General features: G+C 50.6%; 5 protein-coding genes across 14 annotated transcripts; 4 read left to right on the top strand and 1 right to left on the bottom strand.

The window, feature by feature from the left end:
* The first annotated feature begins 3728 nt into the window (after positions 1–3728).
* Positions 3729–22983, top strand: Ddr1 (discoidin domain receptor tyrosine kinase 1). Of its 5 annotated transcripts, none has more exons than XM_042684035.1 (18): positions 3729–3753; positions 11139–11268; positions 11368–11470; positions 11687–11915; positions 13958–14105; positions 14335–14434; positions 15123–15309; positions 15416–15662; positions 16380–16475; positions 16562–16713; positions 17699–17864; positions 18543–18653; positions 19691–19935; positions 20076–20203; positions 20374–20592; positions 21050–21284; positions 21754–21903; positions 22016–22983. In XM_042684035.1, exons 2-18 carry the CDS (start codon positions 11181–11183, stop codon positions 22154–22156), a joined length of 2745 nt encoding a protein of 914 aa, XP_042539969.1. In that variant the 5' UTR covers positions 3729–3753; positions 11139–11180; the 3' UTR covers positions 22157–22983. The 5 variants fall into 5 exon arrangements, with proteins under 5 accessions (XP_042539969.1, XP_042539972.1, XP_042539968.1 ...); XM_042684034.1 differs by lacking the exon at positions 3729–3753 and adding an exon at positions 5207–5293; XM_042684036.1 differs by lacking the exon at positions 3729–3753 and adding an exon at positions 5848–5872.
* A 3390-nt stretch (positions 22984–26373) lies between these two features.
* On the top strand, positions 26374–31926 carry Gtf2h4 (general transcription factor IIH subunit 4). 3 transcript variants are annotated; one of them, XM_042684064.1, is made up of 14 exons: positions 26374–26572; positions 27066–27208; positions 27461–27565; positions 27936–28067; positions 28280–28376; positions 28470–28558; positions 28761–28872; positions 29022–29090; positions 29278–29361; positions 29555–29690; positions 29875–30005; positions 30629–30676; positions 30822–30900; positions 31695–31926. In XM_042684064.1, exons 2-14 carry the CDS (start codon positions 27069–27071, stop codon positions 31865–31867), a joined length of 1395 nt encoding a protein of 464 aa, XP_042539998.1. In that variant the 5' UTR covers positions 26374–26572; positions 27066–27068; the 3' UTR covers positions 31868–31926. The 3 variants fall into 3 exon arrangements, with proteins under 3 accessions (XP_042539998.1, XP_042539999.1, XP_042540001.1); XM_042684065.1 differs by having other exon boundaries at positions 26374–26553; positions 31695–31913; XM_042684067.1 differs by having other exon boundaries at positions 28764–28872; positions 31695–31913.
* A 310-nt stretch (positions 31927–32236) lies between these two features.
* On the top strand, positions 32237–46049 carry Vars2 (valyl-tRNA synthetase 2, mitochondrial). 4 transcript variants are annotated; one of them, XR_006147994.1, is made up of 30 exons: positions 32238–32831; positions 32954–33035; positions 33298–33398; positions 33669–33790; positions 33902–33968; positions 34067–34164; positions 35198–35279; positions 35440–35559; positions 35990–36101; positions 36996–37084; positions 37967–38057; positions 38232–38359; positions 38482–38585; positions 39017–39098; positions 40079–40155; positions 40251–40326; positions 40563–40668; positions 40891–40961; positions 41096–41221; positions 41404–41508; positions 41611–41679; positions 41799–41877; positions 41987–42114; positions 42225–42377; positions 43136–43342; positions 43874–43985; positions 44137–44312; positions 44440–44568; positions 44671–44816; positions 45073–46049. XR_006147994.1 is itself a non-coding variant. In XM_042684027.1 (29 exons), exons 1-29 carry the CDS (start codon positions 32631–32633, stop codon positions 44764–44766), a joined length of 3186 nt encoding a protein of 1061 aa, XP_042539961.1. In that variant the 5' UTR covers positions 32237–32630; the 3' UTR covers positions 44767–44999. The 4 variants fall into 4 exon arrangements, 3 of the variants coding, with proteins under 3 accessions (XP_042539961.1, XP_042539963.1, XP_042539960.1); XM_042684027.1 differs by lacking the exon at positions 45073–46049 and having other exon boundaries at positions 32237–32831; positions 40566–40668; positions 44671–44999; XM_042684029.1 differs by lacking the exon at positions 45073–46049 and having other exon boundaries at positions 32237–32831; positions 44686–44999.
* A 317-nt stretch (positions 46050–46366) lies between these two features.
* On the bottom strand, positions 46367–47057 carry Sfta2 (surfactant associated 2). The gene is made up of 3 exons (XM_042684138.1): positions 46997–47057; positions 46673–46758; positions 46367–46520 (listed from the first exon to the last, which is right to left on the bottom strand). Exons 1-3 carry the CDS (start codon positions 47055–47057, stop codon positions 46434–46436), a joined length of 234 nt encoding a protein of 77 aa, XP_042540072.1. The 3' UTR covers positions 46367–46433.
* Positions 47058–53045: 5988 nt separating this feature from the next.
* LOC122111162 (mucin-like protein 3) lies at positions 53046–60785 on the top strand. The gene is made up of 4 exons (XM_042683903.1): positions 53046–53127; positions 58603–58839; positions 59017–59957; positions 60639–60785. The coding sequence occupies exons 1-4, from the start codon at positions 53046–53048 to the stop codon at positions 60783–60785; spliced, it is 1407 nt and encodes a 468-aa protein (XP_042539837.1).
* The last annotated feature ends 5790 nt before the right edge of the window (positions 60786–66575 follow it).

The following is a 66575-nucleotide window of genomic DNA, read 5'->3' as shown; positions in this document are numbered from 1 at the left end:
TCCTTCTGGCATTCCTGGTTGGGGGGTGGGAGTGAACCACAGGGGGATGGACAAGATAAAGCTGGTATTACTCCTTTCTCCTTTGTCATGGCTCTGAACTTTGCATTCCACATGCTGCTGCCAGAAACAAATTTAATAATAATAATAATAATAATAAGCCCACAAATTTAATCATGTCATTTTCTGGTTCAAAGGCTCTTCCTCTTACCTTCAGAATAGGCCAAAATATTAAGAGAGTCCAAGTCTGCCTTTCTGGCATTACTCACTGAAGACAGAGCCTGCTTGCCGCCACAGCTGTATTTTCACACCCTCCTGTGGGTACCTCCCAGCCCTTTTTAATTCAGCTGCCTCAGCCACGCACTGCTCTGCAAATCTTTTTTTTTTTTTTTTGGTCAGCCATGGGGCTTGAACTCAGGGCTTAGATGCTGTTCCTGAGCTCTTCCTCTCAAGACTAGTCCTCTACCAGTTTGAGCCACAGCACAACTTCCGATTTCCTGGTGATTAATTGAAGATAAGCGTCTCAAGGATCTCAGCCTCCTGAGTAGCTAGGATTATAGGCGTGAGTACCAGTGCCCAGCTTGCTTTGCAAATCGTAACCACTTAGCACCTAGGCCAAGCTTTACTCTTCCACTAGGCTTTTCTCAGTCTTCTCCTGTCCTGCTGGAGGACCGGCTAGCCTGACTCTCCCCTAGTTTTCACAAGCCCCTTCCAGTTTATCTACAGCAGATCAGGATTATAGACACGTGTTCATAATCCTGGTCTGGTGTGATTACAGATGTGTGTGTTTCTCTCTCTCTCTCTCTCTCTCTCTCTCTGGACTTTCAGTATGCAGAGGGTGAGGTGGACTCTGCTCTTAGCACCTCTTTGTACTCTCCTCATCTGAGCCCTGCCTGGTGCAGGGGACGTGGGGCTCAGAGATCCCTAGCAATATGGAGCTGATGTCAGGGGAAATTATCACCCAGACAGACTCCTGGGTCTCCCCCCACCCTACTAGTGAGGGTCCCGGATGGTGGTGGATGCAGCCAAGGCAAGCAAATGGCAGTCATAATTTTCATCCTCTGCTTTTCTCGCCTTTTGGTGCTGGTGAGAGGCCTCATCCCTCCCTCCAAGTCCAATGAGACACCTTCCTTCAGCTTTGGGGATGGTTGTTTCCAGACCAAGAATTGGAGTGTACTGTTTGACAACGCTGCTTATACTTAACAGGTAGATAGGTCAGCCTTTTCAGTTTGAAATGGAGGTGGTTCCTGAAAAGCAATGGTGCCTTTTGGCTTTAGTTCTTCCTGTGGCCACTGGTGCAATGGGGGAAAAAGGGGGAAGAATTCATCATGTAATACTTTGGGGGCAGCTGACCAGGAAACAAATTCTACTTCTCCCCAGGGCACGAAATCAAAATTCTGGGAGAAGGAAGTACATTGTAGGGATCCAGAGGAAGCCTCCAAAGGACCACCCTGCTCAGTTCTGATCTCTCTACTCCTTTCTTTAGCCCCCATCCCCCCACATTCTCCCTTCTCTAAGCCCGTGGTCACAGCTAGCCAAGGCTTGCTTTCTGGCCTCCTTCATCTCCCTTTGTCCAAGGTCTCTTTGTCTGGGGGTCTCTTTGTCTGGGGGTCTCCTTTAGTTCAGTTTCACAGTTCTTAGCCTCCCCTCCTTTTCTCTCAGGCCAGGCTGTCCCCTCCCTCTCTGCGGGGGCTGAGAGGCTCCAGCAAGGGGAGCGAGGCTGGGTTGCCATGGTCACGTTGAAGCCAGCCGCAGCTGGCCCCGGGCAGCTGCTCTTGGGCCTGGGGTGCTTGGACAAAGCCTGGCAGCTTCAGCAGCCTCAGACCTAGAACCCCAAAGGCCCAACACTCGAGAGATTGGAACCGAGGAGAAGCTCTAGCTGGAGGTGAGAGGGAGGGGGGTCAGAACTGAGCTGGAAGGGCAGGAGGGGCACTGGAGTCCCCCTTTCTCTTTGTGGGAAAGGACCAGGTGGGCCAGGTGGTCAGGACCAGGGAGGATGGGGAATAGAGTTGGGTGCTGTGTGTGTGTGAAAAATAACCTGAGGGACGAGGATGGCCTAAAGGTAGGACAGGAGCCTCTGTGTCCTACAGCCCCAAGACAGGTTTGGTTCCATTTCTAGGCATCTTCTTTCCACTTTCCTTCCTCTATCCTGCAGTTGCCCTTCCTGTCAGGGCCTCTTAGACCCCACATCCTTATGTCCCCTTTTTGCAAACTCTGGGCCTCAGTCTTTCCCTTCTTTTTTTCCCTAAGGCTTATTTCAATCTTCTTTTCTTTGTCATATATATTGCTGGTTGTGGGGCCTGAACTCTGGGCATGGGCGCTGTCCCTCAGCTCTTCAGCTCAAGGCTAGCACTCTACCACTTGAGCCACAGCGCCACTTCCAGGTTTTTCTGCTTATGTGGTGCTGAGGAATTGAACCCAGGGCCTCATGCATGCAAGGCAAGTGCTCTACCACTGAGCCACCTTCCCAGCCCTGTCCTTTATTCTTATTCCCTCTGTCTGTCTGCTCACCTTCTGCAGGCTCCTCACTGTGGGTGCTTTTTTTTTGGTCTCTTCCTCACTCTTTCTTCTGTGCCCCTCAGTTATCCCCTGGGTCTTGTGGTCTTACTATCTTGTGATGTGTTTGCTCTGTCCTAAACATCCTGTCCCCCAGGCCCTGCCTCCTTCTCTCTCCAGCCTTTCTCTGAGTTCCATCACAATGTCACCACAATGTCCTCCTAGTCCTCTGTCCTTTCTTTCTCCTCCCCCCAGGCCATGCACAGCTGAGCGATCTCATCTTTCTGCTACAGTGACATCCTTTCTTCCTCCTCCTTCAACTTGGGGCCTCAGTTTCCCACTTGTGGCATTAAGGTATGACTCATTCCCAGAGCCTTTTCCACTCCCTCACCCTGCCCCCCACCAGCCACTTCCCATTTTTCCCAGCTGCTGACCCAACCTGCTTCCCCCTCAGAGGCAGCTGCATCTCTGAGAAGGGGTCTGAAGCTGAGGGGGGCTGGGGGCATCTGGTCCATCCTCCTTCTCACTGATTCTGGTTGGTCTCCCCACAATAGCCAGGTCCCTGTAGGCCTAGAGCTGTTCATTACTCTCTTCCACATTTTTTTTTTTTTTTTTGGGAAAGCTCTTTCCCCTCCTCTCCTTCCTGGGCAGCAGGAAGCCATTGAAGGGGAAGGCAGGGTTTGGAGGTTGCAGAGCATGTGGTACCTCTTTGGCTGGAAGTAGTGAGGGAAATGAGGAGGGGTGGCACCCTTGAGATGTGTGGCCTGGCTGTGGAATCCTGAATGGCTGGGATTTCCCTCTCTGGCCCCTGGAAATCTCGGTTCCAGTCCCCACATTCCAGCTGGCTCCAGCCCCCCTGGGCGGTTGTCACTTGATTCCGCCGGGCCCCAGGGCTGCATCCCTCTCAGGGCTGGGGTGAAGTGGGCATCACTGACCAGGAATTTCTCCTGGGAGCATGAGAAGAGCAGACCAACGTTTTAGGACTCTTTGGCTTCCTCTACTGCTCCCAGCAAATCCTTGGGTCCTAGTCAGCATGAGTGCAGGGTGTGGAATGTCCCTCTGGGGTGTGAGGAGCCTAAATTCAGCTTGGCTGCTGGTGGTTGGGGGGGGGGTCCCCAATGCACAGCTTCAGGGAGGAAGGGCTGAGGCTGCCCCAGGTAAGGTGACTGAGAAGCCTTGGCCCCACCCCCAGCCTGGCTAGGCTGGGCCCAGCCTCTCCGGGACTCAGATTTCCCAGCGCTGTCTGCTGTCTGCGGTGGGGTAGGTGCTCTGGGGAAATCCCTGGGGGCTTGATGGGAGGGCCAGAGGCTCGTTCTGCCAGTGACCCGGGACTGTCTGTGAGCAAGTTCCTCAACAGCTACAGTGTCCTTGGGTTTGTGAACTTGAGCTCATTGTGTGCCTTGGCCTCTCCCAAGGGCCAGCCTCTTCCTGGTAGTGCTTTTGTGTTCTTGTCTGGTTTGGGCTTGGTGTTTCTTTCTTGAGACTATTTGGAACGACACTTGGGGTTGTGTCAGAGTTTATGTCAGCTGTGAGGTGCCTTGGCGTGGCGATCTGTGATGTTGCCCAGAGAGACCTTACTGGTGATCTAACATGGTCCAGGGGTTGGCAGGTGTGGGGGTGTGGAGAGGAGGGCTGACAGGTGGTGCTTCCTGAGGGCGGACTGTGGGCACCACACGGTCCACTGCTCTGCAGCTCTCTTCTTTATTTACCCAAGTCTCCCCGCAGCTCTGTCTCGGGCTCCCATCCGGTCAGGCAATGTCTGATTTACAGTGTGCCCCGATCTTCTTCCTCCTCCTCCGTCCCTCCACTCACCTGTCCTGGCTCCGTTTCTAGCCCCCCCATGCTAGTGATCAGTTCCCTCCCCCTGCCAACACACACTTGCGCACCAGGCCTAAGGACTACGAGCCCTGAGCCCCGTAGCAGGGGAGTCCAGGGGGAACAGGGCCTGGAAGTGTGGCCCCGAGTTCCCGAGAGCGGTCTGGAGAGAGGAAAGGGAATGCGGGAATGCGAGAGCAACCGGGGCTAGGACAGAATGGCTCCTCGCCAGGCTCTGGGGGCGACCTCGGGTGGGCTGTGGAGAGCCCGGAGGGTCCCAGCGAGAAGCCAAGCGCGGTGGTAGGAGACGCGGGTCGGGTGGACAGGTGATCCGGGCTCCCTGCCCCCACTCGGGCTACCGCGCTTCGCTGGGCGCCGGGCCTGTTGAAACCCGCTCGGTCCTCGGCGCCGGGGGCTGCTCCAGGAACCGAGCCCAGAACAGGGGCGGGCGGTAGGGAGGGGCGCAAAGTGGGGCCTGCTGTGTGTGTGGACCCCCGTCATCGCCCCCCGGGGATGGGACAGCGGGGGGTGGGGTGCGTGGGGGGGACGCGGGAGGGGTTGGGGCGGGTGCGCGCCATGGGTGGGGGGCGCGGGCGGGTTACCTGGGGGAGGCCGGGTGCGCGGGAGATGCGGGGTGGGCGGCGCCGGGGCGTGGGAGTCCGGGGGCCCGGGAGGGGGAGGGGAGGCTGCGCCCCGAGCGCGCGGCGGCCGGCGGAGGGGAGGGGAGCGCGGGCGCGGGGAGGAGGGGGACCCGGCGCGGGGAGGCGGCGCCTGGGCCCGAGCCGCCCCTGCCCTGGTTCCTCTCCCCGGAACAGGCCCCCGACAGCTGCTCGCGGGTGCCGCCTCCCGACACCCGAGCCCCGCCGGCGCCTCCCGCTCCCGGCTCCTGGCTCCCCGCCCCGCCCCGCGCCCCGCCGCCGCCGCCGCGGAGGCCCCACTGCGGGGTCGGACGCCTGGAAGGGTCTACAGGGAAGAGCGATGAGAGGTAGGAAGGGAGATCGGCGGGGCAGGGGGGGCCCTGCGGGGCGGCCGCGGGGTGAGCGCGGGCGGGGGGGAGGGATCGGGCCCTGCGCGCCACCCTGGTGCCCCCGGCTCCCTGTCTGAAATCGGAGAAAGTGGCTTCCGAGGAAGGGTTCCCTCCGTGGGATAGGGGCCTCCCGGGACCCAGGGTGGGGGACAGGTGCGCAAATGTGGCCCACTGAGTCACGGCACCCGCCCCTGGAGAAGCTGCCCGGCCGGTCCCTGCGGGCATCGACTGCCAAGCCTCCGCTCAACCAGCGGCCGGACCGACAGCCAGGCCCCGCCGGGCGCTGGCCGGACACCTCACCTACCAGGGACAATCCACGCTGGACGGTTGGTTGGTTCTGCCATGAGATGAGGTCACTCCCCATCCAGTGAGCGCCATTCTCAAGGTCCCACCCCTACGCCCCCAAGCCTCCACTTTCTGGTTCCCCGCTGGCCGGGCAACCCAGCACCTCCGCTCCCAGACAGCGTCCGGCCGGCGCTGGAGTCACTGTTGCTGAGGATGTAGGTGTGTCTAGCACCGAGTGCGCTGCAGAGACAGGTGAAAGAGTGTCTGGAGAAACGGTTTTTGTTCTTTCCCCTCCCCCCACCCATAAAGGTGGGAAGTTTATTAAACAAATACAAACCAAGCTGAGCACTGGGAGGCAGGCCTATTGTACCAGCTACTTGGGAAGGTGAAGCAGGAGCTCTGAGCTATCCTGGGCAACATAGTCAGACCCCGTCTTAAAACAAAATGCACGAAAAAATGCCAATTGAGATACACCCATACAATGGAATACCTTATAGAATAATAGAATACCTTCTAGAAATCCTCAAAGGTAGCATGAGATTACATGTGGTTTTTATTCTCAATACTGCTCTTCCCACCCAACTTTCCATGTGTACCACCCCCTTGGCCCTGCCTCTGGCTTGGGTACCCATGTGTGTTGGGAAGTGGATCTAGTTTCTTTGAGGATCCAGAGCCCCCCGGTGGCTACAGGAGCATGTGGTGTCTGCCATTTCATGTTCACAGGTGTCTGAACTGGGTATTCCCCAAGGATTGGACTTTAAAGAATGCCAAGGTGTAGATGGAGTGGCTGTGTTGTGTCTGTTTTTGAGCCTCCGTGTTTGCCATGTCTCCCTGAAAGGCTGGGAGGGGTTGTCTGAGACACTCAGAGGCATGCATGCTGTGTGTTAGCCCCAGTATTTACAGTAAGTTTGTGTGTGCATGCGCTTTTATGAGTGTGTGTGTGTGTGTGTGTGTGCGCGTGCGTGCGTGCACGCTGTTTGGGTATAGATTTTTGGGTGGTGAATGGGAGTTGGGAGAGGAGAGTGAAGGGCCTGAGGCAAGGTGTTCTAGTCCTGGGTTTATAATTGGTTGTAAAGGAGTCCAGCTAGGTGTGATTGGGTGAATCTTCTTAGCCTGTCCTCCCTGTTTCTGACTGTGGGCTTAAGATTTGGTGGAAAGAGATGGGGTGATGGGGGATGTTAGAGAATGGGATTGCCCAGACTTTGCTATACTCTTCCGTGTTTCCCTGCTTGGTCCTGCGCCCTGCATTTTGAGCCAGTTCTGTTTACCTCTGGCTTTGTGTTTCGGCTGTCTTCTCTGCCTCCTGTCCTAGGCCTGCCTTTGTATCTCTGCCCCAGGCTCCTCTCTTCTCTTTCTGGCTCCGGTGACTCATCTGGGATAGGCATGAAGGTTACTCAGGGAAACAAGGGCCCTGCTGTTCCCAGAGAGGTGGGGGTGGAGAGCAGCACCCAGGAATTCCTAGCCAATCTCCTGGGACTGTGGCACTGGAACCCCCCCCCACACCCCCCCAGGGACTAGTCATGGTTCTAGCTAGTACTCCCCACAACTCCGGCATCTCCTTCAGCTGCTGCTTATGACTATGGGGTCTCAGCTGCCTCTTACATTCCTGCCCTAGAGCATTGTGGGAGCAGCTGGAGGAGGACAAAGAGATGGGGGAGTCTCCCCCTACCACTCCTCCTTACCTCCTGGGGTGACCTGGCTTCCCTGTTAGACCCGCCTTCATCTCCAAGGCAACTGTCTTTTCCTCAGCCCTGAGCTCTTGTCAGAGGCCACCACCTTCAAGAAAATAGGAACTGGGGGGGATAGGATGTCAGGGGCAGAGCAAGGAGTGCAGGCCAAAGGATGCTTTGGACCTGATGGCAGGGGTGGTTCCTCAGGACTTCAGAGCCTTGAGAACTCAGGCACTGGCATGGGTTAGAACGGTTTTCTTGTAGCAAGGGTGTGGGGACAGCTAGATTCCTGGGTTTATAAGGTGACAGTTGGGCTGATCTGGGATGGGGTAGGCTTCTGGGACACCAGAAGAAACAGTGTAGGGATTTTCAAACTTAAGTGGACACAGATCACCTGGATGGTGTTAAAATGCAGATTCAGATTCAGCAGGTCTGGATGGGCCCAGGGTTCTGCATTTGTCAAAGCTACTGGTTTAGGAACCACATTGGGCCTATGGGACTTAGAGGGTGGTGGGATTGGAAGACTGGAAGCCACGCTTCTCTGAATTTCCAGGCTTGGAAGTTGGAGGGCCAATCAATTCAGGTTTAGCTGATACTTAAGATATTTTTACTTTTTTTTTTTTTTTTGTCGGTCGTGGGGCTTGAACTCTGGGCCTGGGCGCTGTCCCTCAGCTCTTCAGCTCAAGGCGAGCCCTCTACCACTTGAGCTACAGCGCCACTTCCGGTTTTCTGGTGGTTTATTGGAGATAGGAGTCTCATGGTCTCTCCTGCCCGGGTTGGCTTTGAACCGCAATCCTCAGATCTCAGCCTCCTGAGTAGCTAGGATTACAGGCGTGAGCCACCAGCGCCCGGCTTGATATTTTTACTTTTTAAAAACTAAAAATGGGGGCTGGGAAGTTGGCTCAGTGGTAGAGTGCTTGCCTTGCATGCATGAGGCCCTGGGTTCAATTCCTCAGCATCACATAAGCAGAAAAAGCTAGAAGTGGTGCTGTGGCTTAAGTGGTACAGCACTAACCTTGAGCTGAAGAGCTGAGGGACAGCACCCAGGCCCAGAGATTAGGCCCCACAACTGACAAAATAAAATAAAATAAAATAATAAAAAAACTAAAAATGAGCCGGGCGCTGGTGGCTCACGCCTGTAATCCTAGCTACTCAGGAGGCTGAGATCTGAGGATCCCGGTTCAAAGCCAGCCTGGGCAGGAAAGACCGTGAGACTCCTATCTCCAATAAACCACCAGAAAACCGAAAGTGGCGCTGTAGCTCAAGTGGTAGAGCACTCGGCTTGAGCTGAAGAGCTGAGGGACAGCGCCCAGGCCCAGAGTTCAAGCCCCATGACCGACAAAAAAAAAACAACAACTAAAAATGAGTGTTGGAGGCGTGGATTAGGAGGTAGAGCGCTAGCTAATGAGCAAAAGTAACCACCAGATAGTGAGTTTAAGTCCCAGTCTTGGACAAAAAGAAAAAAACTAAAATGATTTTTGTATTTATTTATAGATGACATTTTACATGACATTAGTATTACATGTTTTACCAAAACAGTACGGTCAGCCTGTCTTTTCCTTTTGTTAACTCATGTTCTAATGCAAGTATTCTAGACATGCTTACAAGTATGTGTACAAACGGGTTTGTTTATTCTTTGCTTTCAGAAGGTGGAATGCATGTTTTTAATCCTTCTGAGTCTTGCTTTTCATATTCAACAGAGACATCAGGAAATCACACTAAGTTGGAGATTGTTACTTTGTTACTTTCCATAGCTGCATAGAAATCTATGAATATTTTTTAAAAAAGAATTATTATACTGCTAGGTTGCTTTTCAAATACAGAATACTACATTGCTATCAAAAAGAGACGTGGCTCCTTTTTCATCTGTCTCTACCATTCATAGAAGTCGTAACCTTAAAAAATATTCATCAGGGGCTGGGAAGATGGCTCAGTGGTAGAGTGCTTGCCTTGCATGCATAAGGCCCTGGGTTCGATTCCTCAGTACCACATAAGCAAAAAAAAAGAAAAAGCTGGAAGTGGCGCTGTGGCTCAAGTGGTAGAGAGCTAGTCTTGAGCTGAAGAGCTGAGGGACAGCACCCAGGCCCAGAGTTCAGGCCCCATGACCGGACCCAAAAAGAAAAAAAATTGTCAATCTGAGTTGCATTTTCTGTATGCTAGTCCTGGGGCTTGAACTCAAGGCCTGGCATTTGTTCCTGAGCTTTTTTGCTCAAGGCTAGACTCTTTAGCCACAGCTCTAATTCTGGTTCTTTTGGTGATTAATTGGAGATAAGAGTGTTGAGGATAGCTAGGTGTTGGTGGCTCACACCTGTAATCCTAGCTACTCAGGAGGCTGAGAACTGAGGATCTTGGTTCAAAGCCAGCCTGGGCAGGAGAAACTCTGTGAGACTTATCTCCAATTAAATCACAGAAAAAGCCTGAAGTAGTGATGTAGCTCTAGTGGTAAAGTGCTAGGCTTGAGCAAAAGGAGCTCAGGGACAGTACCCCAGGCCAGAGTTCAAGCCTCAGGACCACCTGAAAAGAGAGGGAGAGGGAAAGGGGGGGGTGAGGAGCAAGAAGAGAGAGCACAGAGAGAGAAGAGTGAGAGGACAGAGAGAGAAGAGAAGAGCGGGGGGGGGGGGGGAGTGTGTCAGTCTCCCAGAAAGCCTGGGCTAGCTTTGAACCATGATCCTCAAATCTCAGCCTGCTTAAGTAGCTAGGAGTACAAGCATGAGCCATCAGTGCCTGAATGAGTTATATCTATTTCTTTGACTCTCTCTCTCTCTCTTTCTCTTTCTCTCTCTCTCTCTCTTTCTTTTTTGGTGCTGATCCTAGGGCTTGAATTCAGGGCCTGGGCTCTGTCCCTGTGCTTAAGACTAGTGCTCTACCACTTGAGTCACAGTTTTACTTTTGGCCTTTTTGGTAATTAATTGGAGATAAGAGTCTCGAGGAGCCAGGTGCCAGTGGCTCACGCCTGTAATCTTAGCTACTCAGGAGGGCCTGTAATCTTAGCTACTTAGGAGGCTTAGATCTGAGGATCCAGGTTCAAAGCCAGCCAAGGCAGGAAAGTCCATGAGACTCTTATCGCCAATAAACCACTAGAAACTAGAAGTGGCACTGTGGCTCAAGCGGTAGAGTGCTTGCCTTGAACTAAAGAGCGCAGGGACAGCGCCAGACCCAGAGTTCAAGCCCCACGACCGGCAAAAAAAAAAAAAAAGAGTCTCGAGGACTTAGACTTAGGTTCAAATAGTGATCCTCAGATTTGAGCCTCCTGAGTAGTTTAGGATTATAGGTGTGAGCCACTGACCCCTAGTTTTGACAGTTAAAAAGAAAAAAGTTTGTTGGCAGTTAAACTGTGCTTTTCCATGAAATGACTACATTCTTTGGCCGTTTCTCTGTTAGATTGTTTATATATATGTTTTCTTATTTCAATTTGTAAACATACTTAGTTTATTATTGTAACTATTATCCTTTTCCCCTTTTATATGTGTTGTCCACTTTCATTTGCAAGTTCTTTGTTTGAAGCCGTTGTTCGTGGGGGTATTTTGTCATCTTTTACTGAGTAGGGGAACAGATCTTTTGGCATCTTTAAGTGGATCTCTACCTCAGTTTCTTCACCTATGCAATGTGGACAGTAACAGAATCTACCCTATAATGTGGCCTTTGAAGATAAAATTATAGATTCTGTTTATGGGTTTAGCCTGGTGTCTGGCACATGAAAAAGTCTAAACATAGAGCTGATGATGTTAAACAATGGCCATCTTTGACAATTTACTGTTGTTATCCCCAAAGTAGCCATCCTATCTATTGCTGTCACTGTGACTCAGTGTCCAATTCATTTACCCTCCTACTCATTTTGTCCCCTGCAGAGATGCGACCCCTACCTCCTTAGGCCTGAGGGATCAGGAGCTATGGGGCCAAGGGCCCTCTCATTTCTACTGTTGCTGCTGCTCTTGGTGGCAACTGGAGATGCTGACATGAAGGGACATTTTGACCCTGGTGAGGACACTGAATCTTCTATCCCTAAGGGATAGAGCTTGAGGGGCGGGGATGTCAAAGAGTTGGGGACGTTGACCCATTATGCCTATGTTCATCCAGCCAAGTGCCGCTATGCCCTGGGCATGCAGGACCGGACCATTCCTGACAGTGACATCTCTGTCTCCAGCTCCTGGTCAGATTCCACGGCTGCCCGACACAGCAGGTACCTGGCATACATACCTGTGACTACCCTGGAGGGTGCCCTCAGGTCTCTGCTTGCTTTTCCAGCCCCTTTGCCCAAGCCCAGAGGCTTCTGAGAATACCCATGTAGATGAAACTCCAGCAGTCTGGTGGTGGAGGTAGGGGTGGAAGGTTTTAAATATGAGATGCAGAGGCAGATCTGGGACCAAATGTCCTGTAACCTCCTTTCTCCTACCAGGCTGGAGAGCAGTGATGGAGATGGGGCATGGTGCCCGGCAGGGCCTGTGTTTCCCAAGGAGGAGGAGTACCTGCAGGTGGATCTACGGCGACTACACTTGGTTGCCTTGGTGGGCACCCAGGGCCGCCATGCTGGAGGTCTGGGCAAGGAGTTCTCCCGTAGCTACCGGCTGCGTTACTCCCGGGATGGCTACCGCTGGATGGACTGGAAGGACCGTTGGGGTCAGGAGGTGAGGCTAGTAGTGGCAATGCCCAATCATATTTTTATTTTTTAATGTTTTTGGTCTGTTGTATGGCTTGAACTCTGGGCCTGGGTGCTGTCCCTGAGCTCTTCAGCTCAAGGCAAGTGCTCTACCACTTGAGCTACAGCACCGCTTCCTGTTTTCTGGTGGTTAATTGGAGATAAGAGTCTCATGGGCTTTCCTGCCAGGGCTGCCTTTGAACTGCAATCCTCAGCTCTCAGCCTCCTGAGTAGCTAGCCATACTTTAAACAGCACTTATATTCTGGTTGACCTTCCAGTTATAGCAGCTCCAGCTCCAGGATAGCTCTAGAGTAGGTCTGCTCCTCCTAATGCCACCCAGTGTTGCAAACCTGAACCCCCTCCTGGACCTTGGTGTTTAGTGAGTATCTCATACTCACCATTGACCTTAGTTCCCAACCTTCCCTCTTCCCAGCATCCTCAGCTCATAAAGTGTTATGCTCCCGTTGCCTAGTAGCTCAGCTTCTGAGCTAAGGTGATATCCTGACTTTTTTTTCCTTTCTTTTCCTTCCTCTTCCAAAGCATCAGCAGTGCCAGTCTTTCTCCATAGCATTTCCTGAATCTCACTTCTTCCCACCCCATTCTACAGCCTTAGGCCAAGTGTCCATCCCTTCCCAGCTTAGATGAAAGGAGTAGTCTCCAAACCTTTCTGCTTGATGTTAGATCTTGACCTTAGGCTATATGTAGTGGTCCTTAGAAAATGCCAGTCCGAGCTAGGTTCTGGTAGTTTAAGATTATGATCTTAGCTACTCAGAAGGTTGAATGGTTCCAAGTCAGCCTGGACAGGAAAGTCTGTGAGATTCTGGGCTGGGAAGGTGGCTCAGTGGTAGAGTACTTGCCTTGCAAGCATGAGGCCCTGGGTTTGATTCCTCAGCACCACATAAGCAGAAAAAGCTGCAAGTGGTGCTGTGGCTCAAGTGTAGAGCACTAGCCTTGAGCTGAAGAGCTGAGGGACAGCCCAGACCCAGAGTTCAGGCCCCATGACTACCACCACCAACAACAAAAAAGTTTGTGAGCCTCATCTCCAATATTCTGAAAAGGCCGAAAGTGGCGCTATGGCTCTGGTGGTAGAATTCTGGCCTTGAGAGAAAGAGACTAAAAAAGAAGAAGCTCAGAAACAGTGCCCAGGCCCAGAGTTTAAGCTCCAGGACAGGCAAAAAAAAAAAAAAAAAGAAAGAAAAAGAAAAAGAAGAAAATGCTAGTCAGAGGTGTCACATCCAGCTTCTAGTTCTCCATTGGCACTTGACTCTACCAAAACAAAGCTAGAGCTCCTTGGCTGGGTGAGAACACTTAGCCCGGCCTGGCTTCTGGCTCTCCTTTGGCCACACTGCCTTTCGTGCTGTGCCTGGAACAAACCAGGGCTGCTTTCTGCAGTCAGAACATTCTCCAATGCTGTTCTGTGTGATTGGTAAGCTCCTCCTCTAGGAACCCACAGGCACTCCCTGGCTCCAATTCAGTTCTCCCCCGAGATGTCACCTCTCACAGAGCCTTTTCTGACCATCTACCTCATTGTCCTCACAACTCGGCCTCTTGTTCCTCACAGCTGTTTCTCCTACTGGAGTCCTAGGCCTCTGAGGGGAGAGACTGATGTTCACCATTGAGAATGTGCCAGGCACGGAGTAGGCAGTCAGCCAACTTTAGCTGAATGGACAGAGGGAATGGGGTAGAGCAAGAGGTGGGAGATGAAGTGGGGTTCAGGGCTTTAAGGGTCTAGACTGGATCCAGCCATAATGGCAGGAGTGACTTGGAGACACATGGATACAGGCAGGTAGAGAGAGGGGGACCTGAAACTACAGTTTGAGGACAGACCAAAGGCTCTAAGAAACACTTCAGGTTGCTGCTGCAGACCCTTATTTTATAAATGCCTGGCTGTATAAATTCCCACAGTGCTGTGTGCTCAGTATTCCCTTTTAGTAGGCTGAACAAACTTTGTGGACCAGTTTGAAGTTAACTATGACTTAGCTAGGGTCTGAGGCCCTCCCCACTCATCTGCCCTGTTTCTTGGCCCCCAGGTGATCTCAGGGAATGAGGACCCCGGGGGAGTGGTGCTGAAGGACCTCGGGCCCCCCATGGTGGCCCGACTGGTTCGCTTCTATCCCCGGGCTGACCGAGTCATGAGTGTCTGTCTGCGGGTGGAGCTCTATGGCTGCCTCTGGAGGGGTGAGTAGTGATGTTCTCTTAAGAATCCATTTTGGTTCTAGGGCTTGGGGAATATGAAGAGGGTCGTCCAGTACCCTTTCCTGAGGAAGGGACTGACAGTGTCGTTTCTTCTCCCATGCCTATAGGCCAGTGAAGGGACACAAGAACGGGGCTGAAATCTACCCAGGCCCAGGACGAGAGTAGGGAGTAAAAGCTCCTGTCTCTAACTCTCCTCTTCCTTCCCTGACAGATGGACTCCTGTCTTACACAGCCCCTGTGGGGCAGACTATGTACTTATCTGAGGCTGTGTACCTCAATGACTCCACCTACGATGGATACACCGTGGGCGGGTGAGAGGAAAGAGGCTGGGGAGGACATGGCGCCTGGGAGGGAGGCCAGAGTGTGTGCGGGAGGTTGGAGGGTGGTGTCTAGATGAGTAGTCTTGGCCGTGAAATGGAGGAATTAGGGTGAGGGATCAGGAGGTGGAGCCTTAGGGGGCATGGTCAAGAATAAAGTGGCAGTAATCCACAGGACTGCTATCTCCAGAGAATGCTTTGAGTGAATTAGAGGCACCCCCTGGCTGTTGGAAATTGGCACAGCATAGATTAAATAGTGTGCCTTAAAGGTGTGCAGCATGTGGCCTGCAAAGTACCTGTGATGGTCCTAGAGGTAGTATAGAGAACAGAAAGAAAAGGAGCTGCGAATGTGGATGAGTGGTAAAGTGCTTGCCCTGCATGCATGAAGCCCTGGGTTTATTTCCTCAGTATCACATAAGTGGCACTGTGGCTTAAGTGGTAGAGTGCTAGCCTTGCACAAAAGAAGCTCAGGGACAGTGCCCAAGCCCTGAGTTCAAGCCCCAGGACTGGGGGGAAAAGAAAAGAAAGAGAAAAGGGAACTAATGGGGTTGGGATGGGTTGAGGAACAAGTAGACAGGAAATAGGCCAGCCAGATTATTGAAGGGAGATGTCCAGTGCATCTGGACAGTTAATACCTTCTCTTTCAACCTCCATTTCCTCTTCTTGGTCCCCTCCTCTCCAGGCTGCAGTATGGTGGTCTGGGCCAGCTAGCAGATGGTGTGGTGGGGCTGGATGACTTTCGGCAGAGCCAGGAGCTGAGAGTCTGGCCAGGCTATGACTATGTGGGATGGAGCAACCACAGTTTCCCCAGTGGCTATGTGGAGATGGAGTTTGAGTTTGACCAACTGAGGGTCTTCCAGGCCATGCAGGTGAGCGCAGCCCTCAGAGATGGTCCTAGTGCCAGGGTAAGGTGCTACCAGGGTTCTTTGGGGGCGCTCCTGGCCTTGACCCTCTGTCTTCCCCCTGTCTCCCTAGGTCCACTGTAACAATATGCACACACTGGGAGCTCGCCTGCCAGGCGGGGTGGAATGTCGATTCAAGCGAAGCCCTGCTATGGCCTGGGAGGGGGAACCCATGCGCCATGCCCTGGGGGGCAGCCTAGGGGACCCCCGAGCCCGGGCTATCTCAGTACCTCTGGGCGGCCGTGTGGGTCGCTTCCTGCAATGCCGCTTCCTCTTTGCGGGGCCTTGGCTGCTCTTCAGTGAAATCTCCTTCATCTCTGGTAAGTCTCTGGAGTCAGCCCCCAGTGTTGCCAACCAGTTTAAGCATTGACCCTGAGGTGCCGTAGAATACTATTCCTGGCATCATTCTTACCTATCAGCTATAAGACTTCTCAGCCAGGAGCAGAATAATCAGAGCCCTTTTTCTTCTTGTTTCCTCTCTCTCTCTCTCCCTTTTTTTTTTTTTTTTTTTGTCGTGGGTCTTGAACGCAGGGCTTAGTTGCTGTGTCCCTGAGCACTCTATCACTTTGAGCCACAGTGCCACTTCTTGTGGTTAATTGGAGATTAAGAATCTCACAGATTTTCCTGCCCAGGCTGACTTTGAACTGTGATCCTCAGATCTCAGCCTCCTGACTAGCTAGGATTATCAGCATGAGCCACCAGTGCCCAGCTTGTTCTGTCTTTAGGAGCTCTTTGTTTGTGACTGACCCTTACCCAGTACTGATTGTTAATAGTGGAAGGCTCAGTGGAGAAGTCAGCTTTTCTCTAAGCCTTCTGATAGCCAGCACTCCTACCCTGGGCTCTGTCCTGAAGCCCTCCAATTGCCCACAGCCAGGGACTTCCCACCGCTTGCTCTGACTAGTTGGTGCCTGACTGGTCAGTGGTTGCCAATATTGAGTGTCACCCCTCCTCCTCCACTCCCTAGATCTCAAGCACACGCATGCTTCTATGAGTCTCTTCCTCTGACTCCCTCCTCTCTTCCTTTTCCTTCTCCCCAGATGTGGTGAATGACTCCTCTCCAGTTCTGGGGGGCACCTTCCCGCCGGCTCCCTGGTGGCCACCTGGCCCACCTCCCACCAACTTCAGTAGCATTGGTGAGCAGCCTCTCCCACGTCCTCCCTGGCCTCCCCTTGGGTGGGATTGGAATCCTCCTGTGGTACTGACTCCTCTCTTCTGCCAGAGCTAGAGCCCCGGGGCCAGCAGCCTGTGGCCAAGGCAGAGGGGAGTCCGACTGCCATCCTCATCGGCTGCCTGGTGGCCATTATCCTGCTGTTGCTCCTCATCATTGCTCTCATGCTGTGGCGGCTGCACTGGCGCAGGCTCCTTAGCAAGGTGTGTGGAGCGCAGGAGGGGTGTGGAGAGGGGGCTGCATCAGTCAGCATGTTGGCAGAGTTGGAAGCATGATCTGACATAGAGACCACTGTGAAGAATGTGAACAGAAAGTTTGGGACTCACAGGAATGGGTCAGTCCCCTACTTGGCCCTATTGGGATAAGGGGAGGCTGCAGTTACCAGGGCTGGAAGGAGTCTAGAGTGAGCCGCTTGAGAGGGACAGTGAACTCTGGTATAGGCTGCAAACTGCTTCTGACCTCACTAACTGCTCCTAGGGTTCTCTGGCCAACCCCAATCAGCTTATTCAGACAGAAGCGGGTAGAAAGTAAGAGTGAGAGGGGCAAATGGATGTGTGAGCTCCCCAAGCCCTTGTTTACTTGTAACTTAGTGCAGTAGGGGTGACAATTAGAGGCTGCTCAGATTTGGGTTGGAATCCCATCAGGGAAGTTAGTTAAAATGCTCTTCAGTGTGTGTGTGTGTGTGTGTGTGTGTGTGTGTGTGTGTTGGTTGGTTTTGTGTGTGTGTGTGTGTGTGTGTGTGCTGGTTGTGTGTGTGTGTGCTGGTTGTGTGTGTGTGTGTGTGTGTGTGTGTATGCCTGCTGGTTCTGGGACTTGAACTCAGGGCCTAGGTCCTTGAGCCTTTTCATTTAAGGCTAGTTCTCTAGTCCTAGAGCCAAAGTTTCACTTCTGTCTTTTTTGCTGGTTAATTGGAGATAAGAATCTCACAGACTTTTCCTTGACTGGACTGGCTTTGAACTGCAGTCCTCAGATCTCAGGTTCTTAAGTAGCTAGGATTTACAAACATGAGCCACTGGTCCTCAGTTTAAGTTTGATCCTATGCCTGAAAGTAAAATGGAGCCTGCAGGAGCCCAACCAGAGGTTTTTGCTGGGAACTAAAGAGATAACTCAGGTGCTATGCTTACAAAGCACCAGGAAGTGTGTGCTATGCAGTGGCCTCACTTAACATGGCCTATTTCCAATATCAAGGCCGAACGTCGGGTATTGGAAGAAGAGTTGACAGTTCACCTGTCTGTTCCTGGGGATACCATCCTCATCAACAATCGCCCAGGTCCTCGAGAGCCACCGCCTTACCAGGAACCCCGGCCTCGTGGAAATCCACCCCACTCTGCTCCCTGTGTTCCCAATAGCTCTGGTAAGGACTGCTTTAATTCAGTGCCACCTCTGTTCTATTTTTCTTCTTTCCTCCTTTCCTCTTCTCTTCTTTTCCTGTCTATACCATTTTCTTACTTCTATAACCCTAGTCACCTTTCTTTGCATACAAGCTATCTCAAAATTCCCTTCCTATTGTCTATAATTCCCACCGGTCTCATCCGTCTGTGTCACATACAAGTTTTTCCATCTTCTTCGTTGTGTCTTTGCATTGTATGTGCCTAGCCTCTCTTATTTTTTCCTACACTCATATTTGTTCCTTGTATCAATTCATCTACCCATCCATTTATCTATATTTATACATCCACTCATGTATATTCATCCATTTATCTGCGTCCATCCATGCATCCAACCACCTATCCATCTATTATAGTCATATATCCATTTGTCCCTCCATCATCCATTCACTCAATCATCTGCTTATCATCCATCATCATCTCCTTGTCCAGCTGCCATCCATCCATGCGTCCATCTCCCCAGGCATGCATCCGTCCACTGTCCATTCAGCTATTCATCACTCTCCAGGTCATTGTTTTATTCTGTTCTGTCTCTTAGGATATTCATCCCAGTGAACCCTAGTCTTGCTCTATTCCAGGTCTCCCTGTCTGTCTAGCCTTGAGTCTCACCCCTTCCCCGTGTCTCCCCCTCCTTCTCCCGACAGCGTTGCTGCTCTCCAATCCGGCCTACCGCCTCCTTCTGGCCACTTACGCCCGTCCCCCTCGAGGCCCGGGCCCCCCCACACCCGCCTGGGCCAAACCCACCAACACCCAGGGTAAGCCCCTCTGCCCCTGGGCTCCACCAGGCTCCCCATACCTTAACTGGGGCAGGGAAAAGCCCTCACACCTTGCACTCCTCTTCCCCACTGTGGCCTCTCCTGCTCTCCTGAGCGCTCCAGCTGGCAGCTTTCGTCCCTGTAGCTCAGCTTTGCTGCTCCTTGCTCCTTTTGATGGCCTCCCCTTTGAACCTAGAAGTAGAAGGCTATTGGTCTCAGCGCTGTCCCCTCCTCCTCTCCTATCTGCCTCCCCAGCTCTCCAGGGCTGTGGTGTCCTAGGCTATCTCATAACCCCTTTATTCTCCCCTCTCTCTAGAGCTGCGAGGAGGAGGGCCTCCCCCTGGGCGCTTGCCCTCTCCCCCATGTGTCCTTTCTCTGCAGTCCCAGAGGTGAAGGCTCATGCCCTGCCCCTCCTGTCTTCTCCTCCTCCCCTCCATGTCCCCTTCTCATTGTGGCCTCTTCCCCAGGGCCAAGAGGGAACCGCTCTGATTCCTTCCTGTCTATGGATGCCTTATTGTGGGGCTGTGGAGAACTGTTGCCCTCTCCCTTCTCTGTGTGCCCTTGTCTTTGTCTTTGAGCTTGGTGTGTTGGGTTGGGAGCGTTGGGGAACCATGGCAGGGAGGGGCCAGGGGCTCCTCTTTCATCCAGAGAGCAGATAAAGGGAGTAGAAGGAGCTGGTGGTGAGAGGGGCAAGGGGTTAGGAAATGGAGGAGATTGGCTAGGTAGGACCATGCTTCCAGTGGTGGGTAGAGGAATTCCTCTGCCAACCCAGACTTCCTTATGGTCTCTTGGTCTGTGTTGGGAGATCCTCACACAGTAAGAACTGATGACAGTAAGAATTAAACTTTCTCTGGAGTAGTTAACTTGCATCTGGTTCAAGGCTAGTGGCTAGAGCACCAGAGAAGATTCAGGATGGACCTGATATCTCCCTTAACTGCGAGACACAGGTCCTCAGAGAGGCTGTGGTATGGTGAATTGTGGCTGTCAGGTGCCGTACTTGATCCCTTGTCCTATCTTTTTCCCCCTCACCTCTCCAGCCTGCAATGGGGACTACATGGAGCCTGAGAAGCCAGGTGCCCCGCTTCTGCCCCCACCTCCCCAGAACAGTGTCCCCCATTATGCCGAGGCTGACATTGTCACCCTGCAGGGCGTCACTGGGGGCAACACCTATGCTGTGCCTGCACTACCCCCAGGGGCAGTGGGGGATGGGCCCCCTAGAGTGGATTTCCCTCGATCGAGGCTCCGGTTCAAGGAGAAGCTTGGCGAGGGCCAATTTGGAGAGGTAAGAAAGACATCTGGCCACCAATAGCACCTGACCCAACTGCCACCACGCCTGCATGTCCCCTGGTCTCTCGGCCATCGGGTCATGTTAGTCTATTGGACCCAGTGATCTGGATGAACCTTGTGGCTTTCATCCTCCAGGTGCACCTCTGTGAGGTAGAGAATCCTCAAGACCTGGTCAGTCTTGACTTTCCCATCAGTGTGCGCAAGGGGCAGCCCTTGCTGGTAGCTGTCAAGATCTTACGGCCAGATGCCACCAAGAATGCGAGGTGAGGACATCTGGAAGGGAGGCCTTGAAGCCTGGGCATCAAGGCAGAGAGAACTGTGACAGTGCCCAGCAGAGGGCTGGTATTTGGGGCATGTGCTGGGGTTATGTGAGCAGGAGGAAAGGCATGGCTGCTCCCTCAGCATTTCCCTCACCTTCTCCCTGCTTCTCCAGGAATGATTTCTTGAAGGAAGTGAAGATCATGTCAAGGCTGAAGGACCCCAACATCATTCGGCTCCTGGGTGTGTGTGTGCAGGACGACCCTCTGTGCATGATCACCGATTACATGGAGAATGGAGACCTGAACCAGTTCCTCAGCGCCCACCAGTTGGAGGACAAGATAGCCGAGGAGGCCCCTGGGGATGGGGAGGCTACCCAAGGACCCACCATCAGGTACCGACTTGTGCAGGAAGGTTTTCCTGGAGAGCTACCCTCTCTCCCTTTACTCCAGACTGGAGGAAAAAGAGAGCATGAGGTCAGGAGGCAGATAGAAGTCCCGGGAGGGATCTGGGATAGGGACCAGGGAATATGGTAATTCTAGAACTTGGCCACACAGACTGAGATGGCTCAGTGGAGGGGAGGGAGGGACTTGAACACTGCTGTGAATCACAGCCGCCCTCCCGTACCCTTATCACCTGAGCCTAGATGTGGCAGCCTAACCTCAGAGCCTTATGGCTGGGTGGCCCAGATGGGGGTTGAGTGGGATCTTGCCCCTGGCCTCAGGTGGGCATTAAAACTTCTTCACACCAGAAGCCTGGGGTCTGCTTCCTTTCCTGCACAGGAATGTGTGGAGTTGGGAGTTCTCTGGGTCTGAATCCTGGTAACCATCTGTCCTTGGCTCCCTCACCAGCTACCCGATGTTACTGCATGTGGCAGCCCAGATTGCCTCAGGCATGCGCTATCTGGCCACACTCAACTTTGTCCATCGAGACCTTGCCACTCGGAACTGCTTGGTTGGGGAAAATTTCACTATCAAAATTGCCGACTTTGGCATGAGCCGGAACCTCTATGCTGGAGATTATTACCGAGTGCAGGGCCGGGCGGTGCTACCCATCCGGTGGATGGCGTGGGAGTGCATTCTCATGGTGAGTAGTTGGAGGAGAGGCAGGCAGAGGCAGAACTGTAGAGGACAGCAGCAGCAGCCACTCAGCGTTGTGGCTTCGCTAGTCACCTGCCTTCTCTGGCTGCTGTCTCCTTGTCTGTAAAACGGGGATCCCTCTGGCACAAGAGACCCAAGAAAGAGAGATCTTGTGATGGGGAAAGGGCCCAGGAGCCAAGAATGGGGACAGGGTGTCAGGGAAGAGGAGAGAGGAAGCTGGAGGTAGGGCTGGGGGAAAACAGAGAATCAGGACTAGAAAATGGAGGGCAAGTGGAAAGGAAAGATGGGGAGGAGGAGAAGGAAAGGGGGCAGGGAGGACGGAGAGGCCTGTATGGTAAGGTAGGCCATCTAAGGAGAGTGGAAGCCAAGGGGGAGAAGGAGTCAGGCTGGGTGGGTGTGGGGCTTCCCTACAGCTTCATTGCCTGAGGTCCTTCTCTGCCTTCTCTATGTGCCAGGGCAAGTTCACCACGGCGAGTGATGTGTGGGCCTTTGGGGTAACTCTGTGGGAGGTGCTGATGCTCTGCAGGGCCCAGCCCTTTGGGCAACTCACCGACGAACAAGTCATCGAGAATGCAGGGGAGTTCTTCCGGGACCAGGGCCGGCAGGTCAGAGCAGAGGCAGGGGGGAGGTGGGGTGGGGGGTGTGAGGGGTGGAGCGTGGGGGTGTGGAGACTAAAGGACACCTGTTGCTCTCTCTGCGCCATGCTACTTGCTGCAGGTGTACCTGTCCCGGCCACCTGCCTGCCCGCAGGGCCTGTATGAGCTGATGCTTCAGTGCTGGAGCCGGGAACCTGAGCAGCGGCCACCCTTTTCCCAGCTACATCGGTTTCTGGCAGAAGATGCACTCAACACAGTGTGAATCATGCCATCCTGCTGACCCACCCTTGGGAAGCCGTGACACGAAAACAAGAGAAGCCTATGCCCACCCCACCCACCCCCTTTCCTGACTGCCCATCTCCCCGAGAGGCAGCATGACTGCGGGTGGGCTGGGCCTACCCAGGGAGCTTTCACCGGACCTGGCACTCACTTCCCTTTCCCGTCCCTCTTCTCCTCTGCCCCTGCCGCCCACCCAGCTGGCCCTGCGGATGGGACCGTCTCTGACTTCTACCAGCCATCCTTTGGGAAAAGGTGGGGCAATGCAGGGCAGACACTGGACCTGGCTCACTGGAGCACCTGGGCCTCACTGGATAACACTGGTTCCTAGGGGGAGGTGGCTGTACCCCCAGCTTCTCTCTTCCTGTCACACACTGGACTCTGCTGGCTGAGAACTTGAGGGGTGAGGAAGACAAAAAAGGGCCTACCCCTGGAATTGTTCTCAGCGTTGGCCTCCTTCTCCTCCTCCAATGTCCCCTCAGACACTGGACCTGGAAGAGGGGCGGGGTGGCCCCTGCCCTGATCCTCGTCCCTTCTTCCCACCTGCCATGCTGTAGCTAGGCCTTCTCTAAGCCTGTATGTTTCTGTGGAGTTAATACTGGGGATTAGGGGAGACGAGAGAGCAAGGGGCTGTGGCCTGGGGGTTGGACTTCTCTATTGTAGCTACCACATTGGTTTTTTTCTATAATCACCTGGGGTTTGTACATTTTTGGGGGGGAAGAGACAGATTTTTACACTAATATATGGACCTAGCTTGAGGCAATTTTAATCCCCTGCACTAGGCAGGTAATAATAAAGGTTGAGTTTTCCACAGTTGTGAGTTTCTTGGGGTTTGGTAAAATCTGCCTTCTCTACTTCTCTCCCAACCCATTTCCTTTCTTCCTTTTCTTTTTCCTCCCTGTCTTCAGTCCTACACTTTAACTGTCCAGCACAGTGGTCTATTTGCCTATGATCCAGGCCCTTTGTGATAATGAGTCATCAGGACTCAGGGAACTTACTTGCACCCAGGGGCTCTGCAGGAGCTCTGAAGGGAACTCCTCAGCTCGGGGATTCCAAGGGTGTGTCTGACCCTTAGGGGTCTGGTGAAATCTGTTTACTACTCAGAATTATGTTTTAAAACACAGAAAATATGAAGGATTAACAACTGGAGATAACAATCTCATTGGCTTTTCTTCCTGGGCTGGTTTTGAACCATGATCCTCATATCTTAGCCTTCTACTTAGCTTGGATTACAGGCCTGAACCACTGGCTCCTAGCCCTGTAATTCCTTTATATTGCTTAAATTCTAGAAGTCCCTTTGGGCCTGGGAGGCCCAGGTGGAGACCCTTGGATTAGTCCCAGCAAGCATGCAAGGATGAGTCACTGCTAAGAAAGCATTTAACAAGTTTGAACTAGATTGGGAAGAAGAAAAAAAATCAGTTGCAGGTATTAGGCCAGGCAGACCTGTCTTAATGGCAGTTTAGGTGGAAAACAGTCCCTTGGGAGGTTTTGGCTGGTGATATTTTACAAAATGAGCCAAATGGATAATGAGAATAACAATAAGGATAATTTCATCTGAAGTTGACTTAATAGACTCTTGAGGTCAGGTCACGTATCTAATAGGTTACTGATCACAGTGAGCCATCATAAAGACACACACTGATGAGTTAAGAGTTCATAGGCCAGAGCCAGAATAATAAGCAAATGGAAGCCACTGCAATGAGCTGTTAATGCCAAAATCTCTGAGAACAGACTTTTAAAACAGGCCTAAATGCAAACCCAAGGATTCAGCAAACTTCAGCATGCTCAACCCTGCCCCTCTTTATTGTGTCATCTTTGAGTGACAGCATCGTGCTCCTAGCAACACAAGTGATCACCTGACCCTCACCTGCCAGGTCAAATCCAGCACAACATTTGGTGGTTTTTTGCATCCCAAATCTCCCAAAGACTCACTATTTCTCTCTGTTGCTATTGCCCTCACTGGCACACATTGCCATACCCTGCGGCCTACTGTAGTCTCGTTAATCACCTGGACCTACTCCTGTTCCTGTCTCACTTTTTCAGCCCTGTAAGCACGGTGACCTTCAATGCACATAAATCTGACTTCCCTCCTTTATTTCAATCCCTCTAATAACATCTCACTGATTATTATTATTATTATCATCATCATCATCATCATCATTAGATACAAGGTCTCACTGTCTTAAGGTCAGCTCAGGCTGACCTTAGACTTGCTGTATAACCCAGGCTGACTTTGAACTAATGAGCTTCTTGTGCCTCTTTCCTGAGTACTGGGATTATAGGCTTGTGTCATTATGCTCAGCTGATGTTTTTGTTTGTTTGGCAGATATGAGGATCAAATCTAGGCCCTCGCACATGCTAGGCAAGTGTTCTACCACTGAATTACATCCCCAAACCAACAATGATTGTTTGTTTATTGAGACAGGCTCTTCCTATGTGGCACAGGCTAACTTCAAACTCACTATGTAGCCCATGTTGACCGCCAGCTCTTAATCCTCTTGCTTGAGCCTACTCAATGCAGGGATTACAGACATGCCACCATGACTGGCTCCCCATAAATGGTTAAAGGACAAAATTTTGGGCTGGAGGCATGGCTGAAGTGAAAGTACCTGCAAGTGAGAGTATGGGCCTTTAGTTCGTGCCTTGGTTCTGGCAAAGAAAGAAAGAAAGAAAGAAAGTATCTTGAGCACTGGTATCTCAGCACAAGAGGCTGAGATCTGATGATCGAGGTTCAAAACCAGCTGGGACAGGAAAGTCTGTGAGATTATCTCCAATTAACTACCAAAAAATAGGAATTGGAACTGTGGCAAACACACATACACAGAAGAAAAGAAAGAAATCTTGTTTAATGTTGGTCTCCACAACTTTCTCTAGCACTCTCTCCTGTCTGCACCACTGAACTTGTTTCAGTTTTTCCCATGGCTAAAGGCTTTCCTGCCACTGGGCCTTTGTAGCAAGTTGTTCCCTATTCGAAACAATTTTCCCTGTGTTCTCCTTGTTAATTGCTGCTTACCCTTCAGTAGTCATCCCTCATAAGGACAAGTCCCTTTTTGATGCTCTCTGAACACACAAATCTATTTGTATTATTGTATTATATATTATATCTTATTTGTATCATTTACAGGTGATATTTTACATTTATTCATGCATTTGTTTTTTCCATCTTCTTCTCTCACTTAGACTATAGGCTGAACAATGGTAAATTCCCTGAATATGGAGCTTAATTAATTGAAAACAAAAAGAAGAAGAAGAAGCTGGGCGTTGGTATTCACGCCTGTAATCCTAGCTACTCAAAGAGGTTGAGGTCTGAGGATCGCAGTTCACATCCAGCTCAGGCAGGAAAGTCTGTGAGACTCTTATTGCCAATGAACTACTCAGAAAAAGCCAGACGTATCCCTGTTGCTCAAGTGGTAGAGCGTTAGCCTTGAGCAGAGGGGCTCAGGGACACAGCCCAGGTCCTTGAATTCAAGCTCTAGGACCGGCAAAACCAAAACAATAACAAAAAATCTAATATCTGAAAGGTTAACATAAAGAGAGTCTGTGTAGCTCCCAAACTAAGATTGACAAGTGAAAGTTACAGAAATAGAATTGAAGATAATTTTACTGCGCACATACTATACACTAGGTATTATGTTTCTTGCATATATCACATTTAATACTCAAAACAATATATGAAGTAGTTAAAACGGTTGTCATTTCACGGAAAAGAAAACTTCTGTTAGGTTACAGGCCTGGCTCCTGGCTGTTCTGCTTGCTGGTTTCCTGGGCTTCCCAATTAAAAGTTGATCCTTAACGTGTGAAAGGACTGTGTAACGTGAATCATTCCACTTGTGTAGGCGACATGTGAGCCCAAGAAACCCAGTTGTGCCGTCTTCACCTAAAGACTCACTATTAAGGGGCCTCTACGCGCCCGCAGGTCCCTTCCACTCTTCATCTGGCCTCTGGACCAGGCGGGTTAGACACGCCGTCACAAGTGTCTTCCCAAGACAGTTGCGGAACGAAATGGCCTGTCTTTTGGTTTCCCCGGGCTTCTCAATTAAAATCCAGCGGCTTCTCGGCCGTGCCTCCCCGCGGTGCCTTTCGGGAGTTGAAGTCAGGCACTCTCCAACTTGCCCTGGAGTAGGCATGAAAAGGACTACAATTCCCAGTATGCCTCGCGACAGACGAGTGCAGTGCTTATTCTTATCCTTCCCATTCGTTCACTCCTGCCCTTCCGATTTCTTCACTTTGGGCTCTTGTTTGAAGTCTTTCGTCATTCTTTTGTCTTTCTCTCGTGTGTTTCACCATTTTTCTCTTTATCTCTGGAAGCGAATGCGAGATCTTGGCTGTGATTAAGCGACGGCTGAAGATCGGGTGTGCGCGAGGGGGAATCGACGCTGAGTGGTGAAGGATCCCACCGTGGGTAGGAGACCGGCAATCCGGGAGAAGTTAGATCAGAAATTGGGTCTCTGGGAGAGGGGCGAGGGGAAAAGATAGAGATAGACTTAGATTTGGGACGCATGGAAGAGAGAGACGGCTTATTACGACATCTTTCAGAAGTGGGTTAAGAATTAGGATATGTGAAGAACTGACAGTTTGGGAGTGCAGGGAGAGAGAGGACTAGGCGCAAACAACTGTCTTCGACGCTGCTTAGCTAAAGATGAGAAGTCATTGAAATACAAACGATTTTGCAAAAATGTAGGAACAGTAATAATCTCATCACTTGGAAGATGATCTCATCACCAGAAGATGAGTTTAGGGCAGAAAGGGGATGAAGAGGCAGGAAAAGAGGGGAAGTTTGGAAGAAATAAGTGCTGAATGGCACGGGGGAGGAGACCACAGGAAATATGGGGTTATTGTTCAACTGGCATGGATCTTAGGGGTAGGGTTGTGCTTCTAACACTTACCTCTCTCAGGTGATGGAGAACACCCCTGCAAGGGGTGGACTGAACCGGGTGCACCTACAATGCAAGAATCTACAGGAATTCTTAGGGGGCCTGAGTCCTGGAGTATTGGATCGATTGTATGGGCACCCTGCCACTTGTCTGGCTGTGTTTAGGTAAGGAGCCTCCTTCATAGCAGGGATTATAATGGGGGGCATGCATACTGCAATCAGTTACCATAGATAGGAGTGTAGCAGTCTACTTAGGATGGGGGCGGCAAGGCCCCAAACAGATGGAGGTTGTGGGGGCAGCAAGACTGGTAAAGATATACTGGGGAGTGGGAGGAGAGGTAAGATTTTTGAGAGATAGATGAAGGTAGAGATGCAGGTATAACACAGCTGCTGATATTTGGCCTTTAACCCCTACAGGGAGCTCCCGTCTCTGGCTAAGAACTGGGTGATGCGGATGCTCTTTCTGGAGCAGCCTTTGCCGCAAGCTGCCGTAGCCCTGTGGGTGAAGAAGGAATTCAGCAAGTGAGTCTCCATTCTCAGCCAGATACAAATTCCTCAACATTTACCTTGCCCAAACTTGTTTTTTGGAATACTAGGAAACACATTTACATTATAATTATATATTTTTAGTTAGTGGAGATTTAGACTAGATTTAGCATATGCTAAACATAATATAAACTACCACTGACCTATACTCTATTCCTTCCAGGAAATATATATTTTTTCCTTTTGGAGAGTTGCGATCATCTTTAACAAGGCTTGCTAGGCACTGCAGTAAAGATACTTAAAGAGACACAATATTAGTTTATAAGAAAAGGCAGAAATGGAGGCATCTATAGTCTCCTTCTTTTTGTTCTCTAGATACCCACTCACCTCTCTTCTTCTGTTCCAGGGCTCAGGAGGAAAGTACAGGGCTGCTGAGTGGCCTCCGTATCTGGCATACCCAGCTGCTCCCTGGTGGCCTCCAGGGCCTCATCCTGAACCCAATCTTCCGCCAGAACCTCCGAATTGCCCTTCTGGGTGGGTATGTTGTTCCCATCTTTTTCTAAGCTAGGCCAAAGGAACTGCTTAATATCACTAATGGAAGGGGAACTCCTTCAGGGATGAGTTGGACCAGATGTGGCTTTAGGATATAGGAAATGTCCCTTTCTTGGGCCTGTGGGATAAGGGAGGAAGGGGCCAGGGGCCAGCAGGGGAGAGACAGAGCTCCTTACTCCTGGCCCATCCTGGCCACAGGGGGAAGGCCTGGTCTGATGACACAAGTCAGCTGGGACCAGACAAGCACGCTCGGGATGTTCCCTCACTTGACAAGTACGCCGAGGAGCGATGGGAGGTGAGGACTTAGGCGTCTGTGCATGTCTCTGCTGTGCTCCTACTTCCTGCAGCTAGCAGAGGCCTCAGTCTTCCTGTTCTGATCCGTTCCTAGGTGGTCTTGCACTTCATGGTGGGCTCCCCCAGTGCAGCTGTCAGCCAGGACCTGGCTCAGCTCCTCAGCCAGGCTGGGCTCATGAAGAGGTAAGGAAACCTGAAGCAGAATAGTCACTTCCTTGGCCATTTCCTTGGGTCTTGGATTAACTGGGTATCTGGGATTAGACACCCAGGATTAGAAGCAGATGACGAGTAGGGTACAGTGAGAGATAGCCAGAAAAAGCCTGAGAGGACACTTGGGGAGGGTAGCCTTTTTCTGCAGATCATCATCCTACCTCTTCATTTCTAGTAGTGAACCTGGAGAGCCACCCTGTATTACTTCTGCTGGCTTCCAGTTCCTGTTGCTGGATACCCCTGCCCAGCTCTGGTACTTTATGCTTCAGTATCTGCAGACAGCCCAGGTAAGGAGGTCAGATCCCCTTGCCAATATCCCTGATCTTCTCAAATCCCATTGACAGCCACCCTCAAACTGTTCCCTAACTGTTCCCTGCTCCTCTCCTCCTTTACCCCTCCCATTTCTCCTCTTCTCTATCTATTCCCTTCTTTCTAGAGCCGGGGCATGGATCTGGTGGAGATTCTGTCTTTCCTCTTCCAGCTCAGCTTCTCTACTCTAGGCAAGGTAAGTAGGGGACAGGACAGGGAGATGGGAAGGGGAAGTCAGGTTGTAAGATAGCAGAGTGAGAAGATAAGTATGAATACAAAATAACCAGAGAAGGGGATAGAGGGAATGCATGTGAGGGATGGGTTGGGGGAAGAAGAAGGAAGATGGGATGTGTTTTGGACCTCACTAGCCACCTCTTCTCCAGGATTACTCTGTGGAAGGTATGAGTGATTCTTTGTTGAACTTCCTGCAGCATCTGCGTGAGTTTGGGCTTGTTTTCCAGAGGAAGGTAAGAGCACCCAGATACATGGCTTCTAGGGAAGAGGGGCCTGAGCAGTAGGGGGAAGTATTTGGTCAGAATTGAGTACTTGGAGAGGAAGTTGAGAGTTGAGATTCTATGCACTGGGAAGGATCTCATGTCCCAGCAAGGAAGATGTAGGGTAATGATTCCTGAGTAAGGACCTCTGTTTTTCCCTTCCCAGAGGAAATCTCGGCGTTACTACCCCACACGCCTGGCCATCAACCTTTCATCTGGTGTCTCTGGGGCTGCTGGGGGTACTGTGCATCAGCCAGGCTTCATTGTCGTGGAAACCAATTACCGGTTGTATGCCTACACAGGTGAGGCTGGGATATAGGGCTCCCTTGGGGTGGGTGTAGGGAGGGAAAGGAAGCTGGAGGGAATGCCAGTTTATGTTTACTTGGTCTACAGAGCTCCCTGACCTTCTCACACTTGAAGGAAGGGCTTGAGGAAGTCTAGGTGGGGGGGGTAACCTTGTCATCCTCTCTTCTATGCATGGGTCAGAATCAGAGCTGCAGATCGCCCTCATTGCCCTCTTCTCTGAGATGCTCTATCGCTTCCCCAACATGGTGGTGGCACAGGTGACCCGGGAGAGTGTGCAGCAGGCCATTGCCAGTGGCATCACAGCCCAGCAGGTATCCCGACTTGCATGGATAGAGGTGGGAAGATATTAGGCTGCACTTGGGTTGAGGGGCACAGGATGGACCCATTATGGAAGGCTAGCCTTCAGTCTGCCACAATAGTAACTGTGAGTGGTCTGTGAACACTAGGCACATGAAAAGAAATCAAGACTTTAGGGGTGGGAACTGCTAGACCCTAGTGGGAAAACATGAGGGGAGGAGGTATAGCTCTTAATTTGTGTCTCAGCATCATGGTTTCTGGCTGTGTAAACTGGACCTCATTGCTTTACCTCTGTGAATCTGGTAAATGACAATCCTCACCACACAGGGTTGTTGGGAGAATTCAGTGAAAGACTAGATGTAAAGCATTGAGCTTAGGACCTGCTGAAGATTAAGTGTTCAGAATACAGTAGCTTCTGCTATTTTAAAGAAAAGAAAACAAAACAAGACTGGGAAGAGCAGACATGACCAGCTGGAGGACCAATTTGAGATCACAGCAGAACAGGGATGTGTTGAGGACAGGAGTATGGAATGGCTATGAAAATTTAAGAGAAAATTCCTTTTCAGTGATATTAGGTGACAGCTTAGATGGCTTTCCTGCCTTCTTGAACCCTCATGGCACTCTTATCTTTTCCTAGATAATCCATTTCCTAAGGACAAGGGCCCACCCAGTGATGCTCAAACAGGTACCAGGATGCTGGTAGCCCATGGCACCTTGCAATGAAATGGTAGAAGAGGAAAAGGGGTGTCCAAACCCTGGGAAAGAGTGGAGGGCTGTGGGAGTCTGGGGCAGCATTCCTGAATCCCTACAGCCCAACCTTGCTCCTGCAGACCCCGGTGCTGCCCCCCACCATCACAGACCAGATTAGGCTATGGGAGTTGGAAAGGGACAGACTCCGGTTCACTGAAGGTAAGTGGCTTCTAGTGGCCGGTCCAAGTTCCTGGCCAGAGGAAGAGCAGGTAGTTCAGTCTTGATGGACTGAAAAAGTTCCTGTGCATTTCATTTTTTGTTTACTTAGGGAATGGAGGAGAAAAACTAGCAAGACACTTTTGTTTTAGGGTGAATTTGTAACAGTAAATGAATTGTGTCAAATCAGTAGTTTGGATTTGGCTAGAAGGCAAGTGGGAGAAGTGATTCATTATTTTTCTGGGTTTGGTGAGTGAGCAAGTCACAGGTTTTCTTTTTTTTTTTTTTCTGTCGGTTTTGGGGCCTGAACTCTGGGCCTGGGCACTGTCCCTGAGCTCTTCAGCTCAAGGCTAGCGCTCTACCACTTGAGCCACAGTGCCACTTTCGGCTTTTTCTGCTTACGTGGTGCTGAGGAATCAAACCCAGGGCCTCATGCACGCAAGGCAAGCACTCTACCACTGAGCCACCTTCCCAACCCTAAGTTACAGGTTTTCTTCCTCCCTCCTCTTCCTTTCCTACATCCTTTCTGCTTTTGTGTGTATGCGCACACATGCACGTGCGTGCCACAGCTTCACTTCTGGCTTTTTGGTGGTTCATCGGAGATAAGAGTTTCATGGACTTTCCTGCCAAGGCTGGCTTTGAACTGTGATCCTCAGATCTCAGCCTCCTGAATAGCTAGGGGCTTCTTATATTACCTTCTTGAACATGTCTAGATCACACTAGTGACCCACACACAGAGCTTTTTAATTCTGAGGCACAGGCCGCTCCGGCCCACCGCCTCGTCCCGCCCCGTCCAGGCGTCCTGTACAACCAGTTCCTGTCGCAAGTGGACTTCGAGCTGCTGCTGGCGCACGCGAAGGAGCTGGGCGTGCTGGTGTTCGAGAACTCAGCCAAGCGGCTCATGGTGGTGACCCCGGCCGGGCACAGCGACGTCAAGCGCTTCTGGAAGCGGCAGAAGCACAGCTCCTGAGCCCGGAGAACCGGAGCACCCCGGGCCGGGACCGGACCCTGGCGGGCGGGCGGGCGGGCCCGGGCGGGATGGGCGAGCCGGCCCCGCAATGGCGGCCGCGGCCTCATAACTCAGGTGCTTTTTATTATTATTATTATTATTATTCACCCGCGGAAACCTTTCTTGTTTACAATAAAGTTTTGGAAGTGAGCTGCACAGCCCCGCACACCTCCCCGCAGACAACACGTCCCGCACACCAGCTCGCGTCCGCGCCCGCGGCCCTCTGACGGCGGGGCGGAGCCGGGAGGCAAGACCGGCCTTCGCGCATGCGCCGCACGTGGCCACGCCCCCACGTGCGCTCGGGTCGCCGGCCGGGTTCCGGTGTCCGGGACGCTGGTACCCAATACCCCTACCGCCGCGGGGCGCCCTGGGATAGCCGCGGGGTCGCGGGGTGAGCGCGAGCGTGGCCGACTCCGGGAGCTGGGGGGCGCGGGGAGTCGCTGAGGGCCAGGCCCACGTGGTGGCGCCGCGGGGAGGCCGTGCCGGCCGGCCAGACGCGCAGCAAGCGGCACCCGGCCTGCTCGTAGGGGCCCTTGAATGTTCGTCATCCCGTCCCTGAGCTGCGGTCTCCAGGGTGCTGCCCGCACGGTACCCCAGCCCTCGCGGAGCAGGGGGTGCATGCTAGTGTAGAAGGCGGGAAATAAAGGGGGTGTGACTCCCTGCGCCCGCTTGTCCTCCTGGTGTGCTCTGGAACTGATCCTGGCCGCTTCCGCGAACACTCCCGATGCCTCATTTGCCCCTGGCCTCGTTTCGGCCACCATTCTGGGGGCTGAGGCCCTCACGGGGCCTCCCCAAGCCCCGTCCCCTTTCCACACAATCCGAGCCCCATAGCTCCTCTGTCTCTCGGAGGAACCGTGAAGCCAAGCAGAAGCGCCTGCGCGAGAAGCAGGAGGCGCTGGAAGCTGCCATAACCCGGAAAAGCAAGGTTAGGGGTCAGTTTGTCTTTGGGTCTCAAAAAGACTTGGGTGGGAGACTGGAGGAGACAGCCTGGGGGCCAGATGGTGTATACTGGGAGTTTCAAGTTCCCCTTCTGTTCCCGCCTTCCAGTCACCTGCAGAGACCAGTAAGGCATGGAGTCCTAAGGAGATAGTATTGTATGAAATCCCAACAGAACCCGGTGAAAAGAAAGGTAACTGGGGAGCCTGAAGACTTTTCACTTTTTTTTTTTCGTTTTTAAGTAAGGGTGTAGCTCAGACTGGCCCTGGAACTTACTAAGTAGCTTAAGCTATTCTCAATCCATGATCCTCCTTGCATCTGCCTCCTCATAAGGATTACAGGCATGTTCAACCACACTTCTTTACTATTTTAGTTGTCCATTTGGTCTGCAGAATAAGCATTGCACAGCTTGGAACAAAGTTCAATAGTTAATGGAGTTCACTTCTGCTTCACAGATGTGTCAGTACCCTTGCCTCCTGCTTACAGCCCCCGATATGTTGAGGCTTCTTGGTACCCATGGTGGGTTCGAGAGGGCTTCTTCAAACCAGAATATCAGGTTAGTGCCTAGTTGAGAGGGTATTAAATGGTTCTCAGGACCCCCGGAGAGAGTGGTCCTTCAAGTAGGTGAGCACAGATGAGTCTCAGAGTCCAGTTGACACTGCAGTTTCTTTTCATTTGGTTCCTGGCTTCTGCCAATGTTTCTGTTGCTTTCTTCTCACCTTTGCTGATTCTTCCTGAAGTTCTTTTTGCTTTGGTGGCACCAGAGGGTGCTATTCCCCTAGGTAATTTTCAGTCCTCTCTTTTCCTTTGACTTTCCTCCTTCTAGACGAGGCTGCCCCAGGCTACAGGAGAGACCTTCTCCATGTGTATCCCACCTCCGAATGTCACTGGCTCTCTACACATTGGCCATGCACTGACAGTGGCTATCCAGGATGCCCTTGTGCGCTGGTGAGAGGGGGATGGGGTCTTTGGCAGTGCAGAGGGAAGATAGTAAGTACAGGAATGGGTGAGGATAAGCATGTGAGCCCCAGAGCTCCCCTGAGAGCATTTCTGTTTCAGGCATCGGATGCGTGGGGATCGGGTACTGTGGGTCCCTGGCTCAGATCATGCAGGAATTGCTACACAAGTAGGTCTTTGGTCACATTTTCCTCTTCTTGGCTGAAAGCTGTATCTTCTCCCAAAGCCTGCTGACTCACGGATCATTTGCCCCTAATCCTACTGCAGGCTGTGGTGGAGAAACAACTGTGGAAGGAGCAGGGAGTGAGGAGGCATGAACTGGGCCGGGAGGACTTCCTTAAGGAGGTGTGGCAGTGGAAGGAGGAGTGAGTATGATGGACAGGGCCACAGGATACCCAGAGATGGCAAGCTTTGCCTCTGTTTCCCATGATGGCTCTAAATTCCTGAGACAGAAGCTTTGGAACAGAACCCCTTAGCATTTGGTGGAGTGCATGTACACTATATATACGTATTAGTGTGTACCTGCATGTGTCCTAGTTTCTCTTGTACACATCCCCATTTCTCTTGTGTGTAATTCATCACCTCTTCTACCTGTCCATTCCTACCTCCCAGTTTCCATAAATTGCCTTCATTTGGAAAGATAGTCTGTTAGGGCATGTCATTATTTCTGCGCAGTTCTCTTGGGTTTTCCACAAAGTGACTGTCCCTCCTCTGTAGATTCTTTGGGGTGTGTATGTATATGTGTATGTATGTGCTGGTCCTGGGGCTTGAACTCCAGCCTGGACCTGATCCTGGTACCTGAGCTTTTTATGCTCAAGGATAGTGCTCTACCATTTGAGCCACAGCTTCACTTCTGGCTTTTTTGGTGGTTAGTTGGAGGTAAAAGTTTCACACTTTCTTGTGCAGGCAGGGTTCAAACTGCAATCCTCAGATCTCAGCCTCCTGGATAGCTAGGATAACAAGGTGTGAGCTATTGGTGCCTGGCCTTCTACCTCTTTTTTTTTTTGGGGGGGGGTCCGGTCGTGGGCCTGAACTCTGAGCCTGGGCACTGTCCCTCAGCTCTTCAGCTCAAGGCTAGTGCTCTACCACTTGAGCCACAGTGCCACTTCCAGCTTTTTTCTTTTTGCTTATGTGGTGCTGAGGAATTGAACCCAGGGCCTCATGCATGCAAGGCAAGCACTCTACCACTGAGCCACCTTCTCAGCCCCCTTCTACCTCTTTTAATGCTGTGGAAAGCCTCACATTGTGTTTAGGTTTCATGTCCATCAGCTTGGCAGGCTAGATAAGGGCCATCTGTATTTTATTTTCCTGTAGCATCTGGCTTTGTGGTAGCATCATTGGGCTAGTTACTCGGGAAGTTCTGGCTGTGTTGATTGCTGACATGTATCTCTGGTGCAGGAAAGGAGGAGAGATCTGTGAGCAGTTACGTGCTCTGGGGGCCTCCCTGGACTGGGATCGGGAGTGTTTTACCATGGATGCTGTGAGTGTTCCATGCTAGAGTCCTTTTGGGTGTTGGGTAGGGTTTTAGAGATCCATGTGTGGAGCAGGCTTCTTAAGGAAGGGAGGTTCAAGACAGGGGTCCCTCAAGAGGGAGCAGGTTCAACTGGGAGGGGCTGATTTGGTCACTGTCGTCATTCTAGGGTTCTTCAGTGGCTGTGACTGAAGCTTTCGTGCGACTCTACAATGCAGGGTTGTTGTACAGGAACTGTCAGCTTGTCAACTGGTCATGTGCTTTAAGATCAGCCATCTCAGATATTGAGGTGAGGCAAGGGTTTCTGAGGACTGTAAGGCAAGTAATCTAGTGATTACGAGCTTAGGCTCTGGAGCTGCACTGCTTGGATTCAGTCTGAATACTTCCCTAAAAATGGTATGATTTTCAGCAGGCTTTTGTCCCTTTAAGTTCCACTTCTTAAACTGTCAAATCAGAGATGCTGGGATGCTTGTTTCTCAGGATTGTAAAATGAAGCAAAATTTGGTGTGACATGCTCAGCACAATACCTCGGCATGACCTAATGCTCAGTGAATGTGTACTGTAACCAATGGCACAAAAATTGGGTGAGGGGAAAGGGAGTGGTTCCCAGCCCCTCCAGGATTTAGATGGATTGCAGGGAAGCTGGGGTGGGAAGCAGGCATCCTGCCTGTGAGCTCTGTAGAGAGGTGACTCTTACCTGGCCTCCTTGACTTCTCCAGGTGGAGAACCGGCCTCTGCCTGGACGCACAGAACTCCGGCTGCCTGGCTGTCCCACCCCTGTGTCTTTTGGCTTCCTTGTTTCTGTTGCCTTCCCTGTGGATGGAGAGCCTGGTGAGTTGCTCCACTTTACATTTTCTTCCTCCTTGGTTTTATTTTTTCCTTCAGTTTTGAGTAGAGCCTTACACTTATGCCCAGGCCAAGATTGACTGTGATCTTCCGATTTATGCTTCTCCCATAGCTGAGATGACATGTGTACACCATGGCACCTGTTTGTTGTTGGTTGAGACAGGGTCACTTAAATTTTTGCCTGGGCTGGCCTTGAACTGTAATCTTCCTGCTCTGCCTCCAAATTAGCTAGGATTACGGGCATGATCCTCCATGCCCAGCTTGTTTCGTATTTTCTCATGTCCATATTGGGAGTGTTTGCATTGTGAGCACTTACCTTGGCTATTATGGAGGATGTAAGCATGCATTTGGTGTTATTCAGTAGCCATCTGCTTCACAGGAAAGAGACAAATGATCACTTCTAACGTATGGTTCGTACAGTAAGTTGTCTGAAGAGATCAGAGAAGAAAAGAGACTGATCAAGAATGGTCCAAAGCACCATGTAATTGTAACTTCTCTGTACAGTATTTTCACAATTTAAAAAGAGAGAGAGAGAGAGAATGGTCCAAAGCAGTGTTTTCAGTGGTCTGAAAAAGGCACATTTGTGATTAGGACTGAGATTTCCAAGTGTCCTCAGGCACTCAGTAGGCTTTAGGTGCTTTTGTCACTATTATCTTGGATTCTTCCATACAAAGTCTTGGGAAATTCCTTTACAGTCACACCCTCTCCTCGTCATACAGTTACAGGAAACCTGGGCTCCTATAAACATGGCTCCTGATTTTCCTTGTGGTTCCTAGGCCCACCTTGATACTCTCTGCCCTTCCCTCTTGTAGCTCTGCTGGCTTTACTGTGTCAGAGCAAGCAGAGGGTGTGATGACCAGCTGCCATGTTTATCTTTAGATGCAGAGGTAGTGGTGGGAACCACAAGGCCAGAAACATTGCCTGGAGATGTGGCTGTAGCTGTTCACCCTGATGACTCCCGTTACACAGTAAGAAATATTGCCTGCACCCAACCCATTCTCCCCATAGTCCACTTATTTGCTTCATCTTCTGTCCTCCCCTCCCTTTCTCTTTGATCTCCTCCCCTTCTTTCCTTTCCTTACCTTCTTTCCATCCTTCCTTCCTTCCTTTCCTTCTCCTCCTCCTCATTTTCCTCCTTCTCCTTCCTCTCTTTTTTTTTTTTTTCGTCGGTCACGGGGCTTGCACTCTGGGCTTGGGTACTATCCCTCAGCTTTTCAGCTCAAGGCAAGTGCTCTACTGCTTGAGCCACAGCGCCACTTCTGGTTTTCTAGTGGTTTATTGAAGATAAGAGTCTCACGGACTTTTCTGCCTGGGCTGGCTTTGAACTGTGATCCTCAGATCTCAGCCTCCTCAGTAGCTAGGATTACAGGCGTGAGCCACCGGCACCAGGCTCCTTCTCCTCTTCTTTTTCTTCCTTCCTTCTTTCTTCTATCCTGGAGCTTGAACTCAGAGCCTCACACATGCTAGGCAGGTCCTCTACTACTTGAGTAATGTCTCTGCCCTTCCTACTCTTCTAAGACTTCTCTCATCTCCACAGTGTAATTTGCTCTGCTCCCTTTTCTTTTTCTCTAGTTCAGGGATTAGCCCACTGTGGCACCTGGACCAAATTTCAGCTGCTATCTCCTTTTATATGAGAGACACTCACTTGTGTGTGTCGTGTCTATGGCTGCTCTTCTAGATATGTTCTCTAGCTCTGCCACAGTACTTACTTTCTGGTCCCTGAAGAAGTATGTTGACCTTGCTTTAGCTTTTTACCTCTGGTCTCCATCCTCTTGTTCCTGGGGTTCTCATACCCTAGACCTTTCCTCCCTGTAGGTCTACCCACCCCTGATCCTTCTCCTTTCCCTCAGCATCTACATGGGCGACAGCTCCGTCACCCTCTGACAGGGCAGCTTCTCCCCCTCATCACAGACCCTGCTGTTCAGCCGCAGGTGGGCACAGGTGAGTGGAGGTCAGGGAGGGAAAGTGGAGGAGAGAAATGAGGGAGGGCAGTGGGAATGACAGGGAGGCACAGACAGAAGGTGGGGAGGGATAGGGCAATGTAGGTGACAGTGTGACTAGAAAAGCCCATAGCCCAGGTCAGGGTCAGTACCTGCTGCAGTTGTGCTTCCGCAGGAGCAGTGAAAATCACTCCAGCTCACAGTCCTGCTGACGCTGAGATGGGGGCCCGGCATGGCTTGAGCCCCCTGACTGTCATTGCGGAGGATGGGACCATGACCTCACTCTGTGGGGACTGGCTGCAGGTGGGGTCAGCCTCGGTTTTACCCCATCCTCTGGGGGGGTTCCCTCTGCCCACCTCCCCTTCTCCCTTCCCCTTTCCTTCTCAAAAGGCCTTTGATCTTTCCTATCACCACTATTTTCCCAGGGTCTTCACCGATTTGTGGCCCGGGAGAAGATTATGTGTGCACTGAGGGAGCGGGGCCAGTTCCGGGGCCTCCAGGACCACCCCATGGTACTGCCCATATGCAGGTAGCTCCACTTTAACACCTTTGCTGGGGCTGGGAAGGTGGCTCAGTGGTAGAGCGCTTGCCTTGTATGCATGAGGCCCTGGGTTTGATTCCCCAGCACCACATAAGCAAAAAGAATAAAAGCCGGAAGTGGTGCTGTGTCTCAAGTGGTAGAGCACTAGCCTTGAGCTGAAGAGCTGAGGGACAGCGCCCAGGCCCAGAGTTCAGGTCCCAAGACCGGACCCCCCCAAAAAAAAACAAACAAAAAAACCACCTTTGCTGAGGGCCACCCAAAAGGGAATGGGTGAAGCTTAAGAGTGCTGGCAGATGGGCTCTGAACCCTCTGCATTAGAAAATAGGTGTTGTGTCAGTCCTGTTCACAGGCCCAGCCTATGGAGTAGGCTCCTGTGCACAGGGCCAGAGAGCACTGACCTCCTTCTCTCTCTTTTTCAGCCGTTCTGGGGATGTGGTGGAATACCTACTGAAGAGCCAGTGGTTTGTTCGCTGCCAGGAAATGGGGGACCGAGCTGCCCAGGTGAGGCTTCAGTACAAGGAAGGACTGGGCCTAGGGGCTAGAGGAACCCCTGAGAACTGAGATGAAGCAGCAAGGGATGTCCTGACCTGAATGCTCTCTAGTCATGGTAATTGAAGAGGCAAAGTGACTCCCAGAGGGTTGTCTCCTTCAGGATCCTTGGGGGAGGCTTGGGAGGTCCTTCCAGAGTTACAAAATTACCTCAGAGGCCATTTGTTTTATCCCAGAATCGGGTCTGCTGGGTAGGAAGAAAAGCATTGTTTCTTTTTTTTTTTTTTCTCCTTTGGTGCTGGTCCTGGGGCTTGAACTCAAAGCCTGAGTGCTGTCCCTGAGATTCTTTGGCTTAAGACTAGTGCTCTACCACTTGAGCCACAATGCCACTCTTCCAGCTTTTTCTTACTAGTTTATTGGAGATAAGAGTCTCGTGGACTTTGCTGCTGGGGCTGGCTTTGAACCAATATCCTCAGATCTCTGTCTCCTGAGATCAGAGTTGGAACTCAAAGCTATATGACTGCTTAGCTTGCTTGCTTTGCTGACACTCTACCACTTGAGCAGCCATGACTTGAGCCCAGGTTTGTTTGTTTGTTTGTTTTTCTTCTGGTTATTTTAGAGATGGAATCTCACAGACTTTTCTGCCCAGATTGGCTTTGACGCACAATTCAGATCTCAGCCTCCTGAGTAGCTGGTGTCTGGCAGGAAAGCATTTTTTTGTTTGTTTTGTTTTTGCCAGCCCTAGGACTTGAACTCAGGGCCTGGGCACTGTCCTTGGGCCTCTTTGTGCTCAAGGCTAGTGCTCTTACCACTTGAGCCACAGAGTCTGGCATTTTCTGAGTAGTTTATTGGAAATAAGACTCTTATGGCCTTTCCTGCCTAAGCTGGCTTCAAACCCTGATCCTCAGATCTCAGCCTCCTAAGTAGAATTACAGGTGTGAGCCAACAGTGCCCAGCAGGAAAGCATTTCTTAAATGCCTCTTTCTCTCCAGGCTGTGGAGTCGGGGGCTTTGGAGCTCTGTCCATCTTTCCACCAGAAGAGCTGGCAGCACTGGTTCGCTCACATTGGGTAAGCGTGAGAAGAGCATTTGTGTGTGTGTGGGGGGGGGGGGGGAGGGCGCGCTACTGGTCATGTTGAGGGGTCACTGACTCTTCTCTCCACAGGGACTGGTGTGTCTCCCGGCAGCTGTGGTGGGGCCATCGGATTCCAGCCTACCTTGTCACTGAGGGGCATGAGAAGGTTGGTAGAGGAGGCTGGGTAGGGTGGGGAGAGCCTTACCCAGGAGTCAGTGAACTGCTATTTCCAGAGCCAGCTCCTGCCTGCTAATGCACTTTGTGGTCTTCGTCATGAGACCGACTGTGTGACAGAGGCTCAGCACAGAGAGGCTGGCCTTTCTAAGACATCGGGAGAAAACAGGAAGATTTAAGTTTTATACCTGACCCTTGTCATTTTCCTCCCTTGTCCCACCTCTTTAGCAGGATGACAAGGACTGCTGGGTGGTGGGGCGGTCTGAGGCAGAGGCCAGACAGGCAGCAGCAGAACTGACTGGGAGACCAGGAACAGAGCTGACCCTGGAGAGGGGTGAGTACAGCGCTAAGGAGGGGCTGAGAAGAGAAAAGGAGTGAACAGGGGTGGGTAATGGGCCCTTAAAGGGAGTAGGTGGGGTCAGGCAAGCTGGGAGTGGGGCAGGAGGTGAGCCACCTGGGCTCTGGGGGTGAGGATTGTCCTGAAGGATGGGCAGCAGGAATCTAAGGTGCTAGACACCAAGGTTTCAACTGTCCCCAATCCCTATTCTGTTCCCAGACCCCGATGTCCTGGATACTTGGTTCTCTTCTGCTCTCTTTCCCTTTTCTGCCCTGGGCTGGCCCCAAAAGGTGAGTTGATAGTGGGAGGGTGAAGATGGGTCTGGTGTAGAAGTTGGAGAGCTGGGCATCCATGGAGTCCAGCCTAATAGACATGGGGCAGGCAGCTTGGACTTGGTTAGTTAGCACTTACCTCTTCCTCCTAGACTCCAGACCTTGCGCATTTCTACCCCCTGTCACTTTTGGAAACGGGCAGTGACCTTCTGCTGTTCTGGGTGGGCCGAATGGTCATGCTGGGGACCCAGCTCACGGGGCAGCTCCCCTTCAGCAAGGTAACAGCAATTAGTGCCCTGCCTCTCTGGCTCCTGTTTTCCCCTAACTTGTCTTCCCTTCCCTGACTCCTCATATGTTTTCTGTGTTCCTAATTTCTGGATTCACTTTTCTGATCCCTAGAGTCCAGAAACTATAGGTCTTAACCCCATTCCCACCCCATTGACCCCCTCTGCGCCCTCAGGTGCTTCTTCATTCCATGGTTCGGGACAGGCAGGGCCGGAAGATGAGCAAGTCTTTGGGGAATGTGCTGGATCCACGGGACATCATCAGTGGTGTGGAGCTGCAGGTGAGGAGAGCCTGGCCGGAGAGATAGGAGTCTAAGAAGAGGACAGGTAAAGGACAGCAGGTATAGTGGCAGGCTTGAGACGATTTCCTCACCCATCCCCAGGTGCTGCAGGCCAAGCTAAGAGATGGGAACCTGGACCCCGCAGAGCTGGCCTTTGCAGCTGCAGCACAGGTAAGATGCTTTCTCTGCCCGGTGCAGGCCTCTAGTCTGGCCACTGGCTTCTACCACACTTCTAGCTCTGCCCTGCATCTTGGCTGGTATCTGCCAAGCTCTTCTTCCTCTGGTTACAGAAAAAGGACTTTCCTCATGGGATACCTGAATGTGGGACAGATGCCCTGAGATTCGCACTGTGCTCTCATGGAGTCCTGGGTAAGCTGGGAGGTGAAGTGATGGCGAGCCGAGGCAGCAGCCTAGACAACTTCCTGGGATGCTGCATCCATCCCACATGCGCACTCCATCCAGGTTGTCTGCCCTCCAGGGGGCGACCTGCACCTGTCTGTCTCTGAGGTCCTGAGCTGCCGCCATTTCTGCAACAAGATCTGGAATGCCCTGCGTTTTATTCTCAATGCCCTAGGGGAGAATTTTGTACCCCAACCTTCAGAGGAGGTGAGAGAGGAAGTAGTTATGTTTGATGTGGGGGTCTAGGGGGCTGAAGGAAAAGAGGCAAGAAGTTGGGGATCCACCCTCTAGGTCCTGATACCAGTCCCCTCCCTCAGCTGTCTCCCACCTCCCCCATGGATGCCTGGATCCTGAGCCGCCTGGCCCTTGCTGCCCGTGAGTGTGAGCGTGGCTTCCTCACCCAGGAGCTCTCCCTGGTCACCCATACCCTGCATCACTTCTGGCTCCACAACCTCTGTGATGTCTACCTGGTAAGCAGCAGCCCTTCCTCCTGTGGCCTGCTGCTAGTTCCTCCTGAACTCTGGTGATAGCTGAAAGCAATGGATTTCATGATGCCTAATTGGCTTCTCAGTGAGAAAGGAAAGGAAAGGCAGTCCCAGTTTCCCTCCCCTGGATTGGTCTCTGCAGCACAGCCTGAGTACTGTTACCTGCCTCTCACCTGAGAGAGACTAGGAAGTCTTCTAGAAAATACTTGCCAGGCAGGGTTGCAAAGAAGAAAGAACATTTGCAGTCCCCATAAGTACTCTGTCAAGATCACGTCCAGCCAGGTACTACAAGGTGCCTGGGAGGAGAGCATGATGGCTTTCAGACGAGGGTCTACCCGAAGGGCTTCACGTCAGAGTCATTTGTGGCCTGTTGACCACAGATTGCCTGGCCACCCCAGAGCAGATCCTTTTGCAGGTCGGGCTGGGTGTTGAGAATGTGTGCTCTCTTCCCAAGTGGTACTGATGGCTCTAGCCATCAACCACACCCTTGTCCATTGTTTCTTTATCTGGCTTTCCCACAAATTTCACATCTTCCTAGGAAATCTTATTTTCACCTCCCTGTGAGAATCTCTGCCTGGATTTCCTCTCTTCATGTGCACTAGCATGTGGGTGGTGTCAGGCATGCCTAGGCCTCTCTTAAGAACTCCCCAGCTTGCCTACAGCAGTGCCCACAGGTACAGCAGCCACTGTGGAGGAAGGATGTTGCTGTGGACTCCCCTCTGACCCCTGGGCTTCCTTTCTAGGAAGCTGTGAAGCCAGTGCTGTTGCGCAAGCCCCGCCCCCCTGAGCCACTTCAGGTCCTATTCTCCTGCGCAGATGTTGGTCTCCGCCTCCTGGCCCCACTGATGCCCTTCCTGGCTGAAGAGCTCTGGCAGAGGCTGCCCCAAAGGCCAGGTGGCTTCTTGGCTCCCAGCATCTGTGTTGCACCCTACCCTAGTGCCCACAGCTTGGTGAGTCACAATCTAGTTCATTGGCATGTAACTCCAGCAAAAGTGGGGGCAGCCTCTGGCAGGGTTTGCTGCTATGGACATTACCATAGCGGTTCACACTTTGCCGTGGAGCCTTGGAGAGGATGGATTGCCCTGCAGTGTGTCTGGAGGCAGTGTTAGCCTAGTGGTCGAAATCAGGACTCTTACCAGATTGGTATTTTCTGTGTGACTACCTTAGTTCCTCCCACCTTTGTACTGTCCAGGCATACTTGTGAGGTCAGTTAAACAAGAGAGTATCAGAGTGTCCTTTAAATCTCAGGGAAAGTTTAATAACTTAGAAAGATAAATGTCAAAAACTCTTTCTTGGTTTTGTGACATTTGGATGTTGTTTAAGATTCTAATCTGATTGTGTGTTGTCCTTTCCTTAGTGGAACATTTTGTGTGCTTTTGAAGATAGATCTGTTACCCTAGGGAGATGAGGGTGGACGAGTGCAGGGCAAAGCCAAGGGAGTTGATGCTGAGGCTTTACAAACTCTGGGTTCCCTTTGCCAGGAGCACTGGCGCCATCCTGAGTTGGAGCAGCGCTTCTCCCAGGTCCAGGAAGCCGTGCAGATGCTTCGAGCTCTTCGAGCCACCTACCAACTCACCAAAGCCCGGCCCCAAGGTGAGATCCTAGGCATTTGGCTGCAGGAAGAAGGGGCTGCTGGAGAAGGAGCACCAGAGAGAGCAGAGCTAGGGTCTGGAGGTTCAGGATGGGAAAGGAGGCAGGAGCTGATACCTGGGGCTTGATCTTCCCTCTCTCACTCCCTCCCCAGTACTGCTGCAGACCTTGGAGCCAGGGGAGCAGGGCCTCTTCCAGGCCTTCCTGGAGCCCCTGGGCACCCTGAGCCACTGTGGAGCTGTGAGCTTCCTGCCCCCAGGTGCAGCAGCTCCCTCAGGCTGGGCGCAGGCCACCCTCAGTGACACTGTTGAGGTCTACATGGAGTTGCAGGTGATCAAAGGGGACTGGAGCGATGGGGAAGAATGCTGGGTACAGTGGAAGGGCTGGGAAAGGGGCCTCATAGTGGAGAAGGTAGAGGCCTGAGCAGGCTGCAGGCAAGTCAACCTTCTCTTCCCAGGGCCTGGTAGACCCCCAGACTCAGCTGCCTCGGCTAGCCACCCGAAGACTCAAGTTGCAGAAGCAGCTTGATGGCCTCATGGCTTGGACCCCATCCGAAGGGGAGGCAGAGACACAGAAGCAGCAAAGGGTAAGGCTTGGAGGCCTCTTAGGAAACCTGCACCCCTGAGGAAGCATGTGCTGGTGGGGTGAGCTCAGACCCCGGTCCTCACTGCTCTCTCTCCTTACTCAGCTTTCCGCTCTCCAGCTGGAATTGTCAAAACTGGACCAGGCGGCCTCTCACCTCCAGCAGCTGATGGATGAGGCTCCCAGCCCCAGGGAGCTTTGAGCTCTAACTCATATCCCTGTTCATTGGCCTCCCTTGCAGACCCATCTGAGGTCAGCACATCTGTCAGGTGTCAGGTGTGGTGGGGCGTCAGAGATTCCACGGTCCACCTTCATTTTATAAATGAGGAAGCCACCTACCTGGCCAGAGACAGTGCGGTTACTGTCTGGCTCTCCTGTACAGCCCAGCCGCCAGTTTAGGAACAAGGAGTTTCAGATAAACTCATAAAAATCTCACCTGTGTCTGCTAATGGGCTTTTTGTCTTTTTCCCTTTTGGTAACATTCTTACTTCTCCATCGTTCCTTACAGGCCTGGTCTGGGAAGAGAGGAAGACTTCCTCTTAGGTCCTGACCCTGGGCTACATGGAAGTGTGGGTGCTGGGTAGAGGTGACCTCTCTGGAGGAGGAGGAACCTTCTAGTATTAGGGTGAGGCATGGACACGATGACCTCAGTTCCAGTGCTCTGGCTGGTATAGGGCCTTCATGTTCCACTTCTCAGCAGATGGAAGCTTCCTTGCACCTTACTTATCCCCAGAGGTGCTGAGAAAAGCTGGCCTTCCTCCAGGCCTGAGGGGCTGCAGGGTGTGCTGGGGCCTGTGTGCCCCCTGTCCTCTGAGCACCACCAGAGACACACTTACATGTGCACGGATGCACCAGTAGCCACCCTGCCCACCTAAACACCTTGACTTGTCTCAGTAGAATTCAGAGGCTTTGTCCTTCCATGCCCACATTGCAGTCTGTCCAGCACCTCTGAGTAGCTATTTATGGCAAGCCTGCCTTGGATCCTTAGTCCTCTATAGTACTGGATATCCAATGTCATTTAATCGTGTGAAGAGCCTTCTAAGGTGAGAGGAAATGTGCTCAGACTAGAAGTAACCTGTCCAAGGTATCACAAGGATTTAACCCAATTCTTGAGCCTAATAACTTAGTTGCATGTCCTTTGTTCAAGTGTAATGATGACTGAAGATGAATGTTTTTCATGCTGGGCATAAGCAGTGCAGAGCTCTGCAATGGTGGGGCCCCACACCACTTCTCACTGCTGAACCACTCTCCCTGGCCTGCCCCTGCTTCCACCCTGCCAGCCTGTGTGGCCTCTGGGCCTGGGGACCATGTTCTATGGGTATTCGGTCCACATCCCTGCCTTAGCTTAAGCTAAAGGGGCTGAAATTAAAATCTTGCTTAAACATACACCTAGCTGGTGTCTAATCTCTCCACTGCCATTGAAAGTTGAGTGAGTCACATTAAGTTTCAATTTCCTTACTTGTAAAATAAAGTAATGATACCTAACGTGGGACATTTAAGGTTGCCACATGGAATGTTCTAAGTAATAGGCTTAAAACAAAGTAGGGATTCCTAACTTAATTTTCCTGTATTCCTGAGTGTCCCGAAGCCCAAAAGTTGTGTGTATGTGTACAGTTACTTAATTTCCCAGATTCCTTTTAGGCCTTTGTGGTGTTGAGAGAGACCATAAACCCCACACTCAGCAGCTGGGAGTCAGACTTGAGTATCCTGCTCCCATTGCCCACCCAGTGCATGGACCCACTGAAGCACTGTATTCAGTGTGTTTATTGGCATGCAGCAAACGAGGGACTACTGGAAGACAGGCGGGTTCAAGGCATGGTCCCAGCACCTGAGGCTGAATGCCCGGGCTAACACAGGCTTCAGTTGTTCTCAGTCTTTGCAGGTAAAGTGGTGCGGGGGTCCTTTATGATGGAGGGTGACATTGGTCCCTGATGGGAGGTGGAGGAGGAGGCAGAGCTGAGGAACAGAAAGGACCAGAGTGAGGGGTAAGATGGCTCCTCCACCCCATGCTTGTGACAGCCAGCTCCCAGCAGAGCCCAAATTGATTCCCAGAAACAAACAGCGCCCCCACCCCCGCCCCCAGTCTCTCCCAAACAGCCCCTCACTACCTTTCCAGGCAAGTCCAGGAAGCTGGAGTCATGGGAGACATTGGCCAGAAAAGTCTTCAGCTTCACTTGCAAAGTTGCCGTTGGCCCTGAGAACCCAAAATTGCAACTTAGGACCCTGCAGTCAGGGCTCTGTTCCTTCAGGGTGCAGGTACCTCCTGACCCACACCTTGCATGATTCCTCCTTCAGGATGCCCCCCCCCGACCGTCGCTCTGATGCAGGGATTTGCCTGGATCCTAGGAAGCTCCGCCATCTTTCAGTGGCCAAGGAGTCCCTCCCCTTTCTCCATGTTCAAGACACTCAGATGGCCACCTTCCAGCCCCTACCTGTTGCATGTGAGCTGGTGAGGAGGGATAGGAGGAGGAAGAGGGGCAGTATGAGCCTCATTGTGGCCACCTCACTTCTCATCTGATGTCCCTGTGGGCTCTCAGTCCTTAACGGCAATGTGGGGGGGAATAGGAGGAGGATCTGGGAACTGGATTTTCCAGTTCACCCTGTATGGCTTTCAGGACCCTGGAGTGGGCACTTCATGGGGCTCTTGAGGAAAGGAGAGGGTAAGTCCCTTCTCTGGGTTTGTCCCTTGTTTTCATCCCTGTTAGCAAGTCTGTGGGGGAGGAAGGGAGCTGCTGGTCCTTTGAAGAGGAAAGCAGGAAGGTGGCTCACCAGCAGGTGTCTGAGCCCCACCCAAGCCTGGGCTTCTTGGTGCTCTTTAGTGATTAATTATTAACTTCTATTAATAGTCATCATTACTGCCACTCAGGGACTCAGGAATGTAGGCCCAACAGGGAGGGGTAATTAAGTCAAGTTCCTTTGCCAGCTAAGGTGTCCTCTGTTTTAGCCTCTGGCTTTCCAAATGAGAACCTAGAAAATGGGGACTTCCATCTTTGAACAGTTTAAATCTCCAACACATGTGAGATACTCAGGTGGAGATTGGAGTTTCTACCAATTATCCACCCTACTTTTGCCCACCCAGGCAAAGGAGATATATGTAGCTATTCCAAACCAAGGGCAAGCACTAGGACCCATGTGTAGAGGGAGTTTGGGTCCCAACTAGTTTACAACCCTTCTTCAAAATACAGGAAACTGGGCTGGGACGGTGGCTCAGTGATAGAGCGCTTGCCTTGCATGCATGAGGCCCTGGGTTCGATTCCTCAGCACCACATAAGCAAAAATTAAAAAGCCGGAAGTGGCGCTGTGGCTCAAGTGGTAGAGCACTAGCCTTGAGCTGCATAGCTGAGGGACAGCACCCAGGCCCAGAGTACAGGCCCCATGACCGGACCCCCCCAAAAAAAAAACAGGAAACTAGCCAAGTACCAGTGGTGCACACCTGTAACCCTAGCTACTCAGGAGGCTGAGAGCTGAGGAGACCCCTATCTCCAATTAAGCACCAAAAAATAAAGGAGCGGGTGGGAGCTGGAAGCTTAGCTGTGGCGCAAGTGTTAGAGGTAGAGTGCTAGCCTTGAGGGGAAAAAAAAGTCTCAGGGACAGTGCCCAGGCTCTGAGTTCAAGCACTGGTACAAACACACACAAATCTAGGAAACTAAGGCCCATAGAGAATGACTTGTTAAGGTCACCCAGCAGTTAATGGCAGAGAGATTAGAACATAGGAGGTCATGCTCAACAGACTGACACCTGAGTCACATGAACCATGTGATCCTCAAGGGCACAGGCCGTGCATCTTCCTATTGCCTCTCTCCTATAGGTCCCCTCAGGCAAAATGAGTGGGAGCAAGTGCAGAAGGATGTAGGCAGAGAGTACTAGGCACCTGGAGAGAAGCCAAAAGCAAGACCAAGAAAATGGAGGAAGAGACAATCCACAGGGAGTCATTCAGGTACTCCCAGGTTTACTAAGGAGAGCAGCAGGATCCCAGTGGGAAGAAAACTGAACAAAAAGCAGCATACACAAGATGTATAAGTAGGAAGAGAAAAGGGGACACAGAGGTTTTGGCATACCTGGATCTTCCTAAGAAGAAAGATAAGAACCCTACTTTTTTCCAGGCTGATATTCCCCACTTTTTCTTTTCTTTTTTCTTTTCTTTTTTTTGTTGGTCATGGGGCTTGAACTCTGGGCTTGGGCGCTGACCCTCAGCTCTTCAGCTCAAGGTGAGTGCTCTGCCACTTGAGCCACAGCGCCACTTTCGGTTTTCTAGTGGTTTATTGGAGATAAGAGTCTCACGGACTTTCCTGCCCCGGCTGGCTTTGAACCATGATCCTCAGATCTCAGCCTCCTGAGTAGCTAGGATTACAATGAGCCACCAGTGCCCGGCTCCCCACTTTTTCTTTTTTTTGGGGGGGGGGGTCCGGTCGTGGGGCCTGAACTCTGGGCCTGGGCGCTATCCCTCAGCTCTTCAGCTCAAGGCTAGCGCTCTACCTCTTGAGCCACAGCACCACTTCCAGCTTTTTTCTTTTTGCTTATGTGGTGCTGAGGAATCGAACCCAGGGCCTCATGCATGCAAGGCAAGCGCTCTACCACTGAGCCACCTACCCAGCCCTCCTGCACTTTTTCTATATAACAACAGCTGACACTGCTGTGCACCAGGCTCATATAAACCCTAGTGTTCCTAGATCACTTATGTGTACGGGTAAAGAATCTAAGATGCTGCATCTCTTGGAACTTGTACTGAGATGCCCACCTGGGTGGTGGAGTCCACTCAGCAGATTCAGCCCCAGTACTGGGCTTCAGGAATTTGAGGATGTCTGCACTGTCCCTTCGCATGCCATCTTCTCTTTCTCTGCCAAAGGAACAAAGAACCAAAACCATTTGGGGAAGAGGTGGTTCAGTTGTCCAGCCCATCCTTCCCCAAGGTCTTACACAGTCCTGACCATTTCCCCCTAGTCCTCACACTTGCTCCCAAATCCTACTTCCTTGAGATTATCCCTGTGTCCTGATCCTGAACAGTTGTACTTGTAAGAGTAAGAGGAGGACTTTGGGATAGGATATTTCCATTATTAGGAGGAACAGAGCTGAGACCCAACTCAGGCCTGGGAAGGGGATGGTCCTTGTCAAGAGCTCAAGGTCTCACCCTAACTCTGCCCCTACCCAGGACCTCCTGGGCAAAGAGTTGGTTGGATTAACCTCTTGAGATACCTTAGTGACACCCATCCCCCAGAGATCACGTGGTGTTAGTTTAGGCCCAGACACAATGCTCTCTGTGGACTTGTGATAGGTCCCCAGTCTTTAAAGAACAAGGGGCTTGACCTGTGATTTGGGTCCCAGAAGGGACCAAATCAGGGTGGGGCTGTGAGGAGGTTGGAGGGCTCAGAAGAAAGGAAGGCTCACCTGGTGACCATCACAGTGCTGAGTCACCACAGATCAAAAGGAATAGGCAAGATGGGATGTGATTGGTATTGCATCTATAATCCCAGCTAGTTGGGAGTCAGAGATTTGAAGGATTGTGGTTTGAGGCCAGCCTGGGGCGGGAGGGGGAGCAGATAGTGAAACTACATCTCAATCGATAAGCCATAGATGCTGGAATATGCCTTTGATCCTAGCTATAAGTGTAAAGTACTTCCTATTCTGTCTCAGAGGGTTTCTGAAGCTCTTGCAGAGTCTGAGCAAGCACAGTTAGAGACTTTGACCATCCCTCTTTCTTTCCATTTTCACCCTTCTCAACTATCAGACAAGCTGCTTAACTGAGGACAGTTTTTTTTCCTTAGGTAGTCCCCACCCCTGCAGGTTGCCCCCTGACTCCCTAACATTTCCTAATTCTCTCCTTTGGGACAGGTGAAGAACTCAGCTCTGGGATGCACCTTGGACCACTTTGTGAGGATGGTAGCTAGAATCCTTCCTAAATAAAATGCCTCACACACCCCCTCCACTGGTCTTGCAGCCTCTGTGGGACTTGGCCGGGTGCCTGGGCAAGCAGGCACTAGATTAGCACTCTCTGGTCCCAAGCTTGTTTGTCCTCATCTGGAAACTGAAGATGACATCGTACTGCCAGTCTCTCTGGTTATAACTTGTAAGGTGAGCATTAATACATGCGTCAGCACACAGAGATGCTCAACCATCTATTTTATGGTTGGCTCCTCTGCCTTTTAGCTCAATGAGCCAACACCACTGACTGCGAAAAGATCACCTTGGGCCCCTACCCACCAAGTTCCTCCTCTCTAGAGTCCTTTGAGTAGAGTTGTGACTAAAAGAAGTAGGAGGGAGGTTCATCCACAAATTCTGACTACAGCTTATCCTAACGTAGAAATTCTTACCTTTGGAATTATTGACATAAGGGGCTGGAGCATTCTTTCTGTGGAAGCTGTTCAAGTATTACAGGATGTTTAGCAGCACCCATCTTTGGCCTTCACCCACTAGATGCAGTAGCACCCATCTCTAAAGTGTGACAAGATTGCATGATGACTCACACCTGTAATCCTAGCTACTCAGGAGGCTGACATCTGAGGATCACAGTTCAAAGCCAGCCCGGGCAGGAAAGGCCATGAGACTCTTTTTTTTTTTTTTTTTTGGGTCCGGTCATGGGGCCTGAACTCTGGGCCTGGGCACTGTCCCTCAGCTCTTCAGCTCAAGGCTAGCGCTCTACCACTTGAGCCACAGCACCACTTCCAGCTTTTTTCTTTTTTTGTTTATGTGGTGCTGAGGAATCGAACCCAGGGCCTCATGCATGCAAGGCAAGTGCTGTACCACTGAGCCACCTTCCCAGCCTCGGCCATGAGACTCTTATCTCCAATAAACCACTCAGAAAACTGGAAGTAGTGCTGTAGTTCTAGTGATAGACTGCTAACCTTGAGCTGAAGAGCTGAGGGACAGCACCCAGGTCCAGAGTTCAAGCCCCACGAATGACAAAAAAAAAACAAAATTGTGACAAGGTTGTCACCTAAAATTGTCTAATATTCCTTGGGGATGGAGGGATTGCTCCTCCCTATGGAAAATCTCTGCCTTAGAGTTTGGGGTTCCTAAAGAAAGGAAAAGGACCAGTCAATCCCAAGTCCAGATGGAGTTGTGGAAAAAGGTCTGCCTCTGCCTCAGTTTCCTGGTCTTGTGGGATGCATTAAATCTGCCCAGTTCTGAGCACGTCAGTCTTTGGCCAGATTCCATGGAGCCTCATTAATCTCCCATTAATTCCATTAATGAGCTGTTGACCTCCTCTCCACTTTTTACCCATTCCAGCCCTACCTATGGTTGAGAAATCAGTCATACTGGATGATAAGAGAGATCCATGTGTTGCATCCTGTGTGAGCCCCAGCTCTCCTGAGATCTGGCCTTCTCTCCCTGGGTCCCCAGATTTATCCCCTCTCCCTGTTGCTCTTTTCCCTTAAGGCACTCACAGCCAACTCTGCTTCCACTCTATCCAGGGAACAAGCATTGATCCACTTGCCTCCGGAGTACCAGGCCCTGTCCCAGGTGCTGAGAACAGGGCAGTGAGGAAAGCAAGGACTTTGCCCAGGGCACTTACTTTCCATTGCCACAGGCCCCCAGGGAGCCAACAGACCAGCCACAGAGGTGGTAGCAATCCAGGTAGCCCATCGTCTCCTATTCCAGCCCCAGGCACTTGTTCCTGAGCTAAAACTTTGTCACAGAATGGGAAGGAACAGAAGGGGAAACGTCTGGGTTTCTAGAAATCAGGTTTGTCTTTCTGGGGTGGATGGGAGCTTGGAGGCTGGGGTGGTGATAGGGAGGGGTAGAGTAAAGGCAGACGCTCCCAGAGGCTGAACATCTCTGCCAGGGAGCTTGGCCTCAGGCCTTAGATGGCTGGAGCTGTCTGCATCCATGGTGAGTTGTATGACGTTTCTAGGCTCTGCATCTGACTTGTCTCAGTCTGCTTCCACCACTCCCCACAGCTTTATGTCTGAATGTGGGTATCTCGAAGCACCCGTCTTTGCACGGTGGGCCACACAAGGGTTTCCTCTCCCTTGCTCTTTCACCTGATCCTTGAGGAAAGCCCCACCCAGGGTGGGAAGAATGACCCTGTGTGAGTCAAGGGTGTGGAGCCAGCTGAGAGGCAGGAGGCGAGTGTGAAACTGGAGAAAGATCCACAAGCCAATTTCTTCCCAGAGTCCCTCCTCATCCTGCCCCCAGCCAGAGCTCAGACTTCCTAGAACACGAACTCCAGTTTCTCAGCTCCCTGTAGCCTGGAGGCCACCCCTTCCCCAGGCTTCCTCTCTCCTGGGGCTGAGTCAAGATCCTGCCTGTGCCTGGCTCTATTTCCCTGCCTGCAGATCCCACCCTTTTGGTGGTGCCCGGGTATTTGACTTCGTGACGCAGTGGCTGCCATCTCCCATTATCAGGGCACCCCATGAGGTGGGGCAGCTCCATTTGTTTAAGGTTTAACTGTGAGAGGCCCCAGCCCCCATGACGTCAGACCTGGCCCCACATAAGATAAAGGATCCCCAGCTCATGGTCCCCAAACCACTGTGCAGCTCCGACATGGCCCAGCCAGCTGGTGGCCTCTGGTCCACTTTTGGCTTCCAGTGCTGCCTTTTCTTCCTGCTAGCTTCTTGGGAGTTCGGTAAGATGCTCACAAGGGTGAAGGGTTCATTATCCCACAGGGGGATGGAAAATGAGAGAGAGCTCAGCTCTTGGTATTTACAGGGTTGGATGACCAATCAGAAACAAATGAAGGTGAGTGCGCCTGGGTGACTGTGTAGAGTTGTCTAGTGTGTCCATGGCATGAGCCTGCTTGCTAAGGGACATATTGGAGATGGAATCTAGCTCTGTTCATGAAGACATGGTCGACAGAACTGCACCATCCCCAGGTTGGGTTCTTCAAGCTTGCATAAATGGGCTGAATGGGCTGACGGCATTAGGTTGGTAGGGATGGGGAGCAGACATTCTTGGAGCATTTGCATGGAACTGACCAATCAATGATCATTTCATCCCCTCAGTATCCCTTGGGGTGGGTAATAACATCATTGTGGCTCATTGTTGAGGGCCTGGGACTTCTGAACCATTTAAAGGACTTGAGCAAGAAGGCAAAGTGATGGAGGACAGGGTCTATACCAGCTTCATCCTTGCATGTTTCAAGGCTGGTGGGATTTTCCATTCTATGCTGCTAGCTGCTCATTTATTACTCAGTGAATTCACCCTTTATGTTTAAAAACATCTGGGATGGAGTGGAAAGCCTGATTTAAGCAATTACTTAAGATCTTTGAATCTCCTTCCCCTCATCTGTAAAACTGTAAGATCATAAATCTCTTTGTAAGATTGTGAACAAATTAAATAAATATGTGACCAGCGTACTCCAGGAGTTCCACAAATGCCAACAGGTTTCCTGATGAGACTAAACTGGCCTATAAGCTGTGTTCTGTGGTCTTAACCAGGAAGAGTCTGGGCCAGAATGTGTATTTAAATCCTGTCTCCATTTCTTCCTGAGTCTCTCTGAGGTCTAATAATTAGACCACTCTAAACCTTCTTTCCTTATGTAAAAAGTTGGGAGAAGCCAGGAGCCAGTGGCTCATGCCTGTAATTCTCGCCACTCAGAAGGATGAGATCTTCGGATCACAGAAGTGAAGTCAGCTGGAGTAGGAAAGACTGTGATGCTATTATCTCCAATTAGACACCAAAAAATGAGTTATGGCTCAAGTGGTTGAGTGCTAATCTTGAACAAAAACACAAAAAACAACTGTACACTGGTGGCTCACACCTGTAATCCTAGCTACTCAGCAGGCTGAGATCGGAGGTTTATGGTTCAAAGCCAACCCAGGCAGGACAGGCCATGAGACTCTTATCTCCAATTAACCACCAGAAAACCAGAAATGGCGCTATGGCTCAAGTGGTAGAGCACTAGCCTTGAGCTGAAGAGCTGAGGAACAGTGCCCAGGCCTAGAGTTCAAGGCCCACAACCTACCAAAAAAAAAAAGACAACAAAAACTATGGCCAGTGTTCAGGCCCTGAGTACAAGCCCAATGACTGGGACAAAAATATGGGAGAGCCGGGCGCTGGTGGCTCATGTCTATAATCCTAGCTACTCAGGAGGCTGAGATCTGAGGATCATGGTTCAAAGCCAGCCCGGGCAGGAAAGACCATGAGACTCCTATCTCCAATAAACCACTAGAAAACCGAAAGTGGCGCTGTAGCTCAAGTGGTAGAGTGCTCGCCTTGAGCTGAAGAGCTGAGGGACAGTTCCCAGGCCCAGAGTTTAAGCCCCATGACCGACCAAAACAAACAAACAAAAAATATATATATATGGGAGAATAGGATATAGTTCTCAATCTTAAGGAATTAATATTTGTCCTCACTCAAACCTGTTTTATGGTAAGTACTCAAAAAGTTTGGCTGAGGCTGTTGCTGTAGGATGATGTACAAGTCACTTTTCTTCTATGAGTTAATTCCAGTTTCTCAGATGTAAAACAGGTTGACAGTTTCTTTTTTTTTTTTTGTCGGTTGTGGGGTTTGAACTCTTGGCCTGGGCACTGTCCCTCAGCTCTTCAGCTCAAGGCGAGCACTCTACCACTTGAGCTACAGCGCCACTTCTGGTTTTCTGGTGGTTTATTGGAGATAGGAATCTCACGGTCTCTCCTGCCCGGGTTGGCTTTGAACCGCGATCCTCAGATCTCAGCCTCCTGAGTAGCTAGGATTACAGGCATGAGCCACCAGCGCCCCGCCAGGTTGACAGTTTCTAGGAAACTTTCTGGACATTAAGAGATCAGTCACCATAGAAAAGAATCCAGCAAGATAATTGTCTGGCAATCTGTTACTGTAACAAAATATCTGATAATCAACATATAGAGGTGAAAAGTTTGTTTTTTGCTTATAGTTTTGGAGGGTTGAATCTATGAACAGTTTTCTTGTTTCTCTGGCATATGGTGGTCCATCATAGTGTAACATATGGCAGAGCAAAGCCATTCATTTTCTGGCCAGGAATGAAAAAGAAGAGTGAGCTAGTATGCCCTTGAAGGTATTCCCTTCAAGGGCCTACCTCTAATAACCTAAAGTTGTCCCCCTGGACTCTACCTCCTGAATGTTTTACCACCTCCCAGTGGTGTTTCACTGGGGACCAAGCCTTTAACCTATGAGCCTTTGATCAGCATTTAGTTTCCAGATCCAAACTATATTACCTAGAGAAGATCCTAATCAGTGACAAATACTGTTTGGAATTGCTGTCAATAGGATCAGAGAAGCCAGGTGCTGGTGGTCATGCCTGCAGTCCTAGCTACTCAGGAGGCTACGATCTGGGGATCTCAGTTCAAAGCCAGCCTGGGAAGAAAACTACCAAAAATCTGGATTTGGAACTGTAGCTCAATTGGTAGAGTGCTAGCCATGAGCACAAACACTCAGGGATAGTACCCATGCCCAGAATTCAAGTCCCATGACTGGCACGCGTATACACACACACAAATCAGAGTAGAGTGGGGGCTAGACTCAGCCTTTCTTTCTCTCCCAATCTTGATTCCCTTCAAGGTTTGGCTTTTTCTATTCCCCTTTACCCTCTTTTTGTCCCACCCACATTTGCCACTTGGAGCCTGAGTTCCCCAGCCCCCTTCTCCTTGTCAGCATATGGGTGGGTAGATCATGGATTCCTGTGGCTGGGAACAGTTCCAGGCTCTGGCTGCCACCTTAAGCTAATAGAGATCAGCAATCTCAGTTTTGAAATCACAGTCTCTTTATTCTCTGGTGATCTCCTGCTTCTCCTTCTTGTCTCAAAACCTGTGACAAGTTCTCTGTCCCTTCCCGTTTTCCCCATGAAATTGGGGCCTGTATCTGTCCACTGATAGAGATATTTTCCTCCACACCCTGTCCTTAAACATAGGTAGTCCCTCCCACCACTTAGCATTAAGTGAAGAGAGGGACCCATTAGGGAGATTTCTTTGCCAAAATGGCAACTTCCCATTTCCTTTCTCTGATTGAACCCCTACTTCTTTTACTATACCTCCCTTACAACCTGTCTATCTGCTAATCTCTATGGGAAGTTTGTTTTATTTTATTGTAAAGATGCTGCAACAGAGGGGGGTTAGAGTTACATGAGTAAGGTAATGAGTACATTTCTTTTTTTATTGTGAAAATACTGTACAGAGGGGTTACAATTACATGGGCAAGATAGTGAGTACATTTCTTATCAAGCATTGTAGCCTCCTCCTTTGTTTCCCCTTCCCATCCTCCCCCCTGTCCCCCCCACCCAATCCTCCCCGCTTCCCCCCCCATCTATGGGAAGTTTTTATTTTTTATTGTTATTATAAAAGGTGATGTACAGAGGGGTTACCGTTACATAAGTCAGGTAATAGTAAGTACATTTTTTAAGACAATGTCACCCCTTTCCCTTGTTCTCTCTCTATGGGAAGTTTTACCAGAGGTCTTACCTTAGTTTCCCACTTGGTTACATATAGAAGAAGCCTGGAATGAGCCGGGCACTGGTGGCTCACGCCTGTAATCCTAGCTACTCAAGAGGCTGAGATCTGAGGATCAAGGTTCAAAGCCAGCCCGGACAGGCGAGACCTTGAGACTCCTATCTCCAATAGACCACCAGAAAACCGGAAGTGGCGCTGTAGCTCAAGTGGTAGAGCCCTCGCCTTGAGCTGAAGAGCTGAGGGACAGTGCCCAGGCCCAGAGTTCAAGCCCCACGACCGACAAAAAAAAAGAAGCCTGGAATGATATGAAAAGGAGATTCTTTCCCTCCTTGCTCTGCTGTGGGAAGGGAATTCCATTCCACAGATACTAAAAGAGCAACCTGAATAGCAAAATGACATTCAAACCCTGCTCTCAAAATTGTCCAATTCAACTCCATGAGACTCTTATCTCCAATAAACTACCAGAAAACTGGAAGTGACTCTATGGCTCAAGGGTGTAGAGCAGTTGCCTTGAGCTGAATAGCTGAGGGACAGCACCCAGGCTCAGAGGTCAAGTCCCACAACTGACAAAAAAAAATTGTCCAGTTTGGCAGACATGATAGGAAGTAGATATTGACAGGCACTTGGGCACAGTAATGTCAAGCAAAAGTTATCAGGAAAGAGAATAGGATTATTTTGTATGTGACTGTACTAGTGCTTGTATTGGGACCCTAAGCACTGACTGTCCCTTAGCTTTTTTGCTTAAGGTTGGTGCTCTGCTACTTGAGTCACAGCTCCATTTTCTAGCTTTTGGGTGATTAATTGGAGATAAGAGTCTCATGGAGTTTCCTGCCTGGGCTGGCTTTGCACCATGATTCAAAACTTTTTTTTTTTGTTTGCTTGTTTTTTTGTTTTTTGTTTTTGGGTCTGTCGTGGGGCCTGAACTCTGGGCCTGGGCGCTGTCCCTCAGCTCTTCAGCTCAAGGCTAGCGCTCTACCACTTGAGCCACAGCGCCACTTCCGGCTTTTTTCTTTTTGCTTATGTGGTACTGAGAAATCGAACCCAGGGCCTCATGCATGCAAGGCAAGCACTCTACCACTGAGCCACCTTCCCAGCCCAACTTTTTTTTTTGCTAGTCCTGGGGCTTGAACTCAGGGCCTGGGCATTGTCCCTGAGCTTCTTTGTGCTCAAGGCTAGAACTCTACCACTTCAGCCATAGTACCACTTCTGGCTTTTTCTGTTTATGTGGTACTGAGGGATTAAACCCAGGGCTTCTTGCATGCAAGGCAAGCACTCTACCACTAAGCCACATTCCCAGCCCCTCAAAACTTTTGAATACTGAGATGATACTAGATCTTATGCACTTAGAGGAACTTGGAGAGATCCCAGAAGGCCCTGGGATCAGCTGAGATGAGGCAAAGGAGGCAAGTGATGTTTTGTTGAAGGCATAATTTTAAAGAAGGTCCAAAGGCTAGAGATGGGAATGGGGATCAGACATCATGGCATTCTAAGGAAATGTGGCTGGGGAGACATACCTATAGAGGAGATGCATGGGAGCCCTAGAAGTGGAAGGAATGAGGGAAGAACATACAGAGAATTTCTCGTTTGCCTTTTTTCATCCACAGGTGCTACAAGATCTCAAGAAGTTCAGAAAGTTGGTGAATCCCTACCATCTGTTCCTCTATTACCCGCTACTCCAGACCCTTCTGCTCTGCACTCAGCACAGAGATCTCCAGACCTCCCCAGATCTACAGAAAGCCAGAAGCCCAAACGCCACTGCAGCACCACCCGCAGCTCCAAGCCAGTTCACAATCCTGAAACCATAGGCCACAAAAATGCAACAATTCATCATCACACTTCTGAACAAAACATCAGTAGCCAAGGACAAGACCCAATGAGCCGCAGTGGACGCTCTATCAATCATGCTACCTCCCCTACCACCCGGAAGTCACCACCTGGTGAAAAACATCCAACCTTAGCACCCAGGGGCAAAACAACTTGTAAAACCACAAGAAGTACATCAAGAGCAACGAGAAGCTCAGGTACAACTGTAAGACCTGTGGAAAAGACCATTACTAATTCACATAATAACAGAATCACCTCACACATGACTACAACTTTTTCTCACAATTCAGTCAATTCAGAGATTAACATGAAAATATCACATAGGACTCCAAGAACCCCAGGAAAATCAGAAGTTGCTAAAGATGACGGGACTACAAGTGCCTCAGACAGGCCTCTCATAAGGACTACAGAACCCATCAAAGAGATCACATCAGCCAATGAGAAGGTCACAGGAAGCCATTCAATAACTACAAGGCATGTAGAAAGGGTCACATTGGCTGGTGAGACCACAAAAGCCCACCCAATGCCTACGGTGGAGCATGAAGAAACCACATTGGCTGGTGAGACCACAAAAGCCCACCCAGTGCCTACAGTGGAGCATGAAGGAGAGACCACATTGGCTGGTGAGACCACAAAAGCCCACCCAGTGCCTACGGTGAAGCATGAAGGAGAGACCACATTGGCTGATGAGGCTACAAGAACCCATGCAATGCCTGTAGAGCATGGAGGAAAGACCACATTGACCCATGAGAAGATCACACATGTCTCAGAAAATTCTACAGCATATCCAGAAGAGACGACAACCCCAGAGAAAGCTACAAGAATCATAGAAAATCCTACCATATACCCAAAGAATACCACACTAACCACAAAGATGGTAAAAACCTCATTAAAATCCACAGAAAACCCAGGAAAAACAGAAGTCACAGAAACTACAAGGCCTCCAGTCAAGATTACAGGAGACAAATCCAGCCCTACTACCTGTCTTTACGTCAACAAAACTGAGATTACCCATCAAGTACTCAGTGGTTCTTCAGAACTTACCACAAGCTCCATCCTTTCAAAAACCCCAGGCAACCAGAGCCTCCCATACCCCGATATTGATGGCTCACAGGGAGGTCTCCACGCTGGAGTGACAAGGGAGAATGATTCATTCCCTGCATGGGCAATAGTTATTGTGGTCCTAGTGGCTGTGATTCTCCTGTTGGTATTCCTTGGCCTGGTCTTCATGGTAAGGAACAAGGGTGGCTCAGAGACATGAGCCCATGAGATAGGTAGTTAAGGAGAGGTTAGGGGGTCAGAGCTAGAATAATAATGTTAGGAAAAGGGACATCGTGGAGGTGGAATGTGATAAAAGTGAAATAGTGAAAACTAAGCAGGAAGTGATAAAATAGATGAAATGAAAAAGGTTGGAATTGATCTGTGACTGAGATTTTAAAAAGCGGGGGAAAAAAGTTGGGAGGGGGTCAGCAGGAGTCTGTGAGAATAAAGGGTATAAAGACAAGGAAAATACAACAGAGTAGAGGGCTAAGATAGAATTTGGCACTTGGAGTATTGGATCTGGGGCTGGAATAATTATACAAGCTGGTTAGAATCTTTGGAAAGGAGCAAACCAAGGGTACAGAATTAAGAATTAAGGGGCTGGGAAGGTGGCTCAGTGGTAGAATTCTTGCCTTGCATGAATGAGGCCCTGGGTTCGATTCTTCAGCACCACATAAGCAGAAAAAGCCAGAAGTGGCGCTGTGGCTGAAGTTGTGGAGCGCTAGCCTTGAGCTGAAGAGCTGAGCAACAGTGTCCACAACTGGCCAAAAAAAAAAAAAGAATTAAGAATTAAGAGCCTGAATTGTGGACATTAAGCAAAGCAAATGGCATGACAGGTGCCATTCTCATTTCTTTCTCATCTCAATCTCAGGTCTCCTGTATGACTCGGGCACGCCATACACTGACCCGGAATGCTGAGGACAATGACCCAGAGGACAATGAGGGGCCCAATTCCTACCCTGTCTACCTGATGGAGCAGCAGAACTTGCAAATGAGCCAAATCCCTTCCCCACAGTGATCTTTTAGAAGGCATATATCCCCAGCTCTTCCAGGCTCTACTCCTTTCCTGAATGATGAAGTAGACTCACAATTTTTATTTCTTGGACTCCAAAAGGCTAATGAATACTAGTAGTATAGTTGACAGCATTAAGCCTCCTCCAGCTGTTGGCTAGAGAATGTGGTGGTAAACAAGAAGGTACAAGTTTCCAAGTAAAAGAAGGAAGAACAGTACAAGCAAGTGTTTTCTGTAGAAGGTGGTAATCTGAGAATGAGAAGGTGTTTCATGGATATGTGAGGTAGGGACCAATACAGTACACTGAGTCCTGGAAGGGGTATGGAAGGAGTCATAGGAGTCTAAGAAGGCAATGCTCCAGAGTGACTTGTGAGTCAGAGGTCTTGGGAATCAGAGAGAATGACAGAGCCCTGGTATTTCAAATCATAGACACCCCTCACCAGGATACTTACCTTTTTTTTTGTCAGTCCTGGGCTTGAACTCTGGAACCTGGGCACTGTCTCTGAGCTCTTCAGCTCAAGTCAAATAGTGCCACTTCCGGTTTTCTGGTAGTTAACTGGAGATAAGAGTCTCATGGACTTTCCTGCCCAGTCTGGCTTTGAACTGTGATCCTCAGATCTCAGCCTCCTGAGTAGTTAGGATTACAGGCTTGAGCCACCAATGCCTGGTGCCCTTCTTTTTTTAATGAAGGAAAAAATAAATTCTAAGAAGCAAAGAAGATTTACAGTATTTTCTTCTCTACTCTCTTCCCTCTCCCTCCTGAACTCCTGAATCCCTTAGTTTTCCCTCCATGGCTATAGTGGGCTTCCTATAGGTTTGGATGGCACACAGGGAGTGGATTTCTGCTTGGCCTACAGCCTCATGCACACAGCCCCATCCCAGACCTTTCCTGATGGTGCTCCCACTCAGATCCTATTCTCCTGTCTCTTCTACCAGAAGCCAGTTCTGACTTGATCTTGCAAGTCCCCCAGTTTCTCTACTCCCTGGTCCTCTCTCCTCACATCTTCCCCAATGTTCTGGTTTTCTCCTTGTAGGCATTTCATCTGTGAGTGCCTTCTGGATTTTCTCTCCCAACACATTACAGCCTTTTTACCTACTACTGATGGGGGAAGCAGGCCGGAGTTGGGGGACAGGGTGGAGGGAGGACAGTGCACAAATACAGTTCCTTTTTATCATCAGTGTTTTTATAATAAACTATAACATTTATAAAGAAAAGACTCAGAGGACTATCAGGAGAATTGACTGGTGTTCTTGGCTCTGGCTGTGACCTACTTGATGATCCCTGGGCAGGAGGGGCTGATGCCCAGGACAGGGATTCTTTGGGGCACCAAGAGAGGGGAATTTCAATTTCTGTTGTTTCTAAAATGGCTGTTTCTGGATCTAGATTTTTTTTTTTTTAATTTAGTTCAACTTTTTTTTTTTTTTTTTGGGGGGGGGCGGTCCTAAGGCTTGAACTCTGAACCTGAGTGCTGTCCCTAAGATTCTTTTTCTCAAGGCTAGCACTCTACCACTTGAGCCTCAGCACCACTTCCAGCTTTTTCTGAGTAGTTTATTGGAGATAAGAATCTCACCAAGAGCTGGGAAGGTGGCTCAGTGGTAGAGCGTTTGCCTTGCATGCATGAGGCCCTGGGTTCGATTCCTCAGCACACATAAGCAAAAAGAAAAATCTGGAAGTGGCGCTGTGGCTCAAGTGGTAGAACACTAGCCTTGAGCTGAAGAACTGAGGGACAGCGTCCAGGCCCAGAGTTCAGGCCCCACAACTGGACCCCAAAAAAATAAAGAAGAAGAAGAATCTCACCAAGCCAGGCGCAGGTCGGTAGCTCACACCTGTAATCCTAGCTACTCAGGAGGCTGAGATCTGAGGATCAAGGTTCAAATCCAGCCTGGGCAGGAAAGTCTATGAGACTCTTATCTCCAATAAACCACCAGAAAACTGGAAGTGGTGTTGTGGCTCAAGTGGTAGAGCGCTAGCCTTGAGCTGAAGAGCTGAGGGGCAGCGCCCAGGGCCAGAGTTCAAGCCCATGACCAAAAAAACAAAACAAAAACAAAAAAAAACAAAACCTCACCAACTCCCTGCCTTAGATGGCTTTGAACCACAGTCCTCAGATCTCAGCTTCCCGAGTAGCTAGGATTACAGGCATGAGCCACTAGCACGTGGCTTTCTGCGTCTAGATTAAAACAAACAAAAACAGCCTGAGCTCATGACAAATTTATATGCAAGGTACAAAATGAGGGAAAGTGTTTTGTTTAATAATTTTAAGCATCCATAAAGTGATCTGTTGAGGATATAAGGAAATATAAAATATAGTTCTCACCTGAGACATAAGTGCAAATTAAATTTATACAAAAGGAAATGAAAAAGTTCTTCAGGAGTTGTCACAAGGAAGTACCATGCAGAATAAAACAACACTGCAACTAATTAAACTCAATACTTATCAGCCTCAACCAGGCCTTTTTTTTTTTTTTTTTTTTTTTTGCCAGTCATGGGCACTGTCCCTGAGATTCTTTTGCTCAAGGCTAGCACTCTACCACTTTAGCCACAGTGCCATTTCTGGCCTTTTCTGTTTATGTGGTACTGAGAAATCAAACCCAGGGCTTCATGCATGCTAGGCAAGCACTCTAGCCACTAAGCCACATTCCCAGCCCACAGGCCAATTTTTATGTTAAGACTCCAATCCTTCCCCCAAACCATTCTGGGTCCATGTGTCAGTTCCAACAGAGCCCTGCCCTTCACTCTGGACATCGTGGTCACTATTTGCTGTATTTGGCATTTCCATCTCTCTGAGACCACAACCCCCACAGTAAACCCAATCTTTTACTCATATCTCCCTGACTTATCTGGCTCTGCCTGCCAACAGAGGCCAGCTCTGGGCTGGATGCCCTGGGGCCTGAAGTCTCTCTGGATAGCTCACCTGAGACTGCTTCTGCTAAGGGCAGCATGGACTCCAGTCTCAGAAAGGAGGCATCCCAGCTGCCACAGGGATCTGAGTCTTAGATGGCTGGTGAAACTTGTGGCATGTGGATTTCTAGGTTCTGGGAGATAGCTACGGATCCTGCCAGAAAAAGAGGGTTATGATGTGTGGTTTTCTGTGGTCTGGACAAACGGGCACTCAGCTGTCAGAACTGGCCTAGGAAAGATGCCGGAACCTTCTAGATCCAATCCCTGACAATTGAGTCCCCTCCCCTAGTCCCAACTCTAACTAAAAGGATACAGTGAAATATAAACACCTTTGCCACTAGAGTCAAACAGCCAACCAGACCCACCCCTCCCCAGCCTGAGGCACAAAAAAGGACCGGCAGGATCTGGCTGCTCCCAGCTCCCTTTTCTGGATTCCAACCTCCCTCCCTCACTGATTACCACCCTGAAATCTATGGAATGTGTTCTTTAAGCACCTCCAGGCTGGGCCCTAAGGGTCATTATCCCTAATTACTTAATTAGTAGGCCTATAAGGAATCCACTCCCACTGCTAGGTCACCCGCCTGGAGTAGGTCAGAGCAGGAAGTGAGAGTCCAGGACCAGGAGGGCAGGCTGGGTGGTAGTAGCAGAACTCCAGATTCTGCACCTCCCATCCTTCCCTGGGGGCTGCTTCTGGCCTCAAGGATCTTGGATTTCTTTCTGTGAACAAAGCTGATTCCTTCTGGCCTTACTGGGCACTCACATGGCAACCCAAATCTAGCTCCCGGTTCAGTGCCTGCCCTAATTGCCAGATCAACAGGCCTGGGTTTTGCTCCCATGATACATTGATGACAAACTTGCCAAACCATCTGTGCTTTGCTTTCCCCAATGATTAGCCTGTCAGCTGATTCTTTTATAGATGAGAAAATGAGGTGCAGCAAGGCCTTGTTCGATGTCCCAGGCTCCTGTGGACCAAGGAGGTTTATGTTCTCCAACCTCACTTCACTGTGCTTTTGTAGCAGGACCAGGATGTGTGGGAGATGGTACCTGAGGTTTGTGACACAGTCCAGTGTCTTCTTTCACAGTCCAGGTCTCCTCTTACAGTCCCATCAACTTGGTCTTCTGTCCCCACCATCAGCAGGTTCGTCATGAGGCTTGAACTCTGGGCCTGGGCACTGTCCCTGATCTCTCCAGCTCAAGGCAAGCACTCTATCACTTGAGCCACAGAACCACTTCTGATGGTTAATTGGAGATGATAAGAGTCTCATGGACTTTCCTTCTCAGGCTGGCTTTGAACTGTGATCCTCAGATCTCAGCCTCCTGAGGATTACAGGCGTGAGCTACTGGCTCCCGGCCTGAGTCAAGCTCTTTACCAACAGCCTCACTGAACCTCTGAGACCCATGAAGTGACATCCTAGTAGCCAGTCCCCTAAAGGTTTTCTAGACCCCCAAGGTCTAGCAATCCTCTCCTTTTCTTGCAATTTTTTTTTTTTTTTTTTGTCATGGGGCTTGAACTCAGCCTGGGTGCTGTCCCTCAGCTCTTTAGCTCAAGGCTAGTGCACCACCACTTGAGCCACAGTGCCACTTCCGGTTTTCTAGTGGTTTATTGGAGATAAGAGTCTCACAGACTTCCTTGCCTGGGCTGGCTTTGAACCGTGATTCTCAAATCTCAGCTTCTTGAGTAGCTGGGATTACAGGTGAGAGCCACTGACACCCGGTTTTTTTCCAAATCTTTTTCTTACCTCACTCCCTGCCTTCCTTCTTTTTCTTCTTCTTCTTCTTCTTTTTTTTTTTTTTGGTCCATCGTGGGAGCTGAACTCTGGGCCTGGGCGCTGTCCCTCAGCTCTTCAGCTCAAGGCTAGCGCTCTACCACTTGAGCCACAGCACCACTTTCGGCTTTGTTCTCCTTATGTAGTGCTGAGGAATCGAACCCAGGGCCTCATGCATGCAAGGCAAACACTCTACCACTGAGCTACCTTCCCAGCCCCCAGCCTTCCTTCTTATCCCCTCCCCCACTCCATTCATCACAGCAACAGGAGAGCAAGGTGGAGTAAAACTGCTCACTTTGTGACCAAGAAGGGAAAAAGAAAAAGAGGAAGGAATTCTACAGTCTCATTGAAAGACATACCTCCAAAAACCCTAGAACCCACTTAGGTCCCACCTCCTAAAGACTCTACCACCTCCTGTAGCTCCACCTTGGGGATCAAGCCTTTGACATAGATCTTTTGGATAGGTGAGGGCCTACTTACCCAAAGCATAGTATGGTAAGTAGACAAATCATTAACTTTCCCATTGAAGCTGAATGCCAGTGGCTCACACCTGAATTCCTAGCTATTCAGGAGTCTGAGATCTGAGGATTGCAGTTAGAAGCCAGCCTGGGCAAGAAAGTCCCTGAGACTCTTAGCTCCAAGGAATCACCAGAAAACCATTAGTGGTGTAGTAGCTTAAAGTGATAGAGAGCTAGTCTTGAGCAGAAAAAGCTCAGGGACAGTGTCCAAGCCTGGAGTTCAAGCTCACAACCAACAAAAACAAATAAACTGATAACTTTTGTGTGTGTTTGCTCAAGGCTGGCTCTCTACCACTTAAGCCACACCTACATTTCTGGTGCTTTTTTTTTTTTTCCAGTCCTGGGACTTGAACTCAGGGTCTGGGCACTGTCCCTGAGCTTCTTTTTGTTCAAGGCTAGTGCTCTACCACTTGAGCCACAGCGCCACTTCTAGCTTTTTCTGTTTATGTGGTACTGAGGAATTGAGCCCAGGGCTTCATGCATGCCAGGCAAGTACGCTACCACCGAGCCACATTCCCAGTCCATCTTTTTTTTAAAAAAACATGTTTTTATGTTCATCTTTCACAGAGCATCTGGCTTTCTTTTTTCCTGGTTAATTGGGGATAAGTCTCTA

Source organism: Dipodomys spectabilis, unplaced genomic scaffold (assembly GCF_019054845.1).
Source record: "Dipodomys spectabilis isolate Male_0828 unplaced genomic scaffold, ASM1905484v1 ptg000085l, whole genome shotgun sequence".
In the NCBI taxonomy this organism is placed as follows: domain Eukaryota; kingdom Metazoa; phylum Chordata; class Mammalia; order Rodentia; family Heteromyidae; genus Dipodomys; species Dipodomys spectabilis.
Note: the sequence above shows the minus strand (reverse complement) of the source record. Positions and strands in the feature narration are given on the sequence as shown.

What these genes read in the sequence shown, in the direction of transcription:
- Ddr1 (XM_042684035.1), top strand. Translation starts at nt 11,181, where the DNA reads ATGGGGCCAAGGGCCCTCTCATTTCTACTGTTGCTGCTGCTCTTGGTG. An exon ending in GAAGGGACATTTTGACCCTG is followed by an intron (nt 11,269 to 11,367) that starts GTGAGGACACTG and finishes ATGTTCATCCAG; the next exon opens with CCAAGTGCCGCTATGCCCTG. An exon ending in GCGAGGGCCAATTTGGAGAG is followed by an intron (nt 19,936 to 20,075) that starts GTAAGAAAGACA and finishes TTCATCCTCCAG; the next exon opens with GTGCACCTCTGTGAGGTAGA.
- Gtf2h4 (XM_042684064.1), top strand. Translation starts at nt 27,069, where the DNA reads ATGGAGAACACCCCTGCAAGGGGTGGACTGAACCGGGTGCACCTACAA. An exon ending in ACGCCGAGGAGCGATGGGAG is followed by an intron (nt 28,377 to 28,469) that starts GTGAGGACTTAG and finishes ATCCGTTCCTAG; the next exon opens with GTGGTCTTGCACTTCATGGT. An exon ending in CAGACTCCGGTTCACTGAAG is followed by an intron (nt 30,901 to 31,694) that starts GTAAGTGGCTTC and finishes CGCCCCGTCCAG; the next exon opens with GCGTCCTGTACAACCAGTTC.
- Vars2 (XM_042684026.1), top strand. Translation starts at nt 32,631, where the DNA reads ATGCCTCATTTGCCCCTGGCCTCGTTTCGGCCACCATTCTGGGGGCTG. An exon ending in GTGTGGCAGTGGAAGGAGGA is followed by an intron (nt 34,165 to 35,197) that starts GTGAGTATGATG and finishes TCTCTGGTGCAG; the next exon opens with GAAAGGAGGAGAGATCTGTG. An exon ending in AGACACAGAAGCAGCAAAGG is followed by an intron (nt 44,569 to 44,670) that starts GTAAGGCTTGGA and finishes CTCCTTACTCAG; the next exon opens with CTTTCCGCTCTCCAGCTGGA.
- Sfta2 (XM_042684138.1), bottom strand. Translation starts at nt 47,057, where the DNA reads ATGAGGCTCATACTGCCCCTCTTCCTCCTCCTATCCCTCCTCACCAGC. An exon ending in CACCAGCTCACATGCAACAG is followed by an intron (nt 46,759 to 46,996) that starts GTAGGGGCTGGA and finishes TTGGGTTCTCAG; the next exon opens with GGCCAACGGCAACTTTGCAA. An exon ending in TCCTGGACTTGCCTGGAAAG is followed by an intron (nt 46,521 to 46,672) that starts GTAGTGAGGGGC and finishes TCTGTTCCTCAG; the next exon opens with CTCTGCCTCCTCCTCCACCT.
- LOC122111162 (XM_042683903.1), top strand. Translation starts at nt 53,046, where the DNA reads ATGGCCCAGCCAGCTGGTGGCCTCTGGTCCACTTTTGGCTTCCAGTGC. An exon ending in CACCCGGAAGTCACCACCTG is followed by an intron (nt 58,840 to 59,016) that starts GTGAAAAACATC and finishes CTCACAATTCAG; the next exon opens with TCAATTCAGAGATTAACATG. An exon ending in TCCTTGGCCTGGTCTTCATG is followed by an intron (nt 59,958 to 60,638) that starts GTAAGGAACAAG and finishes TCTCAATCTCAG; the next exon opens with GTCTCCTGTATGACTCGGGC.